The sequence below is a fragment of the Prunus avium genome, chromosome 6 (genome assembly GCF_965620075.1).
Source record: "Prunus avium chromosome 6, drPruAviu1.hap1.1, whole genome shotgun sequence".
Taxonomy (NCBI): Eukaryota; Viridiplantae; Streptophyta; class Magnoliopsida; order Rosales; family Rosaceae; genus Prunus; species Prunus avium.
In genome coordinates this window covers 37,909,078-37,970,747 of record NC_142289.1, presented here as the reverse complement: position 1 = coordinate 37,970,747, position 61,670 = coordinate 37,909,078, and the positions used below count along the sequence as shown (strand labels likewise).

The 61,670-nt window shown below is 35.0% G+C and overlaps 6 protein-coding genes and 1 pseudogene across 8 annotated transcripts; 1 reads left to right on the top strand and 6 right to left on the bottom strand.

Moving 5' to 3' along the window:
- Nucleotides 1-12,919: 12,919 nt before the first annotated feature.
- Nucleotides 12,920-17,075, bottom strand: LOC110745100 (beta-glucosidase 24-like). The gene is made up of 13 exons (XM_021945177.2): nt 16,876-17,075; nt 16,629-16,698; nt 16,101-16,159; nt 15,851-15,926; nt 15,508-15,585; nt 15,327-15,414; nt 14,962-15,217; nt 14,741-14,856; nt 14,254-14,471; nt 14,132-14,163; nt 13,932-14,034; nt 13,623-13,731; nt 12,920-13,236 (listed from the first exon to the last, which is right to left on the bottom strand). The coding sequence occupies exons 1-13, from the start codon at nt 17,053-17,055 to the stop codon at nt 13,032-13,034; spliced, it is 1,590 nt and encodes a 529-aa protein (XP_021800869.2). The 5' UTR covers nt 17,056-17,075; the 3' UTR covers nt 12,920-13,031.
- A 1,734-nt stretch (nt 17,076-18,809) lies between these two features.
- On the top strand, nt 18,810-23,422 carry LOC148294163 (uncharacterized). Of its 2 annotated transcripts, XM_088254502.1 has the most exons (3): nt 19,058-19,934; nt 21,049-21,154; nt 22,306-23,422. In XM_088254502.1, the coding sequence occupies exons 1-3, from the start codon at nt 19,767-19,769 to the stop codon at nt 22,338-22,340; spliced, it is 309 nt and encodes a 102-aa protein (XP_088110628.1). In that variant the 5' UTR covers nt 19,058-19,766; the 3' UTR covers nt 22,341-23,422. The 2 variants fall into 2 exon arrangements, 1 of the variants encoding a protein (XP_088110628.1); XR_015836466.1 differs by lacking the exon at nt 21,049-21,154 and having other exon boundaries at nt 18,810-19,934.
- Nucleotides 23,423-23,681: 259 nt separating this feature from the next.
- On the bottom strand, nt 23,682-28,523 carry LOC110745097 (beta-glucosidase 12-like). Of its 2 annotated transcripts, XM_021945175.2 has the most exons (13): nt 28,336-28,523; nt 28,174-28,243; nt 26,359-26,417; nt 26,141-26,216; nt 25,853-25,930; nt 25,631-25,718; nt 25,291-25,546; nt 25,008-25,123; nt 24,689-24,906; nt 24,570-24,601; nt 24,357-24,459; nt 24,126-24,234; nt 23,682-24,007 (listed from the first exon to the last, which is right to left on the bottom strand). In XM_021945175.2, exons 1-13 carry the CDS (start codon nt 28,501-28,503, stop codon nt 23,836-23,838), a joined length of 1,545 nt encoding a protein of 514 aa, XP_021800867.2. In that variant the 5' UTR covers nt 28,504-28,523; the 3' UTR covers nt 23,682-23,835. The 2 variants fall into 2 exon arrangements, with proteins under 2 accessions (XP_021800867.2, XP_088110627.1); XM_088254501.1 differs by lacking the exons at nt 28,174-28,243; nt 28,336-28,523 and having other exon boundaries at nt 26,318-26,392.
- A 3,930-nt stretch (nt 28,524-32,453) lies between these two features.
- On the bottom strand, nt 32,454-36,997 carry LOC110765552 (beta-glucosidase 12-like). The gene is made up of 14 exons (XM_088254743.1): nt 36,813-36,997; nt 36,588-36,652; nt 36,051-36,130; nt 35,001-35,059; nt 34,806-34,881; nt 34,560-34,637; nt 34,367-34,454; nt 34,019-34,274; nt 33,760-33,875; nt 33,413-33,630; nt 33,292-33,323; nt 33,083-33,185; nt 32,890-32,998; nt 32,454-32,776 (listed from the first exon to the last, which is right to left on the bottom strand). The coding sequence occupies exons 1-14, from the start codon at nt 36,975-36,977 to the stop codon at nt 32,614-32,616; spliced, it is 1,608 nt and encodes a 535-aa protein (XP_088110869.1). The 5' UTR covers nt 36,978-36,997; the 3' UTR covers nt 32,454-32,613.
- Nucleotides 36,998-39,802: 2,805 nt separating this feature from the next.
- Nucleotides 39,803-42,141, bottom strand: LOC110745604 (beta-glucosidase 12-like). The gene is made up of 9 exons (XM_088254742.1): nt 42,126-42,141; nt 41,559-41,646; nt 41,211-41,466; nt 40,892-41,007; nt 40,589-40,806; nt 40,465-40,496; nt 40,282-40,375; nt 40,103-40,211; nt 39,803-39,986 (listed from the first exon to the last, which is right to left on the bottom strand). The coding sequence occupies exons 1-9, from the start codon at nt 42,139-42,141 to the stop codon at nt 39,803-39,805; spliced, it is 1,113 nt and encodes a 370-aa protein (XP_088110868.1).
- A 1,693-nt stretch (nt 42,142-43,834) lies between these two features.
- On the bottom strand, nt 43,835-47,123 carry LOC148294162 (beta-glucosidase 12-like). The gene is made up of 13 exons (XM_088254982.1): nt 46,930-47,123; nt 46,708-46,777; nt 46,394-46,452; nt 46,210-46,285; nt 45,990-46,067; nt 45,793-45,880; nt 45,445-45,700; nt 45,130-45,245; nt 44,827-45,044; nt 44,700-44,731; nt 44,476-44,578; nt 44,285-44,393; nt 43,835-44,176 (listed from the first exon to the last, which is right to left on the bottom strand). Exons 1-13 carry the CDS (start codon nt 47,092-47,094, stop codon nt 44,008-44,010), a joined length of 1,539 nt encoding a protein of 512 aa, XP_088111108.1. The 5' UTR covers nt 47,095-47,123; the 3' UTR covers nt 43,835-44,007.
- A 2,930-nt stretch (nt 47,124-50,053) lies between these two features.
- On the bottom strand, nt 50,054-60,805 carry LOC148294161 (beta-glucosidase 12-like; annotated as a pseudogene).
- Nucleotides 60,806-61,670: the final 865 nt, after the last annotated feature.

Sequence of the window (61,670 nt, the reverse complement as noted above, 5' to 3'; positions counted from 1 at the left end):
GAATTCTTGTATACGAGTTTATGAGCAATGGTTCTCTAGAAAGCTTGCTCTTTGGAGAGTCAAGGCCAAGCTTGAAGGAACTATTGAAGTCTCAATCCCACCAAATCCATCCTCATTATATCTTCAATGTAAGTGATGGCTTTTTTTCGTGAGTCCTCGTAATACCAGTGAAGTTGTACTGCTATTAGGAACATAATGACAACCGTTTAAACATGTTTTGGACATTGGAGAATACTTAGCTGAAAGAGACTTCTCATATCCATTTAAATATATGTACATCATGTCGGCCATGGCACTGACTAACCAACCTCGAGTGACAAGAAATTTGTGATCTAATTTATTTGCATTTATGAAAAAAGTGAATATCTGCTGCACATTAGTAACAAATGCCATAATTTTTTGGTTGATTATTATGGTTGAATGGCTTTTTTTTAATTAATATTCTTTTACAGTACGAATATTTTTTTTCTTCACAATTTTCTTATACACACCACGAAAGTCTTCAAAGGCTTATGCCTAGACTATTCTTAAGACTTTCGCAATATAAAAGACTGGAAAAGATTTGTAAAATTATCAAAGTATAAAGCCAAATCTCCATGCTATCTGGTTTATATGTTCTAACAAAGTTGGTCAAACTAAACAGGAAGCACTATCTATATATTATTCATATATGTATAATAGTTGTGGGAAATAATTTTTTAATAAAAGAGTTTTTCAATATGCCGAACAAAGCATCAATTTTCCTAAAAACAAGAAATTGCCGCTAAGATGCCAAACAAATCATTTGATAAGATTGGCATACACAATGCAAAAGATGTTCATAATAGCTTCATAGGAAACTCATCTAACTTACAAGAATATATCTCTAGGCTCATCCCTCACCGCTGTGAATGCTAACTCTTTCTTACCCTCACTATCTGGGGAGTTTTGTTTCCACTTATCCTTAAATCATTTGATATTTTAAAGAACCAATAGTGACGAAGTTCATTGCACATGAAAGAGGCTAACAACGGCAGAGACAGAATGCTTTGAAAACAATGAAAAATATGTGTGGAATGATCCAAATAGACAAATCTCCATATCTGTCCATACACCGTGTATTTGAACGAAATCATTATTTAGTTAAACAGATTCTTAGTACGCCGAACAAAGATTCAATTCGAACAGCAAGAGAAATCATATCATAGAACATTTGAATTTTTTGTGTATATCAAGGGAGGACTGCATTTGTTTGTCATTTTAGCAAACTTATGCGGGCAGCACACCAGAGCATAACACATTCAGTTAAAACATATTGCATGGATTGTCGATGATCTTGAGGTACTGTAGGTGACTCCACAGATGATGGAGTTCCACCATTAACTCCTTAATTATGTACCATGGCTTTTGAACTACCATATGCTTTTTTTCTTTCAACTTCTCCTTCTACAGATACCGCCATTTTCAATCATTTGCTCAAACTTACAACATATCTTTGGGCTCATCCCTCACTATAAAGGACAGCAATAACTCTGTCTGGGAAATTCGCTTTTGGTTTCCAAAAGATTGGTAGTGATGGTGGCTTCATACTAGCCATTTGTCTGGTCAGCCAATGGCAACAATCTAGTGCAATAAGGATCCACAGTTGAACTCACTGCACATGGCCAGTTGATGCTCAATGATACTGCAACAGGCAAACAAAGAAGGATTGCTGACTTTGGTGGTACTGGAGTTGCCTATGCAGCCATACTTGACACAGGAAATTTCGTTCTGGCCAATAGAAATTCAAACAATTTGTGGGAGAGTATTGATCAACCAACTGATACAATCCTACCAACACAGACTCTAAAACTAAACAACACACTCCACGCTAGCCACACGGCGTCAAACTACTCACGAGGGAGGTTCCAGTTTGCACTACAATCTGATGGAGCACTCTCGCTTTATACAAGAAATTTCCCATTGGATACTCCTAATTTTGTCTATTGGTCAACACACACTAAGGGTAGTGGTTTTCAGGTCATCTACAACCAGTCTGGCTCTATTTACCTTACAGCCACAAACGGAAGCATACTTTACATTCATAGGGTACATTGTCTGTGTCAGAATCATTCATCACCTTCCATTAAAGTAGAATATTTTCAGAGTATAGCTGCGCGGCTATACCCATTAAATAGAATATTTTCAGAGTATAGCCGCGCGGCTATCCCCTTTAAATAGCCCAGTCCTGATTTCTCTTTTTGAATTACTTTATTTAGTAGTTACGTTTTAATTATTATTTACTTAGTGAATAATTAGTATTTAAAATTTTTATTAAATGTAAAAAATAATTGCCATTTATTAAGTAATATAATTTATGAAGTTAACTAAAATATTTATTTATTCACTAAAGAAATAATAATTAAAACATAATTACAAATGAAAGTAATAATTAACAATTTAGCACTTTCATATTTAATAATGTATTATACACATACATATGTAATTTTCATTAATACATTCGTGTTCTGCACATGTCTTAAAGACTCAGTAAAGTTCACGTTTTTAAAAAAGCAAACATACAACACTCATATTATACAGGTACATATGTATTTGTCATTTTAATACATATATTTTTTGTACAAAAATTTCAATTAGACACACAAAATTCACGTATTATACACATAATTCTCACATATTATTGAATAAAACTAATATATATTAACAAAAATATAGTGGCCAAACATTTGAGTTGTAATTTGCAAAAATTTTACTGAATGAAACACGTACGTATTTTATTAGTATTTTTTCCCGTTCCGTATTTTACTAACTATGAATGAATGTACAACCACATGGCTATACTCGATTTTTTATTATACCTATATTTGGTTTTTTTAAATAGTACCGCCGCACGGCTATACTCGGGTTTTTCCTAATTTTTTTAAAGAAAATAATATAGCCATCCGGCTATACTCGTTCTTCCCTAATTCTTTTTTAAAAATAGTACAGCCGCGCGGCTATACATGGCAGCCGACCATTTGATTTGATTTGAATTGAATTGAATTTTTTTTTTTTTTTTTGAATATGAGAAAGTGGATTCGGTGGTTTTGGAAACGATATCCATGGCAGCGGAAGGATTTAAGAATAAGATAAAAAAGATGTGTTTTAGGGTTTCGGGATTCAGGATTCAGGATTCAGGATTCAGGATTCAGGATTCTGAGTGTGTTTAGGGTTTCGGGGTGTGTTTAGGGTTTCGGGATTCAGGATTCAGGATTCAGGATTCAGAGCTTCAGGATTCAGGGTTTCGGGATTCGGGATTCAGGATTCAGGATTCAGGATTCAGGATTCAGGGATTCAGGATTCAGGATTCAGAGTTTCAGGATTCAGGGTTTCGAGATTCAGGATTTAGGATTCAGGGATTCAGGATTCAAGGATTCAGGGATTCAGGATTCAGGGATTCAGGGATTCAGGATTCAGGGATTCAGGGATTCAGGAATTCAGGGATTCAGGATTCAGGAATTCAGGGATTCAGGATTCAGGGATTCAGGGATTCAGGATACAAGGATACGGGTTTAGGGTTTAGGGATTCAGGGATTCAAGGATTCAAGAAAGAGGCAAAATCTCCATGATAAAGAGAAACATATTATTTTTCACTCCTCCTCCCCCCCTTGAAGAGGAGGGGAGGAGAAATCTTGATATGAGAATTTAGAGACAACCGAGGATCGATTGCTCTGATACCATGCTAAAATATGAATATGGGTTTGAATATGTTCAGGTTCTTCTTTTATTCTTCTCCATAAGGAGGTATATATAAGAGTTTACATGAGTGCTTTACAAGGAATTAGATATAGAAAAGGATTAGGAAAGTATCTCCTAATTATACAATGATTTGACAACTATATAAAATAGGAAAGTAAATCCCTTAATTAACCAAGGAAATAAATCTATAAAATAGGAAAGTAAATCCCTTAATTAATCAAGGAAATAAATCTCCTTGATTAATTAGGAGACTCACTTCAACACTCCTCCTCAAGTTGGTGCATATACGTCAAATGCCCAACTTGGTAAGTGAGTCATGAAATTCGTAGCACCCAAGTCGATAATCCACGCGAATTTTTGAGAGGACATATGAAAAGTAGAACATCAGGATTGACCGCATGCTTTTGTGAGTCTTAAGATTCGATCAACAGCATTCCTATGAGACACATTGTGCCCATGTGCCATTCTTCTGGATAGCTCGCATTTCTTCATTCATGTCTTCTTCCCATTTTTGGTCTTCTAGTGCTTCAGTTACACTGTTGGGAACAGGTATGTCGGCTAACTGCTTCACAAAGTGTACCCGTGACTATGATAATCTGTTGAGGGATACATAATTGTTGATGGGATATTTCCCCTTTGCATTAAGATCTGCTTCGTAGTGAACTGGAGGTTTACCACGATTCTTCCTTTTTTTGGAATCTGATGTGCAGGCTCTGTGCCTTCTGAATGACGTCCTCAGCAGGTGATTGGTGTGGTACTGGAGCTGAAGCGGACAAAATCTCATAAGACGGTTCAATTTCCTCCTCCTGATTTTGACAGCATGGAGAAAATTGATCGTTTTCCTCTGGTGACCGGTCGCAGGATTTTGGGGACCGGTCGGTTTGAAACAGCTTCTCTGACTACCAGTCGCTTTCCACTAGCGACTGGAAGTTTTGAAGCAGATTCTCCGTGTTCGAAGAACTAAGGGGGGGCCGGTCGCTTTCCACTGGCGACCGACCATTTGATTTGATTTGAATTGAATTGAATTTTTTTTTTTTTTTTTGAATATGAGAAAGTGGATTCGGTGGTTTTGGAAACGATATCCATGGCAGCGGAAGGATTTAAGAATAAGATAAAAAAGATGTGTTTTAGGGTTTCGGGATTCAGGATTCAGGATTCAGGATTCAGGATTCAGGATTCTGAGTGTGTTTAGGGTTTCGGGGTGTGTTTAGGGTTTCGGGATTCAGGATTCAGGATTCAGGATTCAGAGCTTCAGGATTCAGGGTTTCGGGATTCGGGATTCAGGATTCAGGATTCAGGATTCAGGATTCAGGGATTCAGGATTCAGGATTCAGAGTTTCAGGATTCAGGGTTTCGAGATTCAGGATTTAGGATTCAGGGATTCAGGATTCAAGGATTCAGGGATTCAGGATTCAGGGATTCAGGGATTCAGGATTCAGGGATTCAGGGATTCAGGAATTCAGGGATTCAGGATTCAGGAATTCAGGGATTCAGGATTCAGGGATTCAGGGATTCAGGATACAAGGATACGGGTTTAGGGTTTAGGGATTCAGGGATTCAAGGATTCAAGAAAGAGGCAAAATCTCCATGATAAAGAGAAACATATTATTTTTCACTCCTCCTCCCCCCCTTGAAGAGGAGGGGAGGAGAAATCTTGATATGAGAATTTAGAGACAACCGAGGATCGATTGCTCTGATACCATGCTAAAATATGAATATGGGTTTGAATATGTTCAGGTTCTTCTTTTATTCTTCTCCATAAGGAGGTATATATAAGAGTTTACATGAGTGCTTTACAAGGAATTAGATATAGAAAAGGATTAGGAAAGTATCTCCTAATTATACAATGATTTGACAACTATATAAAATAGGAAAGTAAATCCCTTAATTAACCAAGGAAATAAATCTATAAAATAGGAAAGTAAATCCCTTAATTAATCAAGGAAATAAATCTCCTTGATTAATTAGGAGACTCACTTCAACATAATCATCTCCTGACTGTTGAGAGAATTGGAATCTTGACAACCATAATGTCAATTAAATTTGACGAAATTCTTGAGACAGAATTTTTACACCCTCAAGTTGAAAAGCTATGCTGTTTGAGTAAAAAATGGTTCAAGTTATTCACCCTCAAGTTTTTTCAACTTTTGCAAGAGATCATTCCATTAAATCACTGTATTGTTTATTCTGTATGATGGGTTATTTATGCATGGGAAATTGAATTAACTTTTTGTTTAATCTGTCATCAGGATTGCACAATTAAAAAAGATGGACAAAGCAAGACATAGAACAGATATGTTTTGTGTCAAAGGAGTATATTTGTTTTGGATCTGATGAGAAAATACACATACATCTCTTTCATCTACAAGTTTCAATGTCTACAAAATTGGATGATTTTCATCCCTAATGGTTGAAAATGTTGAGAAGAGAGACTCTGGTTTTGATCAAGCGCATGAACAGGCACTCAAGTCCTTCTATATCTTGAATGTTTGCCTCCAAATCCTGGAGCCAAATTTGCACATTCTCAACTTGCATTGCATAATCAGATTTCTTAGACTCGTGAGTAATAAGGGCATTCAATGCAGCATCCACCTTCTCAAGTTCATTCGTATCCGCAGTTTCCTCACCCTCACAAGATACTCTTTTGGGCTGCACTGGCTTGGAAACTAATGAGCAACTGCTTGACTTTGATTTCGAACCAGCTATGAAGGACAACAAGGATTCAAACACAGCAACAGTTACTGCATCTAACTCTTTCAACATGTTGATCACAGCTGGAGTTTCATGGTTTTTGTCGGTTCCCTAACTTTCCTTGACCTTGAGGGCCTTGTTCATTGCCTTCTTGACATCCTTCCTAGAGGCAAGGTATTTTCTAACCTCATTCATGAAGCTCATGTCACCTCCTCGTCTTCTGCGCACGGTTCGGGTGACAAGAGCAACTCATCCTCTTCACAGCTGAATCAGTCACAACGTGATTTCGATCTGTATCCAAAAACTATATCAGCGATGTTTATGTATTGTCTCCCCACCGCCGGATCACAAACCCCATCAGCCCCTATATTTTACTTATAATATAAAGCATGAGTATCTTCAATTCGGTAACAATGTCATGGGATGCATTGTACAATCAACCATAAAGTATGCAGAACATGAATGGTATTGTACCATCTCTCTCTCTACATATATATATATATTAATGCAAGGGAATAGCCAGCTCTTCTATCCAGCATTCCAGCTCTGCCTGTGACGAGTTCTGTATCACTCTGCCCATGAAATATTTTGGCATTAATTTATATTCATGTGGTACATTGTCTGTGTCAGAATCATTCATCACCTTCCATTTCCTACCAATTGGTGTTTTAATATCATACACATGCATATGCTGCTAGTGTTCGAAAAATCGGCCTAGGCGGCGCCTGGGCGGATCCTTCATTTCTGAGAGCTTTAGGAGGCACCATGTGGTAAACTAAGCGAAGAAGATTTGGCTGGATCTGCTCCACGAGCTTGCGGGGCGGCAGCACCAGGTGGTAACGCGAAGAAGATGACCTAATGGAATACGCTCTACGCATCGTTTTGTTGGGTAGGAGTTATTAAGCTATACGTATCGTTTTGGTGGGTAGGAGTTATTAAGCTAATACGTATTGTTTATGGGCCCAACAAACAAAAACCCTTTCGGTCTATACCCAAAAATTGCAATATAATATTTTAAACTAATATGTTAATTGAATAATAGAGTATTATTATATGCTTTATGCTTAACCCTTTTTTTGGATGAATCCAAGGTATCCCCTGCACGTAGGTGAGGACTAGTCCCTCGAGCCGGGTCGGACCCCATTCGGGGGGCAAGCTCTCCCAATGATGGCTGCTCCATTCACAAGGCTCGAACTCGAGACCTTGCTTAATGGGAACAAGCTCCTTACAACTTGAACCACCAAGCATTGGTGCTTTATGCTTAACCTTTTCCCCATGTTTTATATCAGTTATGGTACTTTCTAATTTAGGCCTCTAATTTATATATCATTTTATTTTGCATGATTTTGGTATAAATTTATAATACGAAATAATTATAAATAATTATTTTAAAAATAAAATAAAATAGAGAAACGCCTAGGCCCGATTACTCCTCTAGGCACTAGGCCCCTGCTTGCTGCCCGACTCTACCGCCTAGCTATACAACCAATTTCCGATTTGATTCTCCTAACTATTCTTACTGGTCAATTCAAACTGTGGGTAACTTTCAGGTGTTCTTTAACCGGTCTAGCTTTGTTTACCTTTACATATAATGAGGGAACAAAGGTTGTGGATATACTACAACCCACCACACAGTCATTCAAAGATTTATACCTAAGAGCAACCCTTGAATATAATGCAGTTTTAACGCAATATATCCACTCTAAAACAAATAGTGAAGCTTGGTCCAGTGTGTCCTCCAAATATTTGCAAAGATATTATGGAAACAACAGGAAGGGGTGCATGCGGGTTCAACAGCTTATGTCAAATTGATGATCGAGGACCAAGTTACCGGTGCCCTAATGGTTAAAGAGGTTAAGAATAAATGGTATATTATTTCATTAATAATCACAAATACAAAGTCTGAGTATTATATACACGTTGATAATGTCTAAATAAGGTAAATACATCATGATTGATATAGAGAATCAATCTAGATCAGCTATGACAGTAAGGCAGAAATCAAGGTTGACTTTGGTGGAAGATTGCAGTGATGATGAGATGATTTCCTTTGATGAAGGTTCCCTTTTACGCCCCCGCAAGACGGTGGCCCCATCGGAGAAGTTGAAAATGCGGACGCGAAAGTGGTTTGGTGAGGGCGTCGACAAGCTGGTCAACCGTAGAAACATCATAAACTTGGAGAAGAAATCATGAATATCGGAAAGAACTTGCTGTTTTATACTTCATTTCTTATAATGTGGGATTTGTACCTTAGCGATGATATTGGTCAATAGCCACATCTCCATTGCTGCGGTCCTTTATCCTCTCTGAGTATTTTATTTTATTTCCATTAAAATATGTGTCTAACAATCAAATTAAGTTTCACAAAAAAGAAAAAGTCTATAGGTACGTACGTGTATAATACAGTATTAAACGTGAAATTGCTAAATTCTTTATACGGTAATAATTGGAAAAGTAAAAAAATAAAAAAAGGACAATAAAGACTCAGGTAATGGACTAATAGTAATGGATAATGCTCTAAACTACTCTTATCGATAAATGAAAATCGTGGAAAAATTATAGAAGAAGTTAATAACTTTTCTAGTTTTTTCTTTTGTCTCCTCTCTCCCTTGTCCTCAATCTTTAATAACCTCCTCCTCTTTTTATATTTAAGTTTCCTGTGAAAATCTTTCTTGTGGCCTTCTGCAAACGATGAAGATGATGCTCTCACACCCCACCCACCCAAAATACACAATGTACTCCAATAATTTTCTTCTAATTAATTTTCAATTTGTCGAAAACAATAAAGTAACGACTTTTCATCACTTGTTGTGGAGAAGGATAGAATTGGCAGCCTCTCTGTACACGACTGGTCACTGACCTCCAGCATTTCTTGATGCCCAACAGTTTGAATTCCTTCAACTTTAAGACTGAAGCTTTTTTTTTTGGGTTACATGATATGGTGTTGCCCATCATTATATCTAGAGGATCCGGAAAAGATTATGTACTCAAAACTTTGGATGTCTGTGAACATTCTTAACCCAAAACTTATATTAAGAGTAATTTTGGATGACTATGACTATGGGTAATTTTTTGATTCGATGGATGAGAAGAGTGAACAAAACACATGTTCAGTTTCTTCATTAATATCTCTGTAACCCATCAGACGGTTAACAAATATATTTCGGATTTTTCTTGGTTCTCTCCATTTCAGGAAATGTCGACAATCTCATTATCTAAGGCATGCTAATCCTCTTTGGTTTGTTGTGCCATTTTTTTAGCTGAAATGGTCGCACAAGGAGACGGCAGGAGAGGGGCCCCTGCGCGATTGCGGGGACTAACCCTCGAGGTACTGTCGGGCGCAAAACGGGGACCTCTCCCAACAAAGTCTGCTCTCTTCGCAAGTGTCTGGGATCGAACCCAGGACCTCTTGTTTAAAGGATCCAAGCCCCTTCCACTTGGACCAACTCCTGTTGGTACTTTATAGTTTCCAGATTGTAACAAAAAGGATTTCCTCAAGGAAACCAAAGGAAGAGAGTGAATAAGATAGTCGGGAAATAGACATGTAATCTATATATATAAAGCAAAAGGCAGAGAATGGTGAAACATTCAAAATGCCAGAAAATGCCCTTGGTTAATTCAAATATTAAGAATTGAAATTATTAATTAAATGAGAATAATATGGTAAATTCACTTTTTTCATATTAAAATAAAATAAAAATAAAAACAAAATCAGATAATAGGTCATACTTTTATGGAACATAACTATCTATATTATATTTTCTTAATTCTAAAAAGAAAAAGAAAACCAATTGGCACATGCGTGATGTGCCAAGGGGCTAGTCAAATTAAAGAGAGATAATCTAGAAATAAAAATAAAGATGAGAGAGAGAGGGAGAAAAGTTTTAGAAGTCTGCGTTGTTGCCAATAAAGTAATTAATGCAAAGTTAAGTGCATGTTAAATGAATTCTGAACCGTTAGATGAGGATAAATATGAGGGCTAAAGATGTGTGTAACAAAGTGTGATTTTTTTGTGTTTATACTATTTATTATTATTATTTTAAAAAAGAGCCGAGTAAGGCCGGGTGGCTATACTATTTTTCTTTTTTAAAAAGCCGAGTAAAGCCGTTCGGCTATACTAATTTTTAGAAAAATTTAAAAACCCAGTATATAGCGGCGCGGCTATACTATTTCTTTTGAAAAAAAAATTCCAAAAACAGAGTAGCCGCACGGCTATACTATGCTTCATGCGGCTAGCCGCACGGCTATACTATTTAAATTTATTATATTTAAAAGGTATAGCTTTATTTTTATTTTATTTTATTTTTTATTTTTTTAAAAGAGAAAAAGTACCCTCCTAGTTGCATTAGTTTATATTTTATAGATATTAATTTGCTAGTTTTAACATATCCAAAGAAGATATTGAAGAGAGAGAAATTTCATAGTAAATCAATCTCAAAGTTTGTTTGTTTTTTTTTTTGGTGGGAATGTTTGCCTTTGATCTAACTCGTTCTCTCAGGTGCTATTAAATTCTGTTACTACACACATTATTTGTCCTAGAGAATTGCATGTTGAGCTTGAGTGTTCTTGGTAATTGCTTTACTTTTCAAACAACACCTCTCTAACTACCATACTCATAAATCTTTGTTTGAAATTGTTGTTCTACTCGGCAAAGAGATTGCAAAATCACCATCTTGCATTTTTGTTATAACAAGGAAGAAGTAATCTTAGCCTCTCACATTCTTTTATAGTTAGTAAAATACGGAACATAAAAAATACGAATAAAGATTTATGTCAGAGAAAATGATTTCGAATTCAAGGCTGAAGTGAGCACGATTGGCGGTGGCGCAAATCACTAAAGAGAGATAATCAAGAAATAAAATTAAAAACTCTGTATAGCCGCGCGGCCATACTATTTCTTTAAAAAAAAACCCGGGTATAGCCGAACGGCTATACTGTTTCTTTTTTAAAAAAATGGGAAAAATCCCAGTATAGCCGAGCGTCTATACTATTACTTTTAAAAAATTGGAAAACACCGAGTATGGCCGCTCGGCTATACGATTTTAAAAATGGGAAAACCAAGCATAGCCGCTCGGCTATACTAATTCTTTTAAAAAAATTCTAAAAACCGAGTATATCCGCCAGGCTATAGTATTTCTTTTTAAAATTTGGAAAAAACCGAGTATAGCCGCCCGGCTATACGATTTCTGTTATATATATGATGGGTAATTAAGAGATTTATGTAATTATACTTATCCTCTTACTTGGTAACAGTCCAGACCATGAGATTGAAAATCTGTGAGCATCAAAACCCGTATCCTTCAAAATCCCAACATCTTCCTATAGCAAATACATAACCAAAGAGTATAATTTGAAGAAATCATGAATATCCGAAAGAACTTGCTGTCCTTATATATACTTCATTTCTTATAATGTGGGATTTGTACCTTGTAGCGATGATATTGATCAATAGCCACATCTCCATTGCTGCGGTCTTTTATCCTCTTTGAGTATTTTATTTTATTTCCGTTAAAACATGTGTCTAACAATCAAATTAAGTTTCATAAAAAGAAAAAGAAAAAGTCTAAATAAGAGAAAGAAACCTGGATATTTGTGAGTGAATATATCCCATATACTTGGTCCTCTACCACCTTCATTTGCAGCACCTTCATACTAAAATCCATACGCACACAGTAGACACATAACCATCCAAACCATGCTCGAGCACATCTGACTAGAACCCTCATACGATGAAGCTGACCCAAATACTAAACCCGATGGAAAACTGCTCCTCTTGAGGATACCTGTGTCACATGCAGCACCAAAGAGCCTTGGATTGTAAGCTCTGCTACTTTTCACTTCACACCCAAGAGTAACAAGTAGGAGGACTAAGAGCAGAGTGCTGTTTTTGACTGCTAAGCAGTTACTGTTTATCTTTTTCGCGTCGTTACTTGGCATGCCTTTATATATATCGTGGAGGAAACCGAAATTAGATTCCTACTTAAATTGATTATGAAGCGGTCACTGTCGAATCTTTGTTTAAGTGGGTGAGATTACTTAAAGATTAAAGATCATTTAAACAAAAGCATAACACTAAAATGTCACGTGGCCACCCGAAAGAAAAAAGAGACCAACTCAGTCTTTGACAATATCAGTAGCCCTAATTCTGCTTGGGGTTCCTTGTCCCCTATTTAGGTTGGTATGGGACTTGGAACTTGGTGCATGATTTTGATTTATCTTTTGATTTATCTCTTTTGTTGCAGCTTGCTTGCCTTGCTGCTTGTTAGGGGTTTTCGGCTTTTGATCACCTTGTTTGTCTTCTTAGCTTTCTTAGCCCCTCTGGGTCCTCTGTTCTTTTCTGCTGCTCTTCTTGTTTTAATGAAATTCCACTTCGACCAAAAAAAAAAAAAAAAACAGAGAAGGCAATCCCAGTCTCTCAGACAATGGCTGACATGAGAAAGTCTGGCTTCATAAATTGGTAACCTAATCAAATCCGCATTAAATAGATAATTAGAAGTTAGAACAATCAGAATTTGAGATAAATATGAACCCATATGAATTCACAACGTCGAAAGGAATTTGGTTGGATCCAACCAACTATTTATTCCTGTTCATACACCAATAACATTCACATTATACATTATTTATTTGGTCACAAACAACGTCTGCAATTCGATTTCCCTAGTACTTAGGAACTTTTTGAACCAATGGGCTGAGAGTTTTGGGTGTCTTTTCAACCCATTTTTGTAATCCACGAAGTTCATACCGAATCGAAGAGTGTAACCACTATACCATTCAAAATTGTCCAACAGAGACCATGCAAAGAATCCCTTAACATGGACACCGTGCCTGCACAAAAAGATGGTATTAACTAAACCTAAAAAGGTTAGGTATATATATGTATATGAATGTACGTAGTACATGTATGTTTTTTTTAGTACAAGCAAGAGTCAAAACTAGAGAAGGGGGGGGGGGGGGGCGGGGCGGGGCGGGTTTCTCACACACATCTGATGTTGTGGGGGTTCGAACCTGAGACCTCAAGTTTGCAATTCAAGACCCTTTTTCACTGGGATAGACCCCGTTGGCCTTAGTATGCATGTTACATTCATATATACGCACATACATCTATATGTCATATGTGTATTTATAAATAATTAATAAATATATATATATATACACACACATATACAACACAGGGGATATGTATAGGCTTTGTTGAACAATTGAGCACTTACTTGATGGCTCGTTGAACGTAATAGAGGTGGTGATAGTAGTAGTCAATTCTCTGGCTATCATTAAGGGCTTCCTCAAGTGACAATTTTGGATGGCTGAACTCATCAATCCCTACAACAAATATGTAACAGGTTAGTCTTTTAGTTTTAAGCTTGTTCATTTTTTAAAAAGAGAAGGCCTACATCCTATAATTATTACAAAGTGAACAGAAATGTCACTAGCTTAATAGATAGTTCATTTTAAATGTATACTTAATAGCAATAACTACACTACATGTGAAAACTTGATGATGCAACTAAGTAAATAATTACCATTCTCTGTAATGTAAATGAGTGGATCATTATACTTTCTCTTTGTGTAGAGTAAAAGATCTTCAATTCCTCTTGGATAAACATATAGCCAATCTGAAGCAGCCTGTAATACCATAGAAATTGATAGATTTGTAGAGGTTACGTTTGTCTGTGAAAAACAATTAATAATGCTAACAGCTAAGCTAATTTGATATGTGTACCTTTGGACCAATAGAGACCCCATTAAGCTCAACTGCCACAATATATATGGTCAAAATCTAATTGTTATAAGAAACTTAAAAATTGGTAATCAACATGCTTTGAATTTGTACTACGTACGTACATGAAAAATTAGCACGAGCATCTGTCAAGTAGCTTGCATTTACAGAATTTTGTCGACTTTCATAGGCTGCATAATAAGTAGTATAGTAATTTAATCCAAGAAAATCAAATGACCCATTTAGCAATTTAGATTCTGCTTTCGTGAAGTTTGGTAGACGATTTCCAACAAGAGACCGCATACTGTGCGGATAGTCACCACTTGTTATTGGCTCCGCAAACCTACAAAAATGTGGAAATTCCCATTACAAACTTAATGCTAAATAGGATATTTTCTTGTCGGAAAATTTGGCATGTTATATTGCCGGAAAGTTGGCTTATTATAAAACCAAAACAAAAGTTGCTTCCAAACTTAAACATTCATAAAGCATATTTTTATTTGTTCAATGTATTTAAATTAATATTCTATTAACATATATATTCTGGAAACAAATATTAGATTATGCTAGTAAGTATTGTAAGTGAGTTACAAATTTATATTAGGTACTGACCATCCAAACATAAAATCCAAGGCTCGTAATGCAGCCTTTTTATGTTGCTTGGCTTCAGAAATCGGCACAAACCAATGTGACAATAGCGTTATCCCTATCAGACCCTTTTGAGATGCCTGCAGATTAATTTTGAACATAACACAGTCAAATAGAATACTCCATTATTCACATATAGTTCTCAATTAGGACCTAATATTCTAGCCCACCGCTAAAAAAAAGACCTGATATTTCTTCTTGTACAATTCTACGGCAGTTGCATGTGCAAGGAGCTGGTTGTGTGCCACCACATATGGTTCTGTACTTGAATCCCCACCAGTGCAATTTAGCTTCTGCCAATCAGAACATCGTCCGGGCGCGAACTCCCCTTTTGCATAACCACCAACACTATAGCTCCATGGCTCATTCAATGTGATCCAGTATTTTACCCGATCACCAAATTCCTTGTAGCAAAGCTCTGCATAGTCTCGAAAGTGATTTCTACACACACACACACATATATAGAATGATGGTTGTTAAAATTAAAATCCAATGCCAAATATTGGTTTCGAACATATTTGAAATGGTATATCTTAATTTGTTCACGTACATAATATGAGGGCTTAAGAAACCACCGTATTCGTCTTCTAAGGCTTGGGGAAGATCCCAGTGGAAGAGGGTTACAAATGGCTTTAGACCTGCATGAGTAATAGAAAAGAGTTGACGAAGTGATGTTACAAGTGGGATTGATATTGAGGTTTTATGTGATTATATATAGAAAGCTGCTTCACCATTGTGTAGGAGTTCGTTGATGAAACTGTTGTAGTATTTGATTCCTTCCTCGTTCACGCCCCCACTTAGCTTTCCATCTAATAATTAAGAACAAAACAAGCAAATACACAAATACCTCAATCAATAATAAGTGCTAAGGAAAGAAAAGGCCAATGGTAAACTATTTCTTCTCTTGGTTCAATTTTTTCAGATAACGACTTTAACTGATAACACAGCTAAGCTTGCAACACTTTCTTAGTTGGTTATATACAACGATAAAAGGAGGGCCACATGAATTATTATTTCAACAAAGAGACATTGAGGAAAATTATTATTTCAACAAAGAGACATTGAGGAACTCACTCGGTAACAATCTTGGCCATGAGATAGAGAATCTATAAGCATCCAACCCCATGTTCTTCATAATCCCCACATCTTCCTACAATAACACAAAAGATATAATTATAAAAAAGAACCTTAAAAGGATCTCATTTTCAATTTCCTATAGCTATGTTCTCTTCTCTTACTGGGCTCGAAGCAAAGAAGGCATATGTGTTTGTCTAGTTTCTTTTCTAATAAAAAACAACGAGAATTATGTGATCAAAATTTAAACCTCATAGTGGTGATATTCATCAATAGCCACATCTCCGTTGCTGCCATCTTGGATCCTTTCTGCAATTAACCGTAAAAAAACATAAAAACAAAAAAACAAAAAAAATTCTAAGCACGACTATTATATAACTAACTAGGCCCTATCTCTCACTAGAAAAAAAAAAAAAAAAAACTTGGTCCATTGTTTAATAAGTAAACTTGATTAATCAATTTTGTTCTCCTAGCAATGCTCTGCTCTGTAAGAAAAATAGGGTCGTCCCTGAGCAAGAGGGTCCATAGCTTCGCTGCGGAGATATTTTGGCCCAAGCTCAAGCCTGGGCTTGTGGTGGAGCCCGCAAAGCAGTGTTTAAGAAAAATATGAAGTCCAATTGTGAGGTATTAGCAACAACTTTTACCGTCGAAAAAAGTCAGATCTAACATAAGAAATCAAGTTTAGTGACGGTATGGGTAAAAACTGAATTTGGGATGGAAATTAAGAGTTGATCTGGATGTTTGTGACGGTAAGGGTAAAAACAAAGCCTAGACACACCTGGGTGTTTGTGGGTGTAGGTATCCCATATGCTTGGTCCTTTACCACCTCCTCCTGCAGCCCCTTCATACTACAATTTACACACACACACATAAAAGAGTACAGAATGAAGTTGGCAATGTTCAAGTGTACAGAATGAAGAAGCCAATGTTCATGCATGGATGCTTAGTCTGGCAAGAAGAAACTAATTAAGTAATTAAAACAAAAATTAAAGGGTAATTAAGCCCCCAAAAGAGAAAAGACTCACCTGGTAAGAAGATGAAGCTGAGCCAAATATGAACCCAGCTGGAAAACAGCTTCTGTTGAGGAAAGCAGTGTCATATTGACTGGGTGTAACTGGAATGGTGGCTTGGCTATTTGCCAATGCAAAGCCAATTAGTTGCAGAAAATAATTTCCTAAGAGCAAATATCCTAATTGGAGTGCCATAACTTGAGGTTTTGGTGATCTAGATAGCTTGGCTTTGCCTGTCACGGGGTTTATATATGAAGGACACATCACAGCTAAGCTCAAAAGTCAGGAGTCTCAAGACACATGTACACTGTGCATGCAACGGTTAAAGCATCTCAAATGTTCCTCAAAAAGAAAAATTAAATTTAAAAGATCGTTAAAAAATATTCATTTGATGAAGCTAAAATGTTAAATTAATGTCATAGCTTGATTTGGAATGATCAAGGAACCACTAAAAGCATCTAATTTATAAAAGCAAATTAAACATTAGCAACAATGCTTTACCACCACGACTAAAGGTCCATGGCTGATTCAACGTGATCCAATGCTTTACCCAATCATCAAATTCCTTTTAACAAAGTTTTGCATAATCTTGAAAGTGATTCCCGCATATACATAGATATGTTTGGAAAATTAAAAATCAATGGGAAATATTGATTCTAAGCACTTCATACTAGTATAAATGTGTTAACATACACATATGCACAGATATAATTACATCGGTATATCTGAATATGGATTTAGTAGCGGTCTATTTGTTTCGAGTTTCCCCACTCAACGACCCTAGTTTGCTCTCACAATGGACGCCTATTCGATGGCGGATCTATGATTTTTTTAGAGGGGTGGGCTAAATTTTTTTTGGACACCTATGTGATTCGGACTACAGTCAGGTTCTTCACCAAAACACCCACAAGCTCAAGCTGGTCAAACCACCTATTCAACATTGGCTCATAACATCACAACATAAAACCACCAGCAATGCATAAACAGAGAAACGCATGGAAAAAGAAGAAGAGAGAAACAGAGACTTGATAAAACAAAAGAGAAACAAATAGAGAAGACAAAAGGAAAGCAAGAGAAAAGAAAAATGGCGGGGAGAAAGAAGAAGAACAAGAAAAGATAGAGAAAGAAAAAGAAGAGAGAAAGGAGAGAGAAAAGAAAGAAGAAAAGGGGCGAAGGGATTAAAGAAGAAAGAGAAAGAAAATAAGAAAAAGGAAAGAGAAAACGGAGAGAGACAGAGAGATAGAGAGAAACTTTGGGCTAAAATTTGATTTATCTAAATTTGGCTTACAAATTAAGCCTACTCTAAAAAATAGGACTGGGCTAGAGCCCACTACAGCCCTATGGCTATCTCTAACCTATGAGACCAATACCAAAAAATCTCAAATTATAGCCCAATATCTCTCTCAACCCAATAAAAGTAAGAGGCCAAAATATGGGAAAACCCAAACTTGGGACCAAATACTAGTCCATCTATTGCCAAATTTTTTTTGTGTGGAGCCCACACAACCATGATTAGCCCATGTGCAAGGAGGAATGAACGGGGCCCACACTACTGTGTTGTAGAATATGTCACACCAGGTGTCGCGCGTTGGTTTGCAGTAGTTTCTTTTTTTCTTTGTTCTTTTTTAAAATTCCAATAGTAATCCAAATCAACGATCCATATTAAATCGAAGCTATTTTAATGGTAAAAAAAAAAAGATCAAATGGCTGAAATTTAAATCCACCAGCTAAAATAATATTTTAAATTAATCCAAATCATATCCAACTCCAAAACTCTATAAATACCCAACTATTTCTCAAATAAAATTGTATTTATGGAATTCAATTTTTTTAGGTCAAATTATTCAAAATATTAAATTATTAAGTTATATAAAAAGATTAAATGAAGAAAAGTTATCCATGAAAAAAATTTCGACTTAAACCATTATTAAAAAATTTAGGGTTAATTACAATTTAGTACCCTGTACTTACACCGTTAAGGCATGTTAGTCCCCGTCTTTTCAATTTTTACAATCGCATACCCTTAGTTTGTAAATTTTTTGCAATGTGGTTCCGCTATTAGGGTTTCTGTTAGATCTTTCTGTTAAATGCCTATGTGGCATTGTGGGTCCCACATTTTTTAATTTTTTTAATTTTAAATTGATTAAAAAATGAATAAAATATTAAAAATCAAAAAAATCAAAAATAAAAAATCAAAAAATTTCTCTCTCTCTCTCTCTCTCTCTCTCTCTCTGTGCAACCCAGACCCGATTTCTTCCCCCCAACCTAGATTTCTTCTCCCTCCTCCAATTTCTTCCATTTTTTTGCCATTATCAGCCATGTTTCTTCAGCTCTTAACCTTGGCCTCGCTGGTCCTCCTTCCCCTACTTTTCTTCTTCGTCTTCAAGGCTTCATCACAACCAAACCCCAAAACCAGCAACAACACCAAGCTCCCCAAATCATACCCAATAATTGGCTCTTTAATAACCCTCTACAAAAACGATGAACGCAGGCTCCCACGGATCACAGACCTCCTCCGAAGCTCGCCATCAAACACCTTCACCCTCCACCACTCTCTGGGCAAGCACTTCGTCGTCACGGCCAACCCCACTGTCGTCCAGCACATCCTCAAGACCCATTTCCCCGTCTACGAAAAGGTAACACCTTCCGCACCACCCTCACCAACCTCCTCGGCGACGACATCTTCAACGCCGACGGCGACACCTGGAAGTTCCAGCGCCAAGTCTCCAGCCACGAATCAAAAAAATCAAAAAATCAAAAATTTTATCTCTCTCTCTCTCTCTGTAAAAATTCTCCCACAATCCCCTCAAAACCCTAACCCTAATTCATCTTTAAAATCATCCGATTTGAATCGGTGGTGTGGTTGATTCGTTCGGAATTGAGAGCCGAGAGAGATAGAGTGAAGGATGTCTGCGGCAGTGTGTGGAAGCAAGAGGTCCTTTTTCGAAGAGCTTCCTCCATCGCCGCCTCTCTCAAAAAGGCTTCGCTGTTCTTCTTCTACATCTCCCATTCGCTTCTCTGCTCCTTATCTTCTCGATCAGCTTCGCTCTCTCTTCCCTCAGATGGATCCTCAGGTATTAATGGATATGGTCTTCTTGCTATTAGATGTTATTTTTGGTTTTGGATTCCTATTGCCTGCTTGATTTCTGAGAAAAAAGGGTATTTTGGTTTTGGAGTTTAAGGTCGGGGCAGGGGAAGAAGAAATCGAGGGGGAAGGGGGAGGGAGTCTGGGAAGAGAGAGAGAGAGATAAATTTTTTGATTTTTAATATTTTATTCATATTTTAATCAATTTAAAATTAAAAAAATTAAAAAATATGGGACCCACAATGCCACGTAGGCAGTTAACAGAGAAATCTAACAGAAACTCTAACGGCGGAACCACATTGCAAAAAATTTACAAACTAAGGGTATGCGATTGTAAAAATTGAAAAGACGGGGATTAACATGCCTTAACGGTGTAAGTACAGGGTACTAAATTGTAATTAACCCAAAAATTTAATAAAGTTGTGGACTAAAAATTTGAGTCTGAAGGGTTGGGGAAAAAAATGGTTTGAGTCCAGGCATAACCCAAATGGTTACTTTTTGGAGGGGGGAAATTTGGGTTTAAGTCCAAATGAGTTGGAGAAGGCCTAACGTAGGTCCGCCCTTGGGCAGAGTATAATATAAAAATAAATCTTAATTAGCATTACTTAGTCTTTAATTAATAATTTATTTAAAATCTGGGCAAAAAGAAAGGTGGTCAATGTATATATCTTTGTCATGAATGCCCATTTTAAACACAATGCTTGGTCAAAAATAATTTTTTTCTTTTGCAACACCTTCATACTGAAATTTACAAACATAAGAGTACACAATGTTATGAAATGTGAGGCATGGAAAGAAAATTATACATTACATAATTAAAACACAAATTAAAAGGTATAATTAAGCTTCAATCGGACTGACTTGGTAAGAAGATGAAGCTGAACCAAATATGAACCCTGCAGGGAAACTACTTTTATTGAGGAAAGCAGTGCCATAATGACTAGCTTTCGTATTTCTTTAATAAAAAATTAAAGAAATAAATGGGTAATATTCAATTAGGAGAGATAGATGAATACAAAATAACAATAAGAAAAGACTATGTTAGGTTGTGCTTAGCTAATTGTTTTTAGCTTTTTTTAACAAACTTGTAATCTTGTATGTAGTCACACAAGCTCAAGGAATTTAGGATAGTTTTAGTCTGCATTCAAGATCATTACAGAAGTCAAATTCAAACTTGTCATGACTCAAATGGAATCAAGATCCATGAAGGTAAATATCATACATTACATTGCATGCATTATAGTGTTGTCCTGTATGATTAGCCAAATATGCATATCTAGTCATCATTAGTTGTCATGTGTGTAATTCCTCTTAGCTCATATTTAGAAATTAGGACTTGGGTATTTGCTAAAAAGTTGAAGTACATTGAAGAGTTTATGAGGCTACAAAACCAAGATAATTTGTGCATTCATTTATAATGGGCATCATTAGGAAAATCAGCATCTGCATCACAATACTTTGTCTAGATGACTAGTCATATAGGCCAAATATTTCCAGCACAAGATTTTTAATAAAGGCACGATTATAAGTCAAATCATTGGCTGCCAAGTGTCCTTTTGACTGCCTAATTTTACCAAAAAGGCTGGGGTTGGTCTAGACTCACCAACTCTCTCATTTTACATTTTTCATTGGGTTTTTATAGAGAGAGAGAGAGAGAGAGAGAGAGCGTAAATTAGGTTTTGCCTTTTGGGAGAAGAGTTCATGGTTTCTTGAATTCCTTTGGGGCTTTCATAGAAATTTAATTTCCCAAACTTTTGCTTAGTGATACAAAGTTTTCATCTCTCATCACTTTCATTTTCACAATTTTGGAAAACTTGGTTTTCTCTTTGGTTTGTATGAGCGTGTTCATGGCATAGAGATGAGTTTTCAAGATCTCATTTTGAAAGCTACTTCTTTTTCAGAATATTTGACCATAGCTTTGCACATCAAAGTTTTAATCTCTCATCTTTTTCATTTACACAATTTTGGAAAACTTGGTTTTCTCTTTAGTTTGTTTGAGATTGTTCATGGCTTTTGAAATGAGGTTTTCAAATGTGATTCTATCTTTGAAACCAAATGCACCCATTCAGAATTTTTGAGAGTAAAACTTCTACTTTGCATTCTCTATTTGGTGAAGTCTGAGTTTTCATTATGAGATTTTGAAAATTATTCTTTGAAATCTGCTGTGTTTTTTTATAATCTGCAGCTGGGTTTAGTTATGATTATTCATCTTCTTCAGTATGCATCTTGGTTCATTATGACAAGTCATCTTCTTTAGTCTAGATTAGATTCTTGGTTGATTTCTTTAGGAGGATGGTTTCTTGAAGGAATTGAGCCATTTTCATCTCAGAATCTATATTTCATGGTTCTGTTCAATCCAGAGCTGTGTTGCAGTGCCATGGGGTTTAGAAATTGATGGACTAGCTACCATTTCCATGAAGAACAAGCTACTGGCTCAACTAAGTTTGGAGAAGAATGTTGCACATTGAGGTAGTGTTTATTTCATAAATAGACCTAGGATTGTTTGAGCTCGTGATTTCTTTTCTGTAAGAATCTTCTTGACTTAGTGGATTCCCTAGTCGGAAGATGACTCCCATTTTTTTTCCAATGGTGGGTTTCTGAGTGAACAATTTTCTGATGTTTGGTTGTGTATGTTTGACTAGTGATACTGTGTTTGATATACTTTTGATTTATCAATGACTGTTCACACACTGTGCACCTTGGTTGTTGCTAGAACATGGGATGCCTAGATTGATGGATCCTTCTGAGTGCTTAGGTTGTCACTTAGTCATCTTCTAGGTTTGCAGGGTCTTGAGAATTGATTGATGAATGGATGTGTATTTTGCATGTTATTAGGTTTATGACTAGTTGTTAACTAGTCATATTTCTGCTAGGTTCATTTGATCATTGTCATTGTCAGATTTGTTTAATTAGGGGATTTGAATCTGTGTATCTAGTGTTTGTTCATAGGTCTTTGACTAGTCAACTAGTCATATTATTACTGAGAACAATTAATCATTGTTGTCAAGAACAATTAATCATTGTTGTCTTACATCTGTCTATTGGGGTTTCAATTTACCCCATTCAATTAAGTACCAATTTTATACTAGTCTTTTGACATGAAACTTATATAAGCAATGTCTTTTTATACTTATATAAATAAATGCCAGGTAACCTAAGAAGTCAAGATATACATGTAAGCTCTACATGCAACAGTTATATCATTTCAAATTAATAGCCTTCCCTCTCTAGTGCTGACTCAACACCTTGCTCACTTGAGACGTCCATTGCTTCTAACAGGTCACAATTCTTATTAGGTGACTTTGGAGTAGGCGGTATCGTTATATCCGCCAAGTGGATAACTTGATTCTTTTACCATGTTAGAACGTGAGTATCCAACCCAAAACTAATTAGTAATGTGGGAAGAACAAAAATATTTTAAGTTCTTTATGTTAAATTTCCATATGCAATGTGAGATACTCTTAACATGCCCTTTAATGTGTGCATTCTTTGCCCCTAATGCGTGGACAATTCTTATGGGATCGTTGCACTTAACACATGGATAACTTGAATCTAATACCATATTAGAATGAGAGCATCCAACCCAAAATTATTAATTGGCAGTGAATGAAGAGGTGCAAGATATTTTAAACTCTTTATGTTAGCTAGACTTCCATCTCTAATGTGAGGCAATTGACCAAAAAAGACATGTGGGACAAAAGTTCGAATCTAAATATTTACATACATAAAAGTTCATCCAATTGATTATGTATACATTCATAAGGAACGATCTGGGTTACAACTGGAATTTATTTTTGTTGATGTGCACAAATAACATTCACATTATTGAAGTAATACAAATATGGAATGAGTTATCATCTGTTACGTACAATAACTATAATTTGATTTGTTCAATATTTTTTTAGGAAACTTTTGAACCAATTTGCTGAAACTTTCGGGTATCTTTTCTGTCCATCATTGTAATCCACATAGTTGATACCAAACCGAACAGTGTATCCAGAACTCCACTCAAAGTTGTCTAGTAATGACCATGCAAAATATCCCTTCACATTGACACCATCCCTACACAAAAGGATAGGAAATTTCAAATGCACTTATAATTCAATGTAATGATTAATTAACTTAAATGTAAGAAGGGTAGAACATATAACTAAAATATTATTTGTTAAAAAGAACTTACTTGATTGCTCTTTGAAGGTACGAGAGGTGACTGTAGTAGTAGTCCACTCTCTGGATATCATTAAGGGCTTCTCCAAGTGATAATTTGGGATCATTATACTCATCAATGCCTACAAGGTGAAATGTGGTATCATTTAGTTTTACATGTACACTTTAGAGCATTTAATTGTATTTTACAACTATACATGTGAAACATGGATGAAGAAATTACTGAAGGCTTAAAAATAATTACCATTCTCAGTAACGTAAATTAGTGGATCATCATACTTTTTCTTTGTATATAGTAAAAGATCTTGAATTCCTCTTGGATAAACATATAGCCAATCTGAAGCAGCCTGCAACTCGATTTGAAGATAATTGAGATTTTCATGAGTTAAATTTGTATGTCGAAAACAATTAATCAACCAAATATGCTAGTAGCTTAAGCTATTAATTTGAGAAGTACCTTTGGACCAATTGGGACTCCATTACGCTCAACTGCCACAATATATATGAATATCAAAATCTAATTAATATAAGAAACTTACATTGCTCAAAATGTTTAATTTTTCAATTTGTACTCACATGATTGATTAGCACGAGCATCTGTTAAGTAGCTTGCGTTTACAGAATTATGTTGGGGTGCATAGGTTGCATAATAAGCAGTGTAGTAATTTAATCCAAGAAAATCAAATGACCCCATTACCGTCTTGGATTGTTCTTTTGTAAACTTTGGTAATCTGTTTCCAACAAGAGATCGCATGCTGTGCGGATAGTCACCACTTGTCAATGGCTCCATAAACCTAGAAATTAAGACATATAAATTCCAAACACGAACTTAAGATTACTTAAAGTATTTTTAGCCAAAAAGTGTTATGTTCAGTAACTGAGTTTATATACTTGCCATCCGAACATAAAATCCAAAGATCGTAATGCAGCATTTTTATGGTGCTTTGCCTTAGAAATCGGCACAAACCAATGTGACACTAGTGTTATCCCTATCACGCCTTTTTGAAATGCCTGCACATTTTTAACATTGATTTGGTTGATTAGACCACGCAAAAGGTACTATATTTGTTTATCCCATTGTACAACTTAATATTAGTGAATTAAACACGTTTAATCTTAATTAGGACTGAATCTTGTCACAAAAAAATAAAAATAAATAAATATGAGTTAAAGAGGACCTGATATTTATCTTTGTACACTTTTACAGCAGCTGCATGAGAAAGTAAGGAGTGGTGTGCCACCAAATATGGTTCAGTAGCCGAATCTCCACCAGTGCAGTTTAAGTTCTGCCAATCAGAACATCGTCCTGGTGCAAAACCTGCTCCTGCATAACCACCAATACTATAGGTCCATGGCTCATTTAATGTGATCCAGTGCTTTACCCGATCTCCGAATTCCTTATAACAAAGTTCTGCATAGTCTTGAAAATGATTGCTGTAGGAAAAATTAAAAATCAATATGGATTTGAATTTCATACATCATAGTAGTGTACACTGAACTTGATGGTCGTTCACTTACATAATATGAGGGCTTAAGAAACCACCATATTTGTCTTCTAAAGCTTGAGGAAGATCCCAGTGAAAGAGTGTCACAAATGGCTTTAAACCTATATACATACATGATCAATATAAAAGCAAATTAAGGTTTTGATCAAATGTGTCTTATGAGTGCACATAACTCTTATTATATATTTGCTGTAATTAGGGTGAGATGATATACGAGATTAGGCAGTTGTATTACCATTACGTAGCAGTTCATTGATGAGATTGTTGTAGTATTTGATTCCTTCTTTGTTAACGCCCCCAGTTAGTTTTCCATCTAATAATTAGAACAAAACAAGCAAATAAAGAAAACTTGTCTACAATAGAAATTGAAGTAAAACAGGTTAAACTATATTATTGGTTTCACAATAGAGCCACATTACTTCAACAAAAACATAAGAAGACTAGTGTTGTAGAAAACAAAAAAGAATTAAGTTCAAATTTGAGAATTGGTTCCAAATTTGCAACCAAATATGAATCAACTTACTTGGTAACAATCTGGACCATGAGATAGAGAACCTATAAGCATCCAATCCCATATTCTTCATAATCCCCACATCTTCCTATATATAACAACACAAGATATTTTAAGAAAGAAGTTAAAAGTTATGGATCTCAAATTTTCAATATCATGTGTTTTCTTAAGTCCCAAAAATTTAGTCACCCTGAGGTCTAGAAGATAAAGTTCGTGTGATCTTTGAACACCTTATAGCGGTGATATTCATCATTCGCCACATCGCCATTGCTGCCATTCTTTATTTTTTCTGCAAATATAACCGCAGAAAGTTTTAATTATAGATCGCCAAATATAGATTCTTGTGTTTGTGTTATGGGAAAAAGAAAAGTAAGAGGCTTCATTCTAACTAAGCCGACCAAGAAGTGGTATTAGAATCGGTCAAGGAAAATTCTTAGATCCTAGACTTGGTGTAGTGGACTCAATAAAACTGTGGCTGGATTCAATTCGCACACCAAATCATTCTGAGATGAAACTCCATACATTCTGCCTCTTTAGCTAGTCATATAAAATATGTTTTTATAAGTAAACCCATTTTAGCATGATATATTATATAAAAATTCATATAAGGCCTAATTGGAGAGAAAAACCCAAAATTAGCAACTTATCATTTTCTAATTAAAAAAAATGATATATCATGTTTTTATTTATTTATTTATTTTATTTATCAAAATGATATATCATGTTAGAATGAACCTATTTGTGAAAAGCCCTAAAATAAAATCGAAAGACGAAAGGAGCCAGCCAGAATATCTTAATGATACAAACACTCATTTTCACAACCATTTAATTAAAAAATGATAACGGAATAAAAAGACATTATTAGACGATTTTGGATGAAGGATAATACAAATCACATTCCATTTTTTTATAAGCAAAAAAAAATAATTTATTTGATATATAAGTATTAGAAGATTGGTGCACCATACTGAGAAAACTATTTTAGGGCCTTGACTTGGGGTGCTGAAAACTATTTTTAGGGAATTTTGTTATCTATGTATATAAAGCAAAAGGCAGAGAATGGTGAAATATTCAAAATACCAGAAAATGCCCTTGGTTAATGCAAACATTAAGAATTGAAATTATTAATTAAATGAGGATAATATGGTAAATTCACACCTTTTCATATTTAAAAAAATTAAAATTAAAAGAAAAATCGGATAATGGATCCTATTTTTATGGAGAACAACTACCCATTATCTTTTTTAATTCTAAAAGAAATTTTAAATTTTAAAAAAAGCCTCTCGTAAGTGCGGAGAGGCTAGTATAATATAATGAATAACAAAAGAAAAGAAAAACAGATTTAAGAACAAATATTTTAAAGAGGGTATGATTATTATAAAATATAATGTTATTATTTTTTAATAAAACTTCCACTTGGTTTCTGGTTTCATTCACATGTATTCCCCTTTGATACCTATTAATTATTTTTTCCCCCTACTATAATTTTTTATTATAGCCGGGAAAGACCAGTATTATGAAGGTCTTGAAACTAATTAACAAATTAATACTTTACTTAATTGCATCCTGTTGTAATGAAGTCAAAAATACGTAATTTCCATGAAGTAAGGCCACCACTTTGGCTTGTTTAGACATTGGAAAACGTATATATAATTAATTATTGGAAAATGCTAGGGAGACCAACTTGGGATACCAACTTGTGTACCAACTCTCTAATAGAGCGTGGAACCCATTGTATTGGTGGGCTCCACCTCTATTAGAGAGTTGGTACACAAGTTGGTCTCCCTAGCATGACCCTTAATTATATGTAGTCTCGAAAAAGGTTATGTTGACTTAATTATGGAAGCAAAACGCAAAAAGACCGCAGTTGAATCCATAAACTAAAGTTTAACAGAAACCAATAGAGGGAAAGCATTGCCAGATATAAAAAGAAAACGTGAATTTTTTTTTTAAATTTTTTTTTTTTAAAGAAAGTGATGCAAAAGAAAACGTTAATTAAAAAAGAAAGAACGAATTAGCTAGTTATTATTTGATTAAACATGCACCTGGATATTTGTGGGTGTAGGTGTCCCATATGCTTGGTCCTCTCCCATCTTCTTTTGCAGCACCTTCATACTGAAATTAATCCACACATAATGATGATGTTAGTGTTCATGCATGGATGCTTAACTGGTTTAACATTGAAATATAGACCCAGAAGCACTAACCTGGTAAGATGAAGAAGCTGTGCCAAATATGAAACCAGCTGGAAAACTGCTTCTGTTGAGGAAAGCAGTGTCATAGTGACTTGGTACAAAATCAGCTTTACTACTTGTCAATGCAAAGCCAGTTAGAAGCAGCACACCTAACACTAAAGACCCAAATTGCATTGCCATAACTGGGAGTTTTGGTGATTTAGATAGTTTGGCTCTGCCTGGCATGGTGTTTATATATAGAGGATGAAAAATTAACGGACAATAAACAATTATAAATAAATGGGTTTTTTTCAATTAGGTGACCTGGACGAATACATATAATTGTCCAACAAGACTATTCTTCCGATATCCGATAAAACAGCATCTGATAAAATAAGACTAGTCTTCGGATAAGACAACTTTAGTAAATAAATAATTCATGAAGTATAAAGTGAAGACACGCCATACATAAATGGTCAATTCATCCTTTATGATTAATCATACTTCATCACTTAATATAGATATATAAGGTTTATGTTGAAGTTTTGATAGTACGGATAGCAAAAATCCCTACCGGCCCCGTCCCTGCCCCCAATGACAGAAGATTTCGGGGAAAAATCTCGGCAGATACGGGTATTAACGAATTTTAAATATTCTCAATTGTAGACTGATTGAGGATGATATTGTTATCCTCATTTCCGAACTCGGCCCGATTAGTGATATGTTTATTTTGACTTAATAAATATATAACACGCAAAAAATTACATCATATTGAGAGTTGAATTTTATTATGAGATGATTTTGGTGTTGACAATATGATTTTATTAGTTTTTATTAGGTTTAACTTCGTTGGCCCAGAGTCAACCCTTCAGGATAAAGGTGTGACTTAGACGACACTTGCCACGTAAGAAGGTATTTTTCGATGACACTTTGCCGGGTAAGAGTCAACCTTTCCAGACAAAGGTTAATGTTTTTCGGGAACAAGCTACCTGTCCCGACACATTCTCTTTGTCGCGAGATCTTTAGTCGGGAAAGATAATGTTTTTGTAGTGACTTCTCCATTTCATCATGATATTGGTTCTCAAAGAAATGTAATCATGAAAACATTTTATACCGGAGAAAGAGAAACTTTAATTTTTGATATGGGACGTGTTCATCCTTAAGCAACACATATATGTGATGACAATGTTCGATATTGGGACCATTTTCCTTCTTTAATTATGTCGTAGAGTAGGTTTCAAGTACTCCAATTGGGAATGTGGATGACACAGTGTCTCGCATTTGCAACTAGCATGTACTGCAGGGATATGGGTACCAATTAATTATTCAAAAACGTGCGAGCGAGAGGGGCTGAAAGTCATGAAAACCAAAAGGTACACATAATTGATCTCATCTTGATTTGAAATGGTCTTGAGCTCCTTGAATTTTCAAATAAATTAACAAACAAAAAAAAAGCTTTGAGAATTTTCTGTAGATTCACCAAAAATAAATAAAATTCATCACTGCATGTGTTTATCTTATATTTGTTGTGGACGGCATATGATTTTATCCTTTTTGGCGCTAGATATTGTAGGATAGGCTTTCCACGGTAGCTATAAGACTTGTTCAATCAAATATTAGATGAAATTGGCACCTAGGTGGAAGGCGTAAATAAACTCTCCCAACAAACTAATTAGACACTAACATAACTCTTAATGAACCTATTTTAAGATATAACTGGTCAACTACTAGTCATGAACACAGAATCAACCAACACTTCTCAAATACAAGCAGAATAATTAATTAACCTTGAAAATCAATAAGAGAGCTGGGTGACACCCTGAGCACTCAGGATCCTTCACTATAGGTTTCTTCAGTGCTAACAACAACTATAGTGAAAGGTGTGTACTGAATATACATTGAGGAAATCCAAGAGCGATAAAAATAGTATGATTAGGCAACCAAGTAGAGTAACACATAGAGTTGTTCATCCAGAAACCCACCACTGGAAAAATCTGAGAATCATCATCTGGCATAAGCTTAACGATCCTAGATCCGTTAAGGAGCAGTTATACCTTCCTAAGCAATCTTCTTCTCCGAGTCAGAATGCTTGCAACTAGTCTATTATGAAAGTGACAGCTTTCCAATTAAAAAGTGTTTAATTTGGGTGCCATGATCTTTTTTTCCCATTGAAAGTATTGATACTGACAACACATATAATGACAATGTTCGATATTGGACCTTTTTTACTTCGTATCGAGTAATTGGGAATGTGGATGACACAGTGTCTCGCATTTACCAAGTAATAATGAAAAAACGTGCGAGGGAGTGGATGACATGAAATTGATCTCATCTTGATTTGAAATGGTCTTGATGAGCCCCTTGAAATTTCAAAGAAATTAACAACAACGTAAAAAAAGCTTTGAGAATTTTCTGTAGATTGACCCAAAAAAAATAAAAAATTCATCACTACATGTTTATCTTATATTTGTTGTGGAAGGCATATGATTACTGGCGTCAGACCAATTTTTGAAAATTTTGGTGTGGTCACCCTTCTAGAACAATTATTGCAGGAAACAAAAAAATAAAAACAAAAAATTCTTGAAAACAACTAGGTCAGAGAATTAAAAAATGAGATTTACTATTATACCCAATATAAGAGCCCAAATTATAAAAAAACCCTATATGAAATAGACTTTAGAAACACACCCAAAGCTCATTTACAACATAACAAGGAGGCTTCTAATTTTTTATAAACTACAAAACTGCCATCGATTTCTTAAAACAAGCTCAACCCCAAAACCTCATAGAAAAAAAACTTAAAACACTCAATAGGGCATCAAAGTAATTTAATAATCAAAATAAAATTCATTAGGGCCCGCGGCTATTTTTTGGGTTTTTTGTTGTTGTTTATTTTTAGATATTAAATGGTGTAGAGTTGATATATATCATTTGTGCTAAGAATAGGTATATGACTAAATATCTCAATTAAAAATGTTTGTGCCAGCAGATAAGCTTCGTATCTACGTAATTTGGATTTGGGATCTAGTGTCTCTTCATATAAAATCACCACTAGATTTTGAAAATTCGAAACTTTGAATCTTCACAACCTCAAATTTAAAAACTTCCACAACTTAGACAAAATTTAAATAAATAAAAAAAATATAACCATGCCACGTCATGATACTTGGAAATATGATAAACAACTAAAAAAAAATGTAAGATGTATTAAGATTAAAAATTGTCCCTGTGAAGTTTTTCTCGAAGCTAGAGATTATTATAAGATCATTAAGGAGGAGTTTGATTTGCAAGAAAACGCGTTTCTTTCCCACATACTTGGTAAGTTCAAGATTGGAACGATTTCATGCCCTCTAGAAAAATGAGGAGAAAAAAAATAAAACCCTCTATCAAGTTTGGGTTTCCTTTTGATTTTCCTCGCAATAATTAATTGTAATTTTATTTTGTACTGTATTCCCCCATTAACAATTACAAATGCGATGGGAAATGAAGTAGAATGATAGTTTCTAGTTACTTTCCTTGCATTACCGAATAAGAGAAATGAAAATTGATTTTAACATGAATCCTCTGTGTGATCCAAACACCTCCTAAGGGTAAACACACAGTCAATAAAACAAATCAATTTCATTTTTATAATTTTAAGAGTAACTTGTGTGTCTAGTTGTTCTTAATTTTCCAGTAATTATGAGTTAATAAAATATATAATGGGACAAATAATCTTTGAATTTTCCTTACCTCAATTGCACGGAGAAAATGTTTATAAAATCTGAATTCGTGGCCGTTGAATAAATAAATAAAAATATATATAACAAGACCTGTACATGTCCGTTTGAAGTTGATAAGCTATATACCGACAAATAGAATCTTTTTTCTTTTTGAGATGGACAAACAAATTAAAACGTATTTAATTATTTGTTGTATGTTCATTTTTATTTACTATAATGATCCACTTGTCGTCATGTTTGTCTTGGTAGGCAGACTTGTATAGTCCACACGCGTTTTGCTGAGTAAAGTGGTTCCATGAGAGAGAGAGAGAGAGAGAGAGAAGAGGAGAAGAGGAGAAGAATTGAAAACCAAGGCGAGGAAATCAAAGTTTTCAAGCCAATATTATTGAATGATTTTGCTTCATCGGAAATAAGCTGTTTATACAATGAACTTATGTTCGATAAAATTTATTATAATTTTGGGATTCAAATTTTGTATAAACAAATTTGACATCCCTCACATTATTGTCCATAATAGCATCTGCATTATTGAAGGAAATACAAATATATAACCAAGAGCAACAATAACTCTAATCCGATTTCTTCACTTCTAGAGCCAACCTTTGAACCATAGTGCCGACTTTTTTGGGTACCTTTTTAGTCCATCGTTATAATCAACATAATAGAGGCCGAATCGAACAGTGAATCCAGAATTCCATTCAAAATTGTCTAGCAATGACCACGCAAAGTATCCCTTCACATTAGTACCCTCTCTGTAGACAAAGTTCCAAAGACAAATAAAACCAAATGTGTTAATGTCAATGGAAGGATTGACATAACCCGAACATAGTCTTCATTAAAATAAATTTTTAATAAAAAAACTTACTTGATTGCTGCTTGAACATAACAGAGGTGGTCATGGTAGTAGTCAATTCTAACGGTATCATTAAGGGCTTGCTCAAGTGATAGTGTGGGATCATTCAACTCATCAACGCCTAGAATATAATATGTTTTAAGTAGTCTTAAAATGTGTTTTGAAACATTGATGATGTAATAAATAAAGGCTAAAAAATAATTACCATTCTCTGTAATGTAAATGAGTGGACTGTCATACTTTTTCCTTATGTAGAGTAAAAGTTTGTAAATTCCTTTAGGATAAATATATAACCAGTCTGAACCAGCCTACAGCGCCATTTGAAGAAAAGTAAGATTTTTAGAAGTTACATTTGCATGTGGAAAATCGTAATTTCCATATTATGCTACCTAAAAAATTTAATTTGATACGTACTTGTGGACCAATTGGAACCCCATTAAGCTCCGCTGCCACACCAAATATATGAATATCATAATCTAATTTTTTAAGAAACTTAAATTGTTTAAAGTAATTACGTTTTTCAATTTGTACTCACGTGATTGATTAACGCGAGCATCTGTTAAGTAGCTTGCGTTTACAGAATTGTTGTGACCTGCATAACTTGCATAGTAAGTAGTATAATAATTTAGTCCAAGAAAATCAAATGACCCAGCTAGCAACTTGGATTGTTCTTCCGTAAATCTTGGTAATCGACGACCAACAAGAACTTGCATGCTGTGCGGATAGTGGCCACTTGTAATTGGGTCCATGAACCTTAAAAAACATGGAATTGCCAACCATTAACAAACTATTATACAAGTTATACTAGCTAGTAAATTTTATATTCATAAATAAGCATTTAAATACATGAGTTGGTATATAAATTAATATTAATATACTTGCCATCCAAACATAAAATCCAAAGCTCGTGATTGCGCATTTGTATTGTGCGTTGCATTAGAAGTTGGCACAAACCAATGTGACACTAGTGTTATCCCTATCACGCCACTTTGAAGTTCCTACACGGGAATTCGAACATTAGCTTTTAGTTGATTTAGAGCCAAAAATATAAGGTATAATATTTGTATATCTCAATATACAAAGTATTAATTTCCTTAGTTAAGACCCAATATTCTAACCAAAATGTAATATTTAACCGGACCTGATATGTAGTCTTGTACAAGTCTACAGCAGTTGCATGAGCAAGGAGAAGGTTGTGTGTCACCAAATATGGTTCAATAGCGGAATTTCCGCCAGTGCAATTTAATTGCTGCCAATCAGAGCATCGTCCTGGTGCGAAGGTTCCGATTGCATAACCCATGTTACTATAGGCATATGGCTCATTCAATGTAATCCAGTGCTTTACTCGATCACCAAATCTCTCAAAACAAAGGTTTGCGTATTCCTTAAAATGCTCGCTGTATATACACATTTCAAAATGTATATGTTATGGTAATATTTATTTAATGAAATAATGAATATTATACTGATAATAGAATTTTTCACTTACACAATTCGAAAACTTAAGAAACCACCGTATTCTTCTTCCAAAGCTTGTGGAAGATCCCAATGGAAGATGGTCACAAATGGCTTTAGACCTATATATGTATATGTATACAAAATCAATCAAAGCAAATTAAATTGATTAAATGATATTTTACGAGGCATATCAATCATTGTTCCTTTAAGGATAGATGATTCACCTTTGTCTAGGGTATCATTGATGAGTTTGTTGTAATATTCAATTCCAGCCTCGTTCACGCCCCCACTTAGTGTACCATCTAATAATTAGAAATAAAAGACAATAATAAAAAAACAACTCGATCTACCAGTAGAAATTAAAGTTAAAAAAATAGCCCTTGAAATTTGACTATAATATATATAATTTGGTTCAATTCTTTTAATTAATTCTTTTCATAATGTTGGTTACATTGTACTGAAAAACTTACTTGGTAACACTCTGGACCATGAGATAGAGAACCTATAAGCATCCAATCCCGTATCATTCAGGATCTCTACATCTTCCTATACATAATAATAACACACAAGATATATATAACTATGAGAAAGAAAATAATAATTGAGGATCTCATCTTTGATCCCCTATGTTTTCTTAAGGCTCACAAATTATGTGATTTTGAAACCTTATAGCGGTGATATTGATCAACTGTGACATCCGCATTGCTCCCATCCTTAATTCTCTCTGCAATTAACCATAGAAAATTTTGACTATTTAGAACGGGGAAATATCATGCACTCTATTATGCATGTACCAACTTGTGCACTACGGGCATCACCTCTATATTAAAAGCTTGCCATGTGTGGCTTGTCCATGGACCATGGTAAATTATTATTATAATAAATACATGAAGTAATATTATGATACGAGAGAAAAATAATATAAGAATTAAAATTGGTTTCCTTCGAGATTTACTCATTAAAACTTTCCATATACTTGTAATCCGTGCATCCAAATCATTAAGGCATCTAGTGTCCCATTGGTGTTCATCAGGAAAGGTTAAGCATCCAGGCCGAACCCGGTTTATGGAATTTTGTATCCTCATGTTGTGTTTCCTTCATCTGAATTCTGAACCTAGCTGGCTAGCTATGGTGATGGAATTTTTCTATTATATATTTATATATCCACAGTGTTTCTGTCTTAATGATTTGGATGCCCCAAAGCCTCATACGAAAGCAGAAGGCATGCGATTTGGACAAAGCAAACAGAAAAAAGAATGACGCCTGCAGATTGAGTTAGTTCAATTTTCATATTTTAACTCTAATGGATTGTTTGATGAGGGACATACCTGGATATTGGTGTTGTGAATTAGAACCAACTCACTCCCCTTTAGACCTTGTTGTTGATGGACTTTGGACAAGACTCAATGATGGATGAATCTTACACACACACACAGAAAATAATCAAGCACAAAAGACACAAGTGTTTATAGAGGTTCAGCAATTTGCCTACATCCTCTTTGGTGATCCCCTTGAGAAATTTCACTAGTGAAGATAGGTTACAACTTTGGTTTACAAATGGAAACCCCCTTAGAACACTACCCACACAATCTGTTTCTCTCACACCCTTGCTCAACACCTTGATACACTTGAGAATTCTCTCCTCTTCTTGACTCACTAGTTCCCAGCTACTTTTCTTCCAACTCTCTCTAACTCTCTTACAATTTCAGACTTACTCACTCTTTCCTTTAATACATGAGCCTCTAGACTTGAGAGAAGACCCTTGCTTTGTCTCCTACGTTCTGCCCTTGAATGCCTGACATAGACCACAGGTTAGGCCAGCCACAAGCTATGTATTGATGGTTACTTGTGTAGCCACCCTATATAGAACCATACGTTGGCTACACCTTGAAAACAAGTCTTCCAATGTCCTTCAATGCTACCTCCAACCTCCCAATTGATTGCCAACGTTCTTCTGACTTAGAAGTGACCCCTAGAGTCCTTGCAAGTAGGTAGGAGGCGATAGCCCTTGAAAAATGGAGTCCAAAACTCGAGGAATCAGAAACAGCACGTGCTGGGCGACTGGTCGCAAGAAGGTTTTGCTCCAGACTTTGACTATGCTTAAAAACGACCGGTCGCAAATAGCAGGCGACCGGTCGCGAATCGATATTGCTCCAGACTTCGACTCTGCTTCGAAACGACCGGTCGCAAATAGCAGGCGACCGGTCGCTAGTCCGAAACCTTGTATCCTTTATGCAAGCCAATTTTCCAACAATTGGTGGGTGTAGTTATCCCATATTCTTGGTCCTCTACCATCTTCTTGGACAGCACCTTCATACTGAAACGTACACACAAATATACGTAAGAGTATGTACACAGTAAAGATGTCAAAATATTCATGCATGGATGCTAATTGTTCTGGCATTGGAAGAAAATTAAACTTACTTAATCATACGAACCGCAAAGTAAATGGTAATTAAGCTCTTTAAGAAACTGACCTGGTAAGATGCTGAAGCCGCGCCGAATATGAACCCTGTTTCAAAATTGGTCCTGTTGATAGTGTCACAAACAACTGGTGGATCTGTAGCAGCTTCGCTACTTTGCAATGAAAAGCCAATTACTAGCACCAGACCAAAGGGCAAAGACCCTAATTGCATTGCCATAACTAATTAAGGGGCTTTTGGTGATCTATCTGGATAAGTTGGCTCTTCCTTGCATTTGCATGTCCTTTATATACAGGAAGCTATGCGTACTGCACCCGGGAATATATAATAAACAATTCAATAATGTATTTGTAAACACAACTAGAATTCAAAAGGGTGTGCTGATCAGGTCCTTCCAAATCTAAGAAATTCTTCTGTGATGGTTATTAAGACTCGTGATAAACAAGTAATATTGATTATTAAGATTCGTGATAAGATGCCTCTGCAATATATTTTTATTTTGTTAGATTTACAATAAAATGGTCATTTAAAGCTAAAAAAGTGACTTGAATCGGACTCTCTTGTTAGTCCACAACATGTGTGATACTCTTTCCTCCTTTGGGATTTGTCCCATGAGGTTGTCCTAGGAATGTTTTAACGTGGACACTATATCGTGTCGCTCGTTGTATATCTTTGGTTCTACGAATGAATTCTCTTTCTTAAAATAAAAAGCTAAAACGTTTTTCATCGAAGCAAATTGCTAAAGATAATTTTCTTTTAGTAAGATCGTATGAGATATTATTTTGTTGAAACACAGCCATCGAACCAGAATGGGGTCAATGAGGAGGGACAAAACTTTGTTATCAACAACGGGAAAAGGGGCGCAGTAGTGTGAAGGTCCATTAGTTTGTGACGCCATAAAGTATTTGATCTCATCTTCATTTGAAGCAGTCGTGAGCTCCTTCATTTTTCAAAGAAAAGAAAATGGCTATCAGAATTGTCTTTGGCGTTGCAAACAAAAAGTCAAAACTCCATGCTTATCATGCGTATATATATTTATTACTGTTTATTATGGAAGCCATAACTTTGAGCTAAATTTATACGCTAGCTATTGTAGACTTGTTCAAGCAGCAGTACGTATCATCGATGTGAAAATTTTCACACAAGTCTTGTTGTTATCTAGCTAATATATTGAATTGAATCACTGCTATATAGAAATGCGTATCTAGCTAACAAGTTAAGAAATTCTGTATATTTACATATTAAGCATTGGCTGTAGCCTGTATGAAGGTGTTATGTTATACAAAAGATCTTGGATTCTTGGGTTTAATTGGGTCCAGTAAATCATCCCGCATTGATACCTTGTAAAGACAAAGAAGGACTAATAACTCACTACTACTAACACCTATAATGTTCTCAACTTAATCACCTGTATAGTTCGGCATGTGTAAGGTTTTATACAAAACATCTCGATGTTATTAGTAGTAGAACCAGTTATTATATTTGTATCTTAATTTTCCAAGTTCTTGATGTAGGAGTTTACATTCTTCAGCAGTTGATTACGGTATTGACTTATGTAGCTAGATTAGATGATACGCAAAAATAAATTGATTACTATCTTCTAGGGAGTGGCTGGGAGAGAATTCAAGTATACCTTACATCTGCTGTGAAATTTTTTTAAATGATAAATTAGAAGAGTTAATTATAGTACATTAAATATAAATCCCTTTCTCGGGAGCAGTTCTTTTTCAGATAAGGACTGCGAGGGAATTGAAATAATCTAAATTATTCAGCTCGATTTGCATATTATTCAGCAGCACCAATGACAAAAAATAAATAATCTAAAATTACTCAGCTCGATTAAAGGGACAATTGTTTCCAACATCAAACAATATAAACAAACAAGCGTCATTCCAACTTTATAAAAATAAAAAAAATAACAACTATTTTCCTCATATTCCAACTATTAAAAAAACTATTTTCCAGACATCGCATCATACGTGAAAATTACAAAATTTTTATATATATATATATATATATATGTAGAAGCACCGTCGTATATTCCGGCAGTATTATACATGAGATAACTGTCGTCAATTCTCCATGTTCTGGAAATTATTATTAATTCTCCATCGAAGCATTTAATGTCTGAATTTGTTTTTTCTCTTGCTGTTTTCTCCTAATCCTTTCGACTAGCTAACAAGATTAGAAATTATATATATTATCATACAAAAAAATAAAATAAAAATTAAGCATTGGTTTGTGGAAACTAGATGTATGAAGATAAAATGCCATGAGGAGCGTGAGGAACGTATATACAATTGCAAAATATATTTGATGAAATATTATAAAAAAAACAACTGGGTTTGTACGTGGAGCCATGCACCTAAAAATGAATCATTCCCGTAAACTTGGCCGTTTAAAAAAGAGTTGACATTTTTATAAGTGTTTTGGTTCACGACAGAGTCAGAAGTCCCATGCTATGTTGTCAGATACGATTCAAATTATGGTATGTTTACTAATCCGTAGTTGAATTTGGGGGAATTGAATTGAGGAGGAATTTGATTGAGGAGAATTAGATTCTGAATTCCTATTGAAGTTGTTTACTAAACCATATGGATTGAGGGGGAGTTAGATTCCATATTCCTATTGAAGTTGTTTACTAAACCACATGGAATTGGGGTAGGAGTGGTACTAATTACTCAAATGTCCTCGTTGTTGGGTTAAAGTAGATAACAAATTTGAAAATTTGAATATTGTGTGAGGATATAATGGGTAAAAAAAAAGAATTCCTAATGGGTTCATTCTCCATGAATTAAAATACTACCTCCCACTTATTTTGTTTCAATCCAAAATATAAAAGATAAAAGAGATGCCTTTGGGAAAAAAAGTAACCAATTCACTGCTTTTTATTGCTGAATATTTCGGAGGTACATTCGCATTATTAAAGGAAATACAAAGATGGAACCAAGGGATTCAAATTTGACATCCCTCTCACATTATTGTACGGAGGTGCATTCGCATTATTGAAGGAAATACAAAGATGGAACCAAGACCAACAATAACTATAGCTTGATTTCTTCACTTCTTAGCAAATTTTTGAACCACTGCGCCGAGCGTTTTTCATACCTTTTTAACCCATCATTGAAATCCACATAGTTGAGACCGAATCGAACAGTGTATCCAGAAGCCCATTCAAAATTGTCTAGCAATGACCATGCAAAGAATCCCTTCACTTTGACACCATCCCTATACACACAAAACAAAAAAACAAAAAAAATCAAATTCGTTAATGTCAATGTAAGGATTCAAATTCAATATCCCAAACATAGTCTTAATTAAATAATTTGTTAATAAACACTTACTTTATTGCTGCTTGAACATAACAAATGTGGCGATGATAGTAGTCAATTCTATCGGTATCATTGAGGGCTTCCACAAGTGATAGATTGGGATCATCCAACTCATCAACGCCTACAATATAATGTGTTTTATGTAGTCTATAAACATTGATGGTGCAATTAAATAAGGCTGAAAAAATTACCGTTCTCAGTGATTGGATCATTATACGTTTCCTTTACGTACACTAAAAGATCGTGAATTCCTTTTGGATAGACATATAACCAATCTGAGCCAGCCTAAAACATCATTGGAAGATAGTGAGATTTTTAGGAGTCAGATTTGCATACTAATGGCGTAATTAGCTAACACTTGATTTGATGTGTACCTGTGGACCAATGAGGACCCCGTCAAGCTCCGCTGCCACACCATATATGAATGTCATAATCTAATTTTCCTATGAAACTTACAATAATTTCTCCAAGCAATTAAGTTTTTCATTTTGTACTCACATGATTGATTAACGCGAGGATTTGTTAAGTAGCTTGCCTTTACAGAATTGTTGTGACCTGCATAGCTTGCATAGTAAGTAGTATAATAATTTAGTCCAATAAAATCAAATGACCCAGCTAGCAACTTGGATTGTTCTTCTGTGAATTTTGGTAATCGACGTCCAACAATAAGTCGCATGCTTTGCGGATAATTGCCACTTGTAATTGGCTCCATGAACCTAGAAAAACATGGAAGTGCCAACCATTAACAGAGCTTCATACATGTTATACTAGCTAGTAAATTTTTTATTCATAAATACTTGCCATCCAAACATAAAATCCAAAGATCGTGTTGCTGCATTTCTATGGTGCGATGCCTCAGAAATCGGTTTAAACCAATGTGACACTAGTGTTATCCCTATCACGCCTTTTTGAGATGCCTGCACAAGAACATTAGTGTTTGGTTGATTTAGAGCCAAAAATATATGGTACAATATTTGTATATCTTGATACACAAAGTAATAATTCTGTGAAGAAAGAAAAAACAGTATTAATTCCATTTTGTATTGCTACTTAATACCACTGACTAATATAGAATTCTCAATTAGGGCCCAATATTCTAACCAAAAGATAATAACCGGACCTGATGTTTACTCTTGTACACTTGGACAGCAGCTGCATGAGAAAGGAGGAGGTGGTTTGTTACCAAATATGGTTCAATAGCTGAATCTCCACCAATGCAGTTTAGTTGTTGCCAACTAGAGCATCGTCCCGGTGCAAATGTCCCGATTGCATAACCCATGTTACTAACGGTATATGGCTCATTCAACGTGATCCAATGCTTTACTCTATTACCAAATTCCCTAAAACAAAGGTCTGCATAGTCCCTAAAATAATTGCTGTATATACACATTTCAAAATATATATGTTATGGTACTATTTATTTGATCAAATAATGAATTTTATACTCATGATAGAATTTGTCACTTTCACAATCTGATGGCTTAACAAACCACCAAATTCTTCTTCTAATGCTTGGGGAAGATCCCAATGGAAGATTGTTGCAAATGGCTTTAAACCTATATATACATCAGCAGTAAAAGCAAATTAAATGGGAGTGTTAGCGAGATATCCTATTCTATTAGGATATTATTTTATTTATTTCCTTTTGTATAGATATTACGTAATTAGGATTCCACTTATTTTCCTAGTTTAACCCTACTAGGGTTTGTAACCTTGTATTATAAATACCTCATTTCGGAGAATGAAAGATATCTGAAAATATTCTACCATATTGTTTGACTTTATCTAGCTAATATATTGAATTGAATCACTGCTATATAGAAATGCGTATCTAGCTAACAAGTTAAGAAATTCTGTATATTTACATATTAAGCATTGGCTGTAGCCTGTATGAAGGTGTTATGTTATACAAAAGATCTTGGATTCTCGGGTTTAATTGGGTCCAGTAAATCATCCCGCATTGATACCTTGAAAAGACAAAGAAGGACTAATAACTCACAACTACTAACACCTATAATGTCCTCAACTTAATCACCTGTATAGTTCGGCATGTGTGAGGTTTTATACAAAACATCTCGATGTTATTAGTAGTAGAACCAGTTATTATATTTGTATTTTATTTTTCCAAGTTCTTGATGTTGGAGTTTACATTCTTCAGCAGTTGATTATAGTATTGACTTATGTAAGCTTGATTAGATGATACGCAAAAATAAATTGATTATTATCTTCTAGGGAGTGGCTTGGAGAGAATTCAAGTATAGCTTACATCTGCATGTGAAATTTTTTTAAATGATAATTAAATTAGAAGAGTTAATTATAGTACATTAAATATAAATCCCTTTCTCGAGAGCAGTTCTTTTTCAGATAAGGACTGCGAGGAAATTGAAATAATCTAAATTATTCAGCTCGATTTGCATTATTCAGCAGCAATGACAAAAAATAAATAATCTAAAATTACTCAGCTCGATTAAAGGGACAATTGTTTCCAATATCAAACAACATAAACAAACAAGTGTCATTCCAACTTTATAAAATAAAAAAAATAAAAAAAACTATTTTCCTCATATTCCAACTATTAAAAAAATTATTTTCCAGACATCGCACCATATGTGAAAATTACAAAAATTTAATATATATATATATATATATATATATATATGCAGAAGCACCGTCGTATATTCCGGCAGTATTATACATGAGATAACTGTCGTCAATTCTCCATGTTCTGAAAATTATTATTAATTCTCCATCGAAGCATTTAATGTCTGAATTTGTTTTTTCTCTTGCTGTTTTCTCCTAATCCTTTCGACTAGCTAACAAGATTAGAAATTATAAATATTATCATACAAAAAAATAAAATAAAAATTAAGCATTGGTTTGTGGAAACTAGATGTATGAAGATAAAATGCCATGAGGAGCGTGAGGAACGTATATACAATTGCAAAATATATTTGATGAAATATTATAAAAAAAAACAACTGGGTTTGTACGTAGAGCCATGCACCTAAAAATGAATCATTCCGGTAAACTTGGCCGTTTAAAAAAGAGTTGACATTTTTATAAGTGTTTTGGTTCACGACAGAGTCAGAAGTCTCATGCTATGTTTTCAGATACGATTCAAATTATGGCATGTTTACTAATCCGTAATTGAATTAGGGGGAATTGAATTAAGGATGAATTGAATTGAGGAGGAATTTGATTGAGGATAATTAGATTCCGGATTCCTATTGAAGTTGTTTGCTAAACCATATGTATTGAGGGGAGTTAGATTCCATATTAATTCCTATTGAAGTTGTTTACTAAACCATATGGAATTGGGGTAGGAGTAGTACTAATTACTCAAAAGTCCTCGTTGTTGGGTTAAAGTAGATAACAAATTTGAAATTTTGAATATTGTGTGAGGATATAATGGGTAAAAAAAATGAATTCCTAATGGATTCATTCTTCAGGAATTAGAATAACACCTCCCACCAAGGAATTGAATTCCTTTAAAATCTGGAATTCAATTCCTTATTTTGTGTGGGCCCCACTTACTTTTCAATTCCTTGATGTGAAGTAAACGCAGGAATCCTCCTTATGCGGAATTCAATTCATGATGAGAATTCCAAATGCTTAAAAAAAGGGGGGAGAGAGAGAGAGAGAGAGAGAGAGAGGCCATCTCAAAATTTTGAGATTTTGTTTCAATCCAAAATATAAAAGATAAAAGAGATGCCTTGGGAAAAAAAGTAACCAATTCAAGTGCTTTTTATTGCTGAATATTTCGGAGGTACATTCGCATTATTAAAGGAAATACAAAGATGGAACCAAGGGATTCAAATTTGACATCCCTCTCACATTATTGTACGTAGGTGCATTTGCATTATTGAAGGAAATACAAAGATGGAACCAAGACCAACAATAACTATAGCTTGATTTCTTCACTTCTTGAGCAAATTTTTGAACCACTGCGCCGAGCGTTTTTCATACCTTTTTAGCCCATCTTTAAAATCCACATAGTTGAGACCGAATCGAACAGTGTATCCAGAAGACCATTCAAAATTGTCTAGCAATGACCATGCAAAGAATCCCTTCACTTTGACACCATCCCTATACACACAAAACAAAAAAACAAAAAAAATAAAATTCGTATGTAAGGATTCAAATTCAATATCCCAAACATAGTCTTAATTAAATAATTTGTTAATAAACACTTACTTTATTGCTGCTTGAACATAACAAATGTGGCGATGATAGTAGTCAATTCTATCGGTATCATTAAGGGCTTCCACAAGTGATAGATTGGGATCATCCAACTCATCAACGCCTACAATATAATGTGTTTTATGTAGTCTATAAATATATGTTGAAACATTGATGATGCAATTAAATAAGGCTGAAAAAATTACCATTCTCAGTAATGTAAATGATTGGATCATTATATTTTTCCTTTACGTACACTAAAAGATCGTGAATTCCTTTTGGATAGACATATAACCAGTCTGAGCCGGCCTAAAACACCATTGGAAGATATGTGAGATTTTTAGGAGTCAGATTTGCATGTGGAAAATAATATTTAATCATTCGTACTATACTAATGGCTTAATTAGTTAACACTTGATTTGATGTGTACCTGTGGACCAATGAGGACCCCGTTAAGCTCCGCTGCCACACCATATATGAATGTCAGAATCTAATTTTTCTATGAAACTTACAATTTCTCCAACTCCAAGCAATTAAGTTTTTCATTTTGTACTCACGTGATTGATTAACGCGAGGATCTGTTACATAGCTTGCCTTTACAGAATTGTTGTGACCTGCATAGCTTGCATAGTAAGTAGTATAATAATTTAGTCCAAGAAAATCAAATGACCCGGCTAGCAACTTGGAGTCTTCTTCCTTGAATTTTGGTAATCGACGTCCAACAAGAAGTCGCATGCTGTGCGGATAATGGCCACTTGTAATTGGCTCCATGAACCTACAAAAACATGGAAGTGCCAACCATTAACAGAGCATCATACAAGTTATACTAGCTAGTAAATTTTATATTCATAAATACTTGCCATCCAAACATAAAATCCAAAGACCGTGTTGCTGCATTTCTATGGTGCGGTGCCTCAGAAATTGGCTCAAACCAATGCGACACTAGTGTTATCCCTATCAGGCCTTTTTGAGATGCCTGCACAACAACATTAGTGTTTGGTCAATTTAGAGCCAAAAATACATGGTACAATCTTTGTATATCTTGATGCACAAAGTATTAATTCTGTGAAGAAGAAAAAAAACAGTATTAATTCCATTTTGTATTGCTACTTTATACAACCGACTAACATAGAATTCTCAATTAGAGGGCCCAATATTAAAGATAATACTCGGACCTGATATGTACTCCTGTACACTTGGACAGCAGCTGCATGAGAAAGGAGGAGGTGGTGTGTTACCAAATATGGTTCACGTGCTGAATCTCCACCGGTGCAATTTAGTTGTTGCCAGCTAGAGCATCGTCCCGGTGCGAATGTCCCGATTGCATAACCCATGTTACTAACGGTATATGGCTCATTCAACGTAATCCAATGCTTTACTCTATCACCAAATTCACTAAAACAAAGGTCTGCATAGTCCCTAAAATAATTGCTGTATATACACATTTCAAAAAATATATGTTATGGTACTATTTATTTGATCAAATAATGAATTTTATACTCACGATAGAATTTGTCACTTACACAATCTGATGGCTTAACAAACCACCAAATTCTTCTTCTAATGCTTGGGGAAGATCCCAATGGAAGATTGTTGCAAATGGCTTTAAACCTATATATACATGTATACATCAGCAGTAAAAGCAAATTAAATTGATTATATGATGTTTTAAGAGTTTTACATATCGATCATTAATCTTTTAAGGTGAGATATGCTTTACCTTGGCGAATGGTTTCATTGATGAGCTTGTTGTAATATTCAATTCCAGCCTGGTTTACTCCCCCACTTAGTGTTCCATCTAATAATTAAAAACAAAACACAACAAATAAGGAAATAACTCGATCTAACTCGAGCAAGGAAAGTGTTTTCTAGCAAACAAAAAAGGAAAAAGAAAAACAAACAGAATTGCCATGTGTACATATTGAGGATTATCAACTTACTTGGTAACAATCTGGACCATGAGATAGAGAACCTATAAGCATCCAACCCTATATTCTTCGCAATTGCCAAATCTTCCTATATATAGTAAGGCACAAGTACATATAATCATAAGAAAGAAATAAAAATTGAGGAGCTCATCTTCGATGCCCCTATGTTTTCTTACAAATTATGAGATTTTTGAACCTTATAGCGGTGATATTGATTAATAGTAACATCTCCGTTGGTCCCATCCGCGATTTTTTCTGCAATTAACCATAGAAAATTTTGACTATATATTTATTAATAATAGATAAATTAAGTATTATTATATATCCATAGACCAGTGTTTCGGTCTTAATGATTTGGATGCCCCAAAACCTCTTACGAAGTCAAAAGGCATGGGATTTGGAGAAAACAATTCAGGGAAAGAATGACACCTGCAGAGATACTGAGATATAGAAAGCTTTAATTAAGAAACAAATTAAAAGATTAAGTGATTATTTTTTTTAGAGGCAGACCTGGATATTGGTGAGTGAAGTTATCCCATATGCTTGGTCCTCTACCATCTTCAAAGGCAGCACCTTCATACTGATATGTACACACACACATATACAAATATATGTAAGAGTACGTAGACAATGAATGCTTATTATTGGTCTGGAATTGAAAGTAAATTAAACCTAATTAATCATATGACCACAAAGTAAAGAGTAATTTAATTAGCCCCGCAATGGACTGACCTGGTAAGATGCTGAAGCCGCACCAAATACGAACCCTGTTTCGAAACTGCTCCTGTTGAGAAAGTCACAAACAACTGGTGGATCTGTAGCAGCTTCGCTACTTTGCAATGAAAAGCCAATGACTAGCACCAGACCCAACAGCAAAGACCCTAAATGCATTGCCATAGCTAACTTGAGGCTTTTGGTGATCTAGGTAAGTTGGCTCTTCCTTGCATATTGCATGTCCTTTATATAGAGGAAGGTGTACGTACTTCACCCGATAATAGATATAATAAACAATTCAATAATAATGTTTTTGTAAACACGATTGGAATTCAAAGGGTGTGCTGATCAGGTTCTGCCAAATCGTACGAAATTCTTTTTGTAAATGATTATTAAGTCTCGTGATATATATAAGATACATTTGCAAATTGCAATATGTTTTTGTTTCTTATTATAAGCAAGATAAAATGACCATTAAAACTAAGCATTGGTTTGGAAGAGTCTTGAGCTCCTTGATTTGTAAATACCTGTATATTTACAAAACTAAGCATTGGCTTTTGGGAAATATATATTTGAAGTTTTATTTATTTATTTGAAACCACATATACGAGGGTGTTGTTGATTGTATTCACTTCTATAGCTAGATTAGATGATATGCAAAAATAAATTGATTATCTTTTAGGGAGTGGGTTGGAGTGAGTTCATGTTATAGCTTCTACCTGCATCTGCATGCAGAATATATTTCTTTTGTGCATGGGAAAATCGATCTTTTAAATTTTAAATTAGAAGAGTTCCCGATAGGGTATCTTCTCGAGAAAAGAACTGGAAAAAAAATAATATTCTCAAACTATATTGCTCGCCTCATTTCCTGAAAGGATACTTCCCCTTCTTGCAAATCACGGTTTTGACATATGTGCAAAAATAATTCATTAAAAACACAAAAATAAAAACTTCTACACACATGTCAAACTGCTAGTGGCAAGAATGTAGGAGTTCCTATTTACCGGGGAATGAATGAAGTATTTTCCTAATAAAAAAATAAATAATTTGGTATAAGTCCAATTCTTATGATAGAATTTGGGTGCAATTCCACACACATATTGTTAGTAATCCAAGTCCTCTGACTTCAATGCCACATAGGATTACATTCCTTTTCTAATTTTATGATGTAATCATATATATTTTTTCTTTTAAAATTTATTTTCATGTTCCAATTATGCCCTTATGATTTAAATCGGGAAAGACTAATTTATATCAAAATAATTAGCTAATTAATGCAACTATTGATTCTGAATGCAATTCATAAAATATTTTCTATATTTGACCTTTTAGTTAATTATGATTTGAATTTATAAAATATTTTCTTGTCTATCCATTTTAATTTTGAAAATCCCATAAACATGTGTTGATACAAAAAAAATAAATATAATCTTTCTTCTTCCTTCTTTTTCTTCTTACAATCCTATGGACTAGGAATATACATGAATGTTAATTAGGTATGGATAGGTAAATTACCTATGGAGGAGGTATACATATGAATGCTATTTATCGAGGAGGTATACATATGAATGTTAATTAACTATGGAGGAGATATATGATATGAAATTACCTATGAAGGAGGTATACACAAACATGCAAAGCAGGTAAATCAAACCACCCAAAGACATATATACCTCACCATAAGGTATTCACTGGTTGAAAGCGTTTGATAAATTGAGATTAATTGTAAAAATATGATATTAATTTATTGATTGCAGTTATTATAAAATTTAGAGGAGTGACTGTACAATGGCAATATGCGTAAATGTTTTAAAAACAGTGGCCAAGGCTTTGCATACTTGGCTGGCCTGTTGAGTCGCTGGACCTAATTCTACGTCAAAAGAGAGGTGGACTGCATTCATAGTGCAAACTCAAAATTGGACCTATATCGAAAGATCCCATAAAATAAAAACCAAGTGTGATCAAATCTTAAACCATTTTATTGCAATCCAACTAAAAAAACTATTTTCCTGACATCACAGCTGGCAGTAGGGATCCTTTGAGCCTGGGTTTGGCTGGTTAATTAGCCATAGAATTGTGAGAATGTGAAGAAATATCACACATCTACTTCTTTCATTGTCAATTAATTTTAGGGTTAAACCTCGACTTCCTTCAAGAATACCCTTTGCATAAGCGCCAACATATAATCCAAGTGTATTATACATTACAGATTCGCTTGTTATCCATTCTCCATGTTCCAGCAGTACGTAGCATCTGAAAATTATTATGAATTTTTTTTCTTGCTGTTATATCTCCCAATGCTGACAAGATAAGAAATTCTCTACACATATTATATACATTAATTGAGCATTGGTTTGTGGGAACTATGTATTTGAAGGTGTTGATTATTATTAAATGGGCGATTTGAGTATCGCATGTGATTTTGGGAATTCTTTCAGAATCTCCTGTATGTATATAAAATTCCATGAGGAGCACGAGGAACATATATATAATTACAACATGTATATATGATAAAAACTTGCACAAGCAAGGTGTGTACGTACAGGTCAGCACCTACAGATTAACCATTCCGATAAACTTGGCCGGTTTCGAAAAGAGTTGAGATTTCAAAAGTTTTTTGGTTCAAGAAATATACTCATAGCACGTTACCTATGTTCAAGAAAGCTGTCCGCACTGTTTAAGAAATCAGAAGTACCGGATATATACTGTCAGATATGATTCAAATTGATGCTTTAGTTTTGTAAGAGTGGCTATATAGTATTCCCTTAAGCAGAGAAACTGTAATGAGGGTAGAGGTGTTCTTGATTATGATATATATGTGATATATTTGAAGGCAGTTGAGGTTCCCTCTAAAACCAATTGGCAATAGGTGGAGTAATTCAACTTCTTATAAATCCAGGCTAAATTACTTAACTTTTCAATATGGGACAATTACTCTCAATAATATTTGCATATCGCATGTGATTTATTATAATATAGTTCATAGTCTTGGGATTCAAATTTGGTATATACAAATTTGACACCCCTCACTCACATTATTGTACACTAACAACTTCCACGTTATTGAAGGAAATACAAATATGGAAGCAATACGAACAATAACTATAATCAGATTTCTTCACTTCTTGAGCAACCTTTTGAACTAGTGTGCCGAAGATTTTAAGTACCTTTTAAGTCCATTGTTGTAATCCACATAGTTGATACCAAATCGAACAGTGTATCCAGAATTCCATTCAACGTTGTCTAGTAATGACCATGCAAAGTATCCCTTCACTTCGGTACCCTTTCTGCCCGCAGAAAAACAAAAGTAGAAAGAAAAAAAGAAACAATGCGTTGATGTCAATGTGCGGATGCAACACCCAGTCTTAATCAAATCATATGCTAATAAACACTTACTTGATTGCTGCTTTAACATAATAGATGTGGTTATGGTAGTAGTCAATTCTATTTGTATCGTTAAGGGATTGCGCAAGTGAAAGTAATGGATCATTCAACTCATCAACGTCTACAATTAATATAATGTATACTTTATGCATTCTAAAAATTTATTCTGAAACATTGTTGATGCAATTAATTAAGGCTATAAAATAATTACCATTCTCAGTAATGTAAATAAGTGGATTATTATACTTTTCCTTTATGTAGAGTAAAAGATCATGAATTCCTTTTGGATAACCAAGTGATTGATTAACTCGAGCACCTGTTAAGTAGCTTGCGTTTATGGAATTGTTGCGACCGGCATATAGCTTGCATAGAAAGTAGTATAATAATTTAGTCTAAAAAACATCAAATGATCCAGCGAGCAATTTGGATTGTTCTGTCGTGAATCTTGGTAATCGTCTTCCAACAAGAGCGCGCATGCTACGCGCGGATAGTTGACACTAGTAATTGGGTCCATGAACCTTAAAAAAACATAGAAATTCCAACCATTAACTTGTACTAAATATTATATTTAGAACTAGCATTTAATTAATTGAGTTGGTATGCAATTTTACTTGCCATCCAAACATAAAATCCAAAGATTGTAATACAGCATTTTGATGGCGTGTTGCATTAGAAACTGGCACAAACCAATGTGACACTAGTGTTATTCCTATCACGCCTCTTTGTAATGCCTGCACAAGAACATTATTTTATGGTTGATGATTTGTAGCCAAAAGTAATAAGGGACAATCTTTATATATCTCCATATTCAAAGTATTAATTCCCGTTTCTATTGCAACTTAATACTACTAGTGACTAGTATAGAATTCTCAATAAGGACCATATATTCTGACCAAAAGTTAATAATTAAGCATGCCTGATATTTTTCCTTGTACAAGTTGACCGCAGCTGCATGAGAAAGGAGGAGGTGGTGTGTCACCACATATGGTTCAATGGAAGAATCTCCACCAGTACAGTTTAATTGTTGCCAACTAGAGCATTAGTCAGGTGCAAAGGTCCCAATTGCATAACTGTTGTGTGGATTTCAGCTGCACCAAAATGGATTAAGCTGCATCCTCAACTTGTGATACTCGCAAGTGCACGAGCCGTTCGGTAGTATAGCGTATGTAAGTGCGAGGTCGATCCCACGAGGATTGGTGATTGAATGATCCAATTCATTTTCCCTACACAAAACAGAAATGAAAAAAAAAGCAAGGAAATAAATAAAACAAGGAAGAAAGAAATAACTCAAGCAAATAAGTTCCCAAGTTCAATTAGATTAACGGATTGATTCTAGCTAAAGTATGATTAAGCCATGGTGTGTGGTCATAACCTTGTGTTCCTAATTCCCTAATTTGATCATTTGTTGTCTAACCTAAAATTAAGCATTAGGAACCCATTAAGCATAGAAGAACATTTTAAACAACCAAGCATGTATCTAATCCCTGTTGTCGAATGTCCATACATACTCTTCCTATTCATAGTTCAATTCGAATTAAAGCATGGTGTCTACTCTTAATTCAAACCAAGATAGCTAACATGCAAGCCTTAATGGTGATCAATCATTCAAACTAGCATATTAACTTATAAGCATAATGAATAAGAACAAAAACCATAATTGAAACTTGGAAACTAATCAAACTTGAAACTAAAGAAAAGAATTTACATAATGAAAAGTAAAGTGGAACTAAGAAAAACTTAAGGAGAATTTCAGCACAAAGATCTCATTATAACAATTGAAAACTAGAAAGGAAAACTAAGAGAATTTGAGGGAGAGAAGGGAAGGGAGCTCTAGAGAAGTGTTTGAGAGCTCCCCCCCTTGGGGTGTTATTACAAGCTTAGAGAACTTCCCTATTTATAGGCCTAGGGGAAGTGAAAATCAGAATTCAATAAGACTAATGCATACAACACTTGAATTATAAAATCTGAAATGGTTGATGCACTTGTATTAGAAAATCTGAAATGGGTGATGCACTTGTATTAGAAAATCTTGAATTGGTTGATGCACTTCACCACTAAATCCCACCAGCAGCCCTAGCTCATCTTCATGTCACCATGACCAAGCTTCCAACCAGAAATGATAGCTCATACCTAGCTCACCATGACCAAGCATCCAACCAGCACATGCTGAGGTCAGCATGACCAGCAACTTCAAGGGCTTACAACTTGGGCTTCTCTTAATCAAATTAGGACTTTAAGCACTCTAAATTGAAGTTCAGAATGTCTTCTTTCCAGCCATATGTTATTTGGGCCAATCCAAGGTCGGAGGAAGAAGTTAAGGCCGAAACAAATTGCTAACTCATTTTCCGCGCTGATAAGATCCATCCTGAGCATGGTTCTGTGTTTGCTAGGTAACGGACTCCAGATTTATCCAATGGGGCTGAATTTTGGATATGTTATAGTACACACCAATTGGAGCAACTTTCATGAATAATGTGGCCTCATCCGAGCTATGTAGGTTGCTGAAACAAAGCTTGCAATATGACCTACGGAACTGGACTGGCAGGGGGCTGTAGCCATAATGAATTTGTCTTTAAGCTCTTCATCAATTCATCCAAATTAGGCCTTAACATGCTTGAATTGCATGAATTATGTTCTCCAAAGCCATCATTGTTACCTAAAGCTCAATTAACTGAAAGATAAACACAAAAAGGATTAAAAGCACAAGTTTAACTCAAAAACATAACCAAATCATAAGCTAGAAGGGTAAGAAATAATATACAATTATGAACCGATCAAATACCCCCAAACCTAGATTTTGCTAGTCCTCGAGCAAAACAACACAAAACAAAGTTAAAAACAAAACTAGAAGTTAACTAAACCACTTTCGTAGGTAACTCGATTGCATTTAGCATATGCAACAAGCCTTTAAACCTCTAGGCATCCCTAGTAGGAGGAGTTGTGTCTCCTGAGGGTTTAACAGATACGATACCCACAAACGTTTTACTGACTCTGTAAAACAAAGTAATTAGAAAACTTAAAGATTGTTAGTCCTTAAGCAAAACCAAAAACAAAAACAAACACAAAAACACAAAGAACTTAAAACAATTTTTCCGAACATTTTCTGAAGAGAAATGACTCATGCACATGACTTAAACGTTTTAACAATAAAAGCTCAATTTTTAGACATTATTTACAAAGCGGCAAAGTTCTAAACACAATATGCTCAAAGTGTAGTAGTGTGATAGCCAAATGCAACAAATTCCCCAATCTTAGTTTTCACACAATTTCAAAAATCATACAAAGCATAAGTTCAACTTCAAATCTCACCAAAGTTGTCCTCTCACAAATGAATCACTCAGAAGAGGGCTATAATGCACACTCAGTTATAAACATGAGAATAGAGTTAAACCATAAGGGACTTAACTCGCAATAGAAATATGAAGAACTTGCATTAATATGATCTCAAGAAGGATGTCAAACACTTAAAAGTAGAAAAATGAATGCAATTCAACCACATGACATTTAAGATCAATTTAGGTCTTTAACATGGGTTGTAATGGGGCCAAGGGTGTAAGGTGAGTAAGAAATGAAGGATATGGATAATACAAAGTCCAAGGAACTCGCAATGCAAGAGCATAAAATAATTGTTTACAAGACTTCGAATCATCACGATTAGATTTTTTTCTTTTACCTGATCAAAACTCCTTATACCCTTCATTTACATTGATTCACTCCTTTCCTGAACAACCACCAATTTATTTTGAAGGCCCAAAAATGAAATTTCATTCAACCACCACTTAATCACAACTTTTCTCTTTTCTTTCACCAATTGTGTGATTTTTTTTTTTCTTCGAAATTCCCAAACTTAGTATGAAAAACACATCCCAATTAAAGCTCATGAGTTCCTTAGAAAGGTAAATATTTGTTTTTCAGGCTAAGGCGAGGAAATATAATTGGTTAAATGAAAGAAAAGGTTTACATGTAGGCTCAAAATGGTTAACAATGGAAAATCATGCTTAAGCATGCATAAGGTTAGCTTGAAAGGCACAAACGATCCAAAGAGGGCCTTAATATCACTTCTTAAATGTCGTGAAGTCAAATTGCATAAGAATGAATGACTTTTAAGTGTTCAACCAAATCAATAAATAATGAGATCAAACAACAACTTTGATGACAAGAAAATAAGAGTATGTATATAACACTCATGAATTGAAGTACAAGGCTCAAAAGCTCACTTTATATGGTTATATAAGTCTAATTTGTGCTTGATACAATTCTTTGGGTCATGCAAATCCTTTAATTGGAAAATTATGAAACAAATGGCAAGTGTAAAGAAGGTTTCAAACATATCATGCTAGAACAATGCCAAATTTTTTTTTTATTTTTTAATAAAGAAAAAAAAAACACTAAAATAAAATGAAATCCAATTTTTATTTAAGTCATGCAAACATTTATCACTATCTCATCATAAGTGTTCGGAAAGTGACTCAAAACAAAAACAAAACAAAACAATACTTAAAATAAAAACAAGCAAAAAAATAAATAATTTTTTTTTTCAATTATTATTTTTTTTTAATTTTAAGAAAAACCAAATTTACTTGCTAAACTCCAATACCCCCAAACCTAGAAATGAACATTGTCCTCAATGTTTAAAAATTAGCCACAACCAATGTCATAACAACAAATGAAGGGTATTAAAGCAAATAAAAATCACAAAACATACAAAAATAAAATAAAACAATTACAAAATAAAAATTACAAAACAAACAATCAAATAAAATAAAATAAAATAAATAAATAAATAAAACACGAAACAGTAAAACACTCAAAACAGTAAGCCCTAACAGATAGTCTTACACAAACTGAAACCCAAACAATTGAAAGCCCAACCCAAAATGAAATTAACCCAACAACGGTAAAACCCGACCCAACATGAAATCTGAAGCCCACACGTTTAAATTTAATTTTTTTCTTAAAAAGATAAAACGTGAATTATGAGCGCAAAGCGGGATTTCTAAAAAGAGGGAATTGGTCCCTGATGTCGTTTCATGGATAGTCACGGGCAGAAAGCAGGAGCCACGTGTCGACGCATAGAGGCGCCGCAGATCCACAAGCGAAAATTACGGGCTCATGGAAAGGCGCGACAACTTTGCTGAACGCGTCCGTTCAGACAAAGCAAGTCGTGACAAATGTGTTGGAAACGGTTGGAAAGTGAGAAGGTTGTGGGACTCGAGGAACGCTGGATATTCAGAAAACGCTTAGACGCTGCAACGGCTAGGGTTTGTCAAAGACTATATCTATAAGAAGGAAAAAGAAGGGGATAAAAACAAAACCACAAACTCAGAAACACAAAAGAGAAAAGAAGAAAAAAGTGAGAAATCAAATGGCCTCTTCCTACCCATTTTCGTTAGATCTCAACCTAGCTCCACCGACTCAGACACGAGGCCAAGCAGTAGCACCAGTATGGATGCCCTACTTTGCCTCCGCACGGGGGCCTGTGACTGTCAATGACTCAATACTCCTGGACAACGATGTTGCCATTGGAGTTTGCAGAAATTTAGTGACTCCCAAAGATATACGTGTGTTCGGGACAAGGGATGACAACCGGGTCACGAGTGATGCCCTGGCACTGAGCGTGCAGAGTACAGCATGTGTCGCAAGTTTGGGTCATCGCCTACTTGCGAAGTCCCATGAGGTAGAGGTGCTTAAAGCTCAGTTGGCGGCGGAGCGAAGTTTGGTTGAAGACTGTCAGAGTGCTATAAAAAGCTTGAAAAGGGAGAGGTCAAGGATTGTGGAGGTGAATCGACACCAGCTAGAAGTATTGCGAGACGAGAATAAAAATCTATCAAAGATGGTAGAGTTGTACTCTCGCGACATGAGAAAGCAACTGGAGGACCTAGACCGACCGGGTAAACGCAAGCAAGCAGATCGCGAGAGTAGTTACGCTCAAGCTAAGATTGCGATCTTTGGGAGCTCAAGTGATGAGCCCCAAGAGGCTGTGCGTGAAGCCCCGGAAGAGGACAGCCAGAGGGCCAAACTCAAAGCTCCTATGGTCGAGACACCGAAGGCCAAGAAGAAATGATTTCAGTTTTTATTTAATTTTAAAGTGTATGTGTGTTTTTTTTTTCTTTAATTGGGAAATAAAAACGTTAGCTATCTCAAAGAAACGATTGACCCTAAATTTAAAGAACGACAATCAAACAAAAACACGAAGACCCAAACAAGATTTTTTTTTTTTTTTTAATTTTTTTTTTTAGTTAAGTAAATACACAAATAACTGCTTCTTCTTTTAAGAGAAAAACTTAAGGATAACCAGTTAAGGGCCTCAGAAAACACAGCCAGGGGTTCCGGGAAGGTTGGAGGGGTCACAATGGTCCCGCTTAAAACCCTAACTTCTTAGACACCGAAGGTGTCGCCTTAAAGAACTCCTAGACACTGTATAGACTGCGGTTGCTCACTGGAGTTACCAAAAATTTAGCTCCTTCAAAGAATATCCCATGAGTTTTAAATTATACTACCTAATTAAATAAAAAAAACAAAATAAATAAATAAATAAATAAATAAATAAACTGAAATAAACACGCAATTCAAACAAGAATTTAAAAGAAGAGTTGGGATTCTTGCACCAGGTGTCCAAGACGCATCTTTAATTTTGTCTCTTCTTCCAACTACATTATTAAGAAACCTGTCAAACAAGAAGAAAATAATTGAAAATAAAATAAAATAAAATAAAAACTGAAAAAGCAAAAACACAAACATCAGAAAACAGGGAGGCAAAAGTAAGTGAAAGTGTAGACATGCTCCCTTTTAAAAAAAAACGTGCTCGCAATTTGCGCCAGAAATGAAGGGATCCGAGAGAAAAGAGCACAGGATAGCACCCTCGAGATCCGAAGTGCTTTCGGCTCCCTCGTCTGTATAAGTCTATTTAAACTCATCTCGGTGAAGTAGAAGAGTACCCCGCATTTCTTCCTGCAAATTCAGAGAAAAACATCAAAAAATCCAAAAACAAAACAATGGCATCCTCATGCACTCACCTTGATGATCTTAGCCTTGAACTGTCCCTTGCACCACCGAATGCGCAGATAAGGGCTCCTCAAAACCATGTCTTCCCAAACTCCACATATCATCACGGTACGGCCTCAAACTTTGCTGAGGTAATACCGAACTTTTCTGAGGCAATGCCGAACAGAGCAGCGCTGCTTGGAGGCATGATTGGCTGCAAGCTCACACCGACAGATCATCTGCATGTGGCACAGAGGTCTGACAAAGCAGCGGTGGAGGAGTCCAATAATTTAACTGTTCTCCATGCGGTCTCGGCTACCAATTTGGGTATGCGATTGCTGGCGAGAACACGGGAGTGTGCCGCGATGAGCGAGGAAATAACTTCCTTGAAGGCTATGGTGGCGGACTTGCAGAAGCGGCTCTACTGTGCCAATCAGCACGTGGAAGCACTGCAGAGAAAAAATGAGGACCATGTGGAGCTGCTGCAGATTCTGCAAGTAAGAGACAATAGAGGCATGCCATGAAGATGAAGATGAAGATGAAGAAGTTGTTTTTATTTTTAATTTACTTGAATGTTTTTTTGTTTTTTGTTTTTTTTTTGTTTTTTTTTTTGTTTTACTTTTTGTTTTCTTTGTTTGTAATGTTTGAAATGAAATAAAAATGTGTTTTTAACACTCAGAAATAAACTAACTAACCACACCACGTAAATAAATACATAAACTAACTTAACAAAACAAAAAAAAAAGAAAACAAAGAAGTTCCAAATTGATTTTTTTTAAAAAATTTATTATTATTTACAACTAATTGACCACACAAAGAAAAATAAAAAAAATAAAAAAAAGAAGTTCCAAATTGCAATTTACAAGGATAAAAATAAAAATAAAAACTCAAATTTCAATTTTTTTAAATTTTTTTTGTTTTTTTTTTTGTTTTGTTTTGTTTTTTTTATAAAACACACAAATATACAAGCAACTCATGGATGACCAGTTAAGGGCCTCAGAAAACACAGCCAGGGGATCCGGGAAGGTTGGAGGGGTCACAAAGGTCCCACTTAAAACCCAAACTTCTTAGACACCGAAGGTGTCGCCTAAAGAACTCCTAGACACTGTATTGACGGAGACGCTCACTGGAGTTACCACGAGTCAGCTAATATAAAAAATCTTTTTAATTTTTTTTTTAATAAAAGAAAAAGAAAATTAAAATTACTAAAATAATAACAAAACAACTAAAGAGAAAAGATTGGAATACTCCCCCTTGAAGCGATTAGGTCGAGCATGGATGCATTTGGAGGTCGCGACTTCTCCCACTGCTCCACACTCCCCATTCTTATGATTGAGGTTGCCATCTCTCTCCATTTTTATTAAGCTATCATAAATTGCTAAAACAAACACAAAAAACTTGAAACAGAATTAAAGGATTACGAAATATAAAAAAAAAACTAAAAATGAAAAGGAAAAATCAACACACGTCCAATTCCATGCTTCAAAGCAACAAGCACCAATGGGTTGTGTAAGCTGGGACTTAAACCCAGTTCTCTTGCTTGTTGGGCAATTGTCCTTTTCTGTTGGACTACAAACACAACTTGTCCATTAACGTCATTAACTTTAAAACTTGAAATTGTCTAGTCAAGAAAAAAAAATAAAGTAGGAAAGCCAAATAGAATCAAACAATGTTACCGATCCCCGGCAACGGCGCCAAAAACTTGTTGTGTGGATTTCAGCTGCACCAAAATGGATTAAGCTGCATCCTCAACTTGTGATACTCGCAAGTGCACGAGCCGTTCGGTAGTATAGCGTATGTAAGTGCGAGGTCGATCCCACGAGGATTGGTGATTGAATGATCCAATTCATTTTCCCTACACAAAACAGAAATGAAAAAAAAAGCAAGGAAATAAATAAAACAAGGAAGAAAGAAATAACTCAAGCAAATAAGTTCCCAAGTTCAATTAGATTAACGGATTGATTCTAGCTAAAGTATGATTAAGCCATGGTGTGTGGTCATAACCTTGTGTTCCTAATTCCCTAATTTGATCATTTGTTGTCTAACCTAAAATTAAGCATTAGGAACCCATTAAGCATAGAAGAACATTTTAAACAACCAAGCATGTATCTAATCCCTGTTGTCGAATGTCCATACATACTCTTCCTATTCATAGTTCAATTCGAATTAAAGCATGGTGTCTACTCTTAATTCAAACCAAGATAGCTAACATGCAAGCCTTAATGGTGATCAATCATTCAAACTAGCATATTAACTTATAAGCATAATGAATAAGAACAAAAACCATAATTGAAACTTGGAAACTAATCAAACTTGAAACTAAAGAAAAGAATTTACATAATGAAAAGTAAAGTGGAACTAAGAAAAACTTAAGGAGAATTTCAGCACAAAGATCTCATTATAACAATTGAAAACTAGAAAGGAAAACTAAGAGAATTTGAGGGAGAGAAGGGAAGGGAGCTCTAGAGAAGTGTTTGAGAGCTCCCCCCCTTGGGGTGTTATTACAAGCTTAGAGAACTTCCCTATTTATAGGCCTAGGGGAAGTGAAAATCAGAATTCAATAAGACTAATGCATACAACACTTGAATTATAAAATCTGAAATGGTTGATGCACTTGTATTAGAAAATCTGAAATGGGTGATGCACTTGTATTAGAAAATCTTGAATTGGTTGATGCACTTCACCACTAAATCCCACCAGCAGCCCTAGCTCATCTTCATGTCACCATGACCAAGCTTCCAACCAGAAATGATAGCTCATACCTAGCTCACCATGACCAAGCATCCAACCAGCACATGCTGAGGTCAGCATGACCAGCAACTTCAAGGGCTTACAACTTGGGCTTCTCTTAATCAAATTAGGACTTTAAGCACTCTAAATTGAAGTTCAGAATGTCTTCTTTCCAGCCATATGTTATTTGGGCCAATCCAAGGTCGGAGGAAGAAGTTAAGGCCGAAACAAATTGCTAACTCATTTTCCGCGCTGATAAGATCCATCCTGAGCATGGTTCTGTGTTTGCTAGGTAACGGACTCCAGATTTATCCAATGGGGCTGAATTTTGGATATGTTATAGTACACACCAATTGGAGCAACTTTCATGAATAATGTGGCCTCATCCGAGCTATGTAGGTTGCTGAAACAAAGCTTGCAATATGACCTACGGAACTGGACTGGCAGGGGGCTGTAGCCATAATGAATTTGTCTTTAAGCTCTTCATCAATTCATCCAAATTAGGCCTTAACATGCTTGAATTGCATGAATTATGTTCTCCAAAGCCATCATTGTTACCTAAAGCTCAATTAACTGAAAGATAAACACAAAAAGGATTAAAAGCACAAGTTTAACTCAAAAACATAACCAAATCATAAGCTAGAAGGGTAAGAAATAATATACAATTATGAACCGATCAATAACCCATGTTACTAACAGAATATGGCTCATTCAACGTGATCCAATCCTTTACTTGATCACCAAATTCCTTAAAACAAAGGTCTACATAGTCTCTAAAATGCTTGCTTACACACATTTCAACCATAAGGTATTCACTGGTTGAAAGCGTTTGACAAATTGAGATTAATTGTAGAAATATGATATTAATTTATTGATTGCAGTAATTATAAAATTTAGAGGAGTGACTGTACAATGGCAATATGCGTAAATGTTTTAAAAACAGTGGCCAAGGCTTTGCATACTTGGCTGGCCTGTTGAGTCGTTGGACCTAATTCTATGTCAAAAGAGAGGTGGACTGCATTCATAGTGCAAACTCAACGATCCATATACTAAATCGAAGCTATTTTACAGGTAAAAAAAAAAAAGATCAAACAGCTAAAATTTAAATCCACCGGCTAAAATAATATTTTAAATTAATCTCAATCATATGCAACTCCAAAACTCACTCCAAACTCTATAAATACCCACCTATTTCTCAAATTTCAATTTTTTTAGGTCAAATTGTTCAAAATATTAAATTATGAAGTTATATAAAAAGATTAAATGAAGAAAAGTTATCCATGAAAAAAATTTAGACTTAAAACCTTATTAAACAATTTAATAAAGTTGCGGACTAAAAATTTGAGTCTGAAAGGTTGAGGAAAAAATTTAATATCTAGTCATCATTAGTTGTCATGTGTGTAATTCCTCTTAGCTCATATTTAGAAATTAGGACTTGGGTATTTACTAAAAAGTTGAAGTACATTGAAGAGTTTATAAGGCTACAAAACCAAGATAATTTGTGTATTCATTTATAATGGGCATCATTAGGAAAATCAGCATCTGCATCACAAAACTTGTCTAGATGACTAGTCATATAGGCCAAATATTTCCAGCACGAGATTTTTAATAAAGACACGATTATAAGTCAAATCCTTGGCTGCCAAGTGTCCTTTTGACTG

Excerpts from the sequence above, each read along its gene's own strand:
- LOC110765552 (XM_088254743.1), bottom strand. The coding sequence starts at position 36,977 with ATGGCAATGCAATTAGGGTCTTTGCCCTTTGGTCTGGTGCTAGTAATT. Across the intron at positions 34,882-35,000 it reads ATCAATATCACCGCTATAAG|GAAGATGTAGAGATCCTGAA; the intron begins GTTTCAAAATCA and ends TATTATGTATAG. Across the intron at positions 33,876-34,018 it reads TGTACAAGACTACATATCAG|GAACTTCAAAGTGGCGTGAT; the intron begins GTCCGGTTAAAT and ends ATTCCCGTGTAG.
- LOC110745100 (XM_021945177.2), bottom strand. The coding sequence starts at position 17,055 with ATGGCACTCCAATTAGGATATTTGCTCTTAGGAAATTATTTTCTGCAA. Across the intron at positions 16,160-16,628 it reads CTACACCCACAAACACCCAG|AAAGGATCCAAGATGGCAGC; the intron begins GTGTGTCTAGGC and ends GGTTAATTGCAG. Across the intron at positions 14,035-14,131 it reads GGGTCTCTATTGGTCCAAAG|GCTGCTTCAGATTGGCTATA; the intron begins GTACACATATCA and ends ATGGTATTACAG.
- LOC148294162 (XM_088254982.1), bottom strand. The coding sequence starts at position 47,094 with ATGGCAATGCATTTAGGGTCTTTGCTGTTGGGTCTGGTGCTAGTCATT. Across the intron at positions 44,732-44,826 it reads TCCTCGCGTTAATCAATCAC|CGGAGCTTAACGGGGTCCTC; the intron begins GTGAGTACAAAA and ends ATGGTGTGGCAG. Across the intron at positions 44,177-44,284 it reads TATGTTCAAGCAGCAATAAA|GGATGGTGTCAAAGTGAAGG; the intron begins GTAAGTGTTTAT and ends TTGTGTGTATAG.
- LOC110745604 (XM_088254742.1), bottom strand. Across the intron at positions 41,008-41,210 it reads TGTACAAGAGTAAACATCAG|GCATCTCAAAAAGGCGTGAT; the intron begins GTCCGGTTATTA and ends GTTCTTGTGCAG. Across the intron at positions 40,212-40,281 it reads TGATCCAATCACTGAGAACG|GCGTTGATGAGTTGGATGAT; the intron begins GTAATTTTTTCA and ends ATTATATTGTAG.
- LOC110745097 (XM_021945175.2), bottom strand. The coding sequence starts at position 28,503 with ATGGCAATGCAATTTGGGTCTTTAGTGTTAGGTGTGCTGCTTCTAACT. Across the intron at positions 24,235-24,356 it reads AATTTACGTTACTGAGAATG|GCATTGATGAGTATAATGAT; the intron begins GTAATTATTTTT and ends TTCACCTTGTAG. Across the intron at positions 24,008-24,125 it reads TACCTTCAAAGAGCAATCAA|GGATGGTGTCAATGTGAAGG; the intron begins GTAAGTTCTTTT and ends CCTTTTGTGTAG.
- LOC148294163 (XM_088254502.1), top strand. The coding sequence starts at position 19,767 with ATGTCTGCGGCAGTGTGTGGAAGCAAGAGGTCCTTTTTCGAAGAGCTT. Across the intron at positions 19,935-21,048 it reads TCCCTCAGATGGATCCTCAG|TCACACAAGCTCAAGGAATT; the intron begins GTATTAATGGAT and ends TCTTGTATGTAG. Across the intron at positions 21,155-22,305 it reads TGGAATCAAGATCCATGAAG|AGCTGTGTTGCAGTGCCATG; the intron begins GTAAATATCATA and ends TGTTCAATCCAG.